At 42.0% G+C, this 71,793-nt stretch overlaps 5 protein-coding genes, 1 long non-coding RNA gene and 1 pseudogene across 8 annotated transcripts; 3 read left to right on the forward strand and 4 right to left on the reverse strand.

Moving 5' to 3' along the window:
• Nucleotides 1-3,282: 3,282 nt before the first annotated feature.
• Nucleotides 3,283-4,107, reverse strand: LOC117496531 (galanin receptor type 2-like). Its single transcript, XM_034148228.1, has one exon. It carries the CDS (start codon nucleotides 4,105-4,107, stop codon nucleotides 3,283-3,285), a length of 825 nt encoding a protein of 274 aa, XP_034004119.1.
• Nucleotides 4,108-18,096: 13,989 nt separating this feature from the next.
• LOC117496533 (G-protein coupled receptor 35-like) lies at nucleotides 18,097-21,856 on the forward strand. The gene is made up of 3 exons (XM_034148229.1): nucleotides 18,097-18,450; nucleotides 19,263-19,648; nucleotides 21,706-21,856. Exons 1-3 carry the CDS (start codon nucleotides 18,097-18,099, stop codon nucleotides 21,854-21,856), a joined length of 891 nt encoding a protein of 296 aa, XP_034004120.1.
• A 3,414-nt stretch (nucleotides 21,857-25,270) lies between these two features.
• Nucleotides 25,271-30,560, reverse strand: LOC117496515. 2 transcript variants are annotated; one of them, XM_034148195.1, is made up of 4 exons: nucleotides 30,487-30,558; nucleotides 27,650-27,911; nucleotides 26,311-26,730; nucleotides 25,271-26,188 (listed from the first exon to the last, which is right to left on the reverse strand). In XM_034148195.1, the coding sequence occupies exons 2-4, from the start codon at nucleotides 27,908-27,910 to the stop codon at nucleotides 25,946-25,948; spliced, it is 924 nt and encodes a 307-aa protein (XP_034004086.1). In that variant the 5' UTR covers nucleotide 27,911; nucleotides 30,487-30,558; the 3' UTR covers nucleotides 25,271-25,945. The 2 variants fall into 2 exon arrangements, with proteins under 2 accessions (XP_034004086.1, XP_034004085.1); XM_034148194.1 differs by having other exon boundaries at nucleotides 25,272-26,188; nucleotides 30,436-30,560.
• A 14,599-nt stretch (nucleotides 30,561-45,159) lies between these two features.
• On the reverse strand, nucleotides 45,160-53,567 carry atf4a (activating transcription factor 4a). Of its 2 annotated transcripts, none has more exons than XM_034148212.1 (4): nucleotides 53,349-53,567; nucleotides 50,873-51,034; nucleotides 49,994-50,236; nucleotides 45,160-46,513 (listed from the first exon to the last, which is right to left on the reverse strand). In XM_034148212.1, exons 2-4 carry the CDS (start codon nucleotides 50,916-50,918, stop codon nucleotides 45,612-45,614), a joined length of 1,191 nt encoding a protein of 396 aa, XP_034004103.1. In that variant the 5' UTR covers nucleotides 50,919-51,034; nucleotides 53,349-53,567; the 3' UTR covers nucleotides 45,160-45,611. The 2 variants fall into 2 exon arrangements, with proteins under 2 accessions (XP_034004103.1, XP_034004102.1); XM_034148211.1 differs by having other exon boundaries at nucleotides 45,160-46,516.
• Nucleotides 53,568-61,918: 8,351 nt separating this feature from the next.
• LOC117496523 lies at nucleotides 61,919-63,965 on the forward strand. Its single transcript, XR_004557296.1, has 3 exons — nucleotides 61,919-62,006; nucleotides 62,790-62,845; nucleotides 63,303-63,965. It is a non-coding gene; the product is annotated as an uncharacterized LOC117496523 (long non-coding RNA).
• On the forward strand, nucleotides 63,816-63,889 carry LOC117496553 (annotated as a pseudogene).
• Nucleotides 63,966-64,715: 750 nt separating the features above from the next.
• Nucleotides 64,716-71,151, reverse strand: LOC117496534. The gene is made up of 14 exons (XM_034148230.1): nucleotides 70,804-71,151; nucleotides 70,538-70,728; nucleotides 69,956-70,062; nucleotides 69,776-69,862; nucleotides 68,932-69,200; nucleotides 68,385-68,833; nucleotides 67,968-68,292; nucleotides 67,611-67,856; nucleotides 66,862-67,423; nucleotides 66,572-66,778; nucleotides 66,157-66,467; nucleotides 65,697-65,956; nucleotides 65,366-65,614; nucleotides 64,716-65,274 (listed from the first exon to the last, which is right to left on the reverse strand). The coding sequence occupies exons 1-14, from the start codon at nucleotides 71,149-71,151 to the stop codon at nucleotides 64,716-64,718; spliced, it is 4,170 nt and encodes a 1,389-aa protein (XP_034004121.1).
• Nucleotides 71,152-71,793: the final 642 nt, after the last annotated feature.

Here is a 71,793-nt window from a genome sequence, read left to right on the forward strand (position 1 = left end):
TATTTCAATGTGTGTACAGAGCATTTACACAGCAGGCGAAGGAGAGATCATATTTAGTTGTTATTATGAAGTGCATTCAGGTCAAAATCATTATTTAAATACAGTCTTGAAGGAACTTTGATCATGACGAATCACAGATCAGGAATTATTTATTATACATTTCTATATGTTGATATAATTTGTGCAGGTTTCATGAGTTTCTAATCTAAGTGCTGTTAAGGCTAGCAAGGAATCAAGGAGCCAAGGAATCAAGGAGCCAAGGAGCAGAGTATATGTTTCTGTCTAAAGAATATCTGAATCTCACACATGTTACAAGACCCTATGCTAAATAAGACCCTATGCTCAATAAGACCCTATGCTCAATAAGACCCTATGCTAAATAAGACCCTATGCTAAATAAGACCCTATGCTCCATAAGACCCTATGCTCCATAAGACCCTATGCTAAATAAGACCCTATGCTCAATAAGACCCTATGCTCAATAAGACCCTATGCTAAATAAGACCCTATCAATAAGACCCTATGCTCAATAAGACCCTATGCTAAATAAGACCCTATGCTCCATAAGACCCTATGCTAAATAAGACCCTATCAATAAGACCCTATGCTCAATAAGACCCTATGCTAAATAAGACCCTATCAATAAGACCCTATGCTCAATAAGACCCTATGCTCAATAAGACCCTATGCTCAATAAGACCCTATGCTCAATAAGACCCTATCAATAAGACCCTATGCTCAATAAGACCCTATGCTCAATAAGACCCTATGCTCAATAAGACCCTATGCTCAATAAAACCCTATGCTCAATAAGACCCTATGCTCAATAAGACCCTATCAATAAGACCCTATGCTCAATAAGACCCTATCAATAAGACCCTATGCTCAATAAAACCCTATGCTCAATAAGACCCTATGCTCAATAAGACCCTATGCTCAATAAAACCCTATGCTCAATAAGACCCTATGCTCAATAAGACCCTATCAATAAGACCCTATTCTAAATAAGACCCTATGCTCAATAAGACCCTATGCTAAATAAGACCCTATGCTAAATAAGACCCTATGCTCAATAAGACCCTATGCTAAATAAGACCCTATGCTCAATAAGACCCTATGCTCAATAAGATCCTATGCTCAATAAGACCCTATCAATAAGACCCTATGCTCAATAAGACCCTATGCTCAATAAGACCCGATGCTCAATAAGACCCTATCAATAAGACCCTATGCTCAATAAGACCCTATCAATAAGACCCTATGCTAAATAAGACCCTATGCTCAATAAGACCCTATCAATAAGACCCTATCAATAAGACCCTATGCTCAATAAGACCCTATCAATAAGACCCTATGCTCAATAAGACCCTTTAATAAATAAGACCCTATGCTAAATAAGACTATGCTAAATATTAGCTTCAGACACGTAAACATTGATGGTAAAGGTATTACTGAGTTTACCACATAAGTTGTAAAATGCTGAATAAGCACCGAAACTTTCATGATATTATTTCTCGGTTGTTTCCGTGAACGGCCGAATGTTGTGTCACGGTAAATGTTGCGGCTGCAAGGCATTGTGGGGCAGCATGTTCTCCTTTCCTTTCGTTAAGGAAGGTCCAGTGTTTCCTAAGCTAAAGGAGGTTATAAAGGAAGTTTCAAAGCTCCTTTCCTAGCTCCTTTCCTATCATCTTTAAATGTCCGTTTGAGTCATATTTAAAAGCCGTTGAACGGCCTCTCTGTGCTCTGTCCTGAAAACATTACATTTATGATTCTTTCCTAGGTTTATTTTTGTAAATGTGTTTACTTTTCTGAAATAATAAAAGCCAAACTTAAAGAGTAAATTCAGACGTTTCTTGCCGTTGCTGCCGACTGTATTTGAACTGATTAATGTCAAAATTAAAGAGTGTTTGAGTAAAACTGATGTTTGTCTGAATGATTTAATGAAATATTGTGATGTATTTCTTTTCTGTTGCATTTAGTTTTACATAAGGTCTTGTAGACTTTCTACCGTTAGCTCTTCAGAACCAACTTTAATTTAAAATATGGAAGCCCTGTGCCCTGAGACCAGTTTCACCGCAAGTACGGAATACGGTTCAGAACTCTTGACTTTTTCAGAACTGTGATTTCAGGTGTTTTTTCCGAATTTTGACTTTTCTTCAGGATTCGGAATTTGTTTCTCAAAATGTTGACTTTTTCCTAGAAATCCGACCTTTTTCATAAAGTTGACATTTTTACTTTTTTTTTCCGAACTACGACTTTTTCTTAGAAATATGACTTTTCCTCGAATTCTGACTACATTACATTACATGACATGTCACTTGTTAGACGCTTTTATCCAAAGAGACTTACATACTCAATACTGTGGACAATCCCCACAGGAGCAATTTGGGGTGAAGTGTCTCAGGGACACAATGACATGCTGACTGCAGTGGGGTTTGAACCTGATCCGAACACCAAGGCTCTATCCACTGTGCCACACGCCTCCCCTAGACTAGAAACATATTGTAATCTCCCCTGTGAACGGGTGGAGAAAATAAGCATTTTTCTGTCACAAGTTTCACCGCAACTCTTTACTTTTTCAGAACTGTGATTTTTTTTCATTTCAGGTTTTTTTCTCCGAATTTAGATTTTTCTTCAGGATTCGGAATTTTTTTCTCAACATTTTCACATTTTCCTAGAAATCTGACTTTTTTCATAAATTGGAATTTTTTTTTCAGAAATCCGACTTTTTCCTAGAATTCTTACTTTTTCTTAGAATTCTTACTTTTTCTTAGAATTCTTACTTTTTCTTAGAATTCCGACTTTTTTCATAATTTTGACTTTTTCCTAAAATCCTGACCTTTTTTTCAGAAATCCGAGCTCTTCTCTCTGATTTCTCCGCTCTAACTTGTTGTAGTTTTCGTCTCAGCCGCCGGCCCGCGGTTGCATCTCATCTTCGGCAGCTGTTTGGTGGAAAAAATGTGTTTTCATAATTTTGAACTTTTATTCAGAAATACGACTTTGTTTTATAATTTTGACTTTTCCAAAAATATGACTTTTTCTTAGAATTCAGACTTTTTAAAACTAGTTTTTTTCAGAAATCTGACGTTTTTTCAGAAATCCAACTTTTTCTTAGAAAGATGACGATTCCTAGAATTCTGATCAGAAATCTGACATTTTCTTACTTTTTTTCAGAAATCCGACTTAAATTCTAATTTAGACTTTTCTTTCAGAAATCAGACTTTTTCCTAGAATTCTGACTTTTTATCAGAAATCCGAGGTCTTCTCTCTGATTTCTCTTCTCTAACTTGTTGCTATAGTTTTCGTCTCAGCCTTTTCGTTGCATCTCATCTTCGGCAGCTGTTTGGTGCGTACGAGATACGACAGCGGTTGAATGAAGCTGCTCATGGACAGAATCAAGTAGGTGAAGCTCGTGATGATGTAGTAGGGCAGTAAAAGTGTGGGAAACAACACCTTGATCAGGGACTCTGCGAGCGACGGCAGGTAGTGGAAGTTCATCATCACTAACGCTGTGAACACAATCTTGAACGCTCTCTTCTTCACCGGGTGCAGATCCTTCCCTCCAGGACCCGGCCGCCGCAGAGACTTCAGGATCAGGACGTTGCAGGTGGAGATGGTCAGCATGGCCACCATCAGGATCCCCAGCATCATCCACATCTTGTAAACCGGCATTAGTTTCGCCAGACCGCAGACCGTGAACGCTAAGACGCTAACCAGCAGGCACAAGGACAGGCGGAGCTTAGGTTCTTTGAGACGGAGGAAGATCAACGGGTGACAGACGGCCATGAATGCGTCCAAAGAAAGAGCGCAGAGCAGCATCGGACCCCCCGCCTGACTCAAGCCCCAGGACAGGAAGTGAGAGTTCGCCATTGTCTTATTGAACATGAAGTAGATGTACTCGATGACGACCATGAAGCAGAACATCATGTCGAACACGGCCAGGTTGAGGACGAAGATCTCAGAGGTGGAGCAGATGTTGGGTTTGCCCAGCAGGAGGCGAAGAACCAAAGCGTTGGCCGGGATCCCGAGAGGAGGAACCAGGACTATGGTGGGCAGGAAGTACCAAACCAGATCAGGGATGGAAGCGGTTTCGTTTCGTCCGTCCATCTCAGGGTGAGTTCCGGTTCTTTGATATCTGGGGAAAGAGAAGATGATTTTACAATGTGCCAGTGTAGGGCTCATGTCCACATATCGCCTTGTTTCCTGTTCTGAAGGTTCAGAATCCCTGATCAAGGTTCTTTGATATCTGTGGAAAGAGAAGAGACTTTTACAATCGATGGGAGAGGTTTCGTTAAATCTGTCCATCTCAGGGTCCAGTCTAGGTTCTTTGAGATCTGTGGAAAGAGAAGATGCTTTTACAATGTGCCAATTATTTGGTTTATTCAATCCTTCTGCTTTAGGATGGTTAAATGAACCGGCCTTGGGTTTATGGTACTTAGTCAAGCTGAATATTCTTAAAAATAGTAACTCACAATAAAAGACAAGGCTGCACTTCTATTTGGACTCAAGTGTCTCTCTTCATGTTCATGTCCATAGCGCCTTTTTCCCTTTATGAAGTTGCCTGCTCTCACACTTGTCACTCTTTAGTTTGACAATGAGGCAGGAGGACGATTAAAGTACATGAATCACCGGCAGGACTGCAGGTTATTCTGCTCCAATAAACGGGCTTTTCTGGGTTTTTGATGTGATCGTTTCTGTCTTAAAGACACAGTCAAAAACAAGCTTTTTTTAAATTATTTTTATGTTTAATTCATCTATTCAATATCATACATGAACATCATACATTCTACATACAACTAAGTCCAGGGACAGACATACAAAGCAACAAAACATTACATAAAGTGAATAAAGAAAAACTATGTGACGTCACCGTTACGTCACCGGCACTTTTCTGATAACTCCTGCTCTGAAAAAGGCGCTTTGTTTACAACTTAATATTTATAATTATCTTCACCTATGAGGAGAGGTTTTTGACTCAGTTTGTAAGTCTGTCATCAGGGTTACAGAAAATCGAATGGCCTTATTTTTTGGGAAATGTAGTGGAAGGTTGTAGGATGGGCCATGACAACACACATAACATTTGAAGTGAATCTGAAGGGAAACACATGCTGAGTTTCAATTAGTGTTGCCAAATAGGGCATTTGTGCTGCATTTAAGTGGTGTTGGAATAATCGGAAAAAATGTGTTCCTGACTGCGAAACATTTTGACTCAGAAAGTCTTTGAACATTTTGACATTTCATGGCTATCTTTTCTTTGTTTTCGCGCAATTCCTGGAAACATTTAAAGCAATCAAATCGGACTTCAACGCGTCCTCTTTGTTACGTCCATGTTACCAAAGCCTGATTATTAACTAACAATATTATCTCAACGCTGGCTCAGGTCCATTCAAGTCAGCGAAGATAATTATCCCGCCATGCATTTTACCCAGAGCTGAAAACTGGATTGCTTTTTTTACTGACATTTGATATGAAAAACGCTTTTTTCCAGTCAAATGCAAACATTTCTGTCACGAAAAATGATATTAATCACTTAACGTCTGAAAATACTTTGGCTTTGGTCAGGATTACAGATCTCTCTTTGCATCACAAACATTATTCCTCACTTTGCAGGTATCACGTTTATTATTACAGGTGTCTGTCTAGCTTGTAAACATCATGCAAATCCACCTAAGTGGCGGGCTTCACATCTTTATAGTTATGTATGTTTTGTTTTTATAGTCATAGGAATCTTCCTGCTGTTCAGCACGTGGGGAAGACCACATCTTTTTATTGAAATTGCATATTTGTTTCCGAGGCGTCGAGCTTTGGTTACACAATCTCATCATGAAAATAAACTTCAGGGAGAGATTTTACCCGACCGCTTCAGGATGTACCTTTTTATACATATAGAGCCCAGCTATCTGTCGCCCTGCCCTCTCTATATATATATATATATTTGTATTGTATTGTTATAATACATATTATATCAAATGTATACATACTATTAACTCACAACACACTACTTTTTTCAGTACATTTGTACCTTAAGTCCGAGTCATTGAGGCTCATTTACACAAAATCTAACAAGAAATGTTTTTTTTCTCACAGGTTTTAAAGTTTTATCAAGATGTACACAGAGGTGGGAGAAGTACTCAGATCTTGTACTTGAGTAAAAGTAGAAGTACTCATACCTTGTACTTGAGTAAAAGTAGAAGTACTCAGATCTTGTACTTGAGTAAAAGTAGAAGTACTCAGATCTTGTACTTGAGTAAAAGTAGAAGTACTCAGATCTTGTATTTGAGTAAAAGTAGAAGTACTCAGACATTGTACTTGAGCAGAAGAACTCAGACCTTGTACCAGAGTGTAGGAATACTCTGTTACAGTAAAAGTCCTGCATTCAAAATGTTCCTCAAGTAAAAGTAGAAAAGTATTCTCATCAAAATATAGTGAAAGTAGCGACAGTAAAAGTAGTCATTGTGCAGATTGGTCCATTTCAGAATAATATATATGATATGTTTTATAATGATTGATCATGAAAGTGTTCTCAAAGCTGGTAAAGGTGCAGCTAGTTTGAATGACTTTGTATACTGCAGGGTAGCTTGTGGATTTACTCCAGGTGGAACTAAATTCTGATTTAACACTTGATTATATTTCACATCATTCATCCACATCTGTGAAGTAACTAAAGGTATTAAATACATGTAGTGGAGGAAAAGTACACCATGTACCTCTGAACTGTAGTGGAGTCGAAGTATGAAGTAGAATAGCATGGATTATGTTTTTGTAGAAATACATCAAGAATTTGAAGTTACGTTAAACGTTTAAGGCACTAACATCTAAGTGAAGTAGTCACTAAGCCTAGCAACAGGATCTTACTTTTCTAGCGTTTGGTATCAAAGTGAAAATAAAGCTCCTTTTAGAGAAACATTGAAAAAGACTTTACCTGTCAGTGATGTTCATCAGATGCAGGTCAGCGCTGTCTGACAGAAACCAGACTCTTCATGGAGACGTCCTTCATTTGATTACCCACAATCAAAACTGACAGATGTTGAACCTTCAGTTAAACAAACAATGTGGTCTGTTATTGTGAAGATGAGGAGTACGTTCAGCCACAGACTCATCCCTCCTCAACAACGCACCAAGCGCCTCGGAGAGTCCTTTGTGCCTGTAGCCATCAGGCTGCACAACAAGGGCTCAATAATGAAAAATAAATCAAATAAAATCACTGGACATAAATATACACTGTTTCCACAACCCTATAGTAGTAGACCGAATATGTAGATAGATATGTCGATATATATGTACAGATGTCCATTTTTCACTTTTCACTTGTCACTTTAACTCATTCCGTACTTTATAATTTAGATGACCAAATATGTATATATGCTGACAGTTATTTTACTCTTATTTTACTCTTCTCCTATTTCATAGTCTTTTATTATTATTATCATTATTATTTTAATTTTTTTCTTGATTTTATTTTTGATTTTATTAATCTGTGTGAATCTGTGCTGTCCTGTTTTTTCACGCTTACCCTGTTGCTGCTTTGTACAACTGAATTTCCCCACGGGGATTAATAAAGGTCCATCTTATCTTATCTTATCTTATTGGAAAACGTAACATCGGTTTGACTTCACTATAGAGAACTATAAAGGAACTACAGCGCGGTCACATGACTTCACGTCACCACCGCTAAGCTAAAGGTGGCTAATGTTGGGCTATAAGGAACTACAGCACGGTCACATGACTTCACGTCACCACCGCTAAGCTAAAGGTGGCTAATGTTGGGCTATAAGGAACTACTACAGCGCGGTCACATGACTTCACGTCACCACCGCTAAGCTAAAGGTGGCTAATGTTGGGCTATAAAGGAACTACAGCACGGTCACATGACTTCACGTCACCACCGCTAAGCTAAAGGTGGCTAATGTTGGGCTATAAAGGAACTACAGAACGGTCACATGACTTCACGTCACCACCGCTAAGCTAAAGGCGGCTAACGTTGAGCTATAAAGAAACAACAGCACGGTCACATGACTTCACGTCACCACCGCTAAGCTAAAGGCGGCTAATGTTGGGCTATAAAGGACGGTCACATGACTTCACGTCACCACCGCTAAGCTAAGGGCGGCTAATGTTGGGCTATAAAGGAACTACAGCACGGTCACATGACTTCACGTCACCACCGCTAAGCTGAAGGTGGCTAATGTTGGGCTATAAAGGAACTACAGCACGGTCACATGACTTCATGTCACCACCCGCTAAGCTAAAGGGCGGTTAATGTTGGGCCTATAAAGGACGGTCACATGACTTCACGTCACCACCGCTAAGCTAAGGGCGGCTAATGTTGGGCTATAAAGGAACTACAGCACGGTCACATGACTTCACGTCACCCACCGCTAAGCTAAGGTGGCTAATGTTGGGCGATAAAGGAACTACAGCACGGTCACATGACTTCACGTCACCACCGCCTAAGCTAAAGGCGGCTAATGTTGGGCTATAAAGGACGGTCACATGACTTCACGTCACCACCGCTAAGCTAAGGGCGGCTAATGTTGGGCTATAAAGGAACTACAGCACGGTCACATGACTTCACGTCACCACCGCTAAGCTAAAGGCGGCTAATGTTGGGCTATAAAGGACGGTCACATGACTTCACGTCCCCACCGCTAAGCTAAAGGCGGCTATTGTTGGGCTATAAAGGATGGTCACATGACTTCACGTCCCCACCGCTAAGCTAACGGCGGCTAATGTTGGGCGTGATGATGTTTAGTCGTCTCATTTAGTCATTTTTTTATTCACCAGTGGGGTGTTTACTGATGTATTTTATGTCGATGAACAAGACGTTAAAATCTCTTCAGCTCGTGTTAACCACAGACCTTATTTCAGGATAACAACCAAAAACACATTCAGAGAACCATTGACCTCCAGACCAGGGGACAGGAAGTAATGAAATGCTGACTCACGTTGGGGATAAGGACTCATTCCTGCACCTCTCTATTCCACATTGACTTTTCTTTGTACCAGACGAGTGTTAAACGCCTTGAAGTGTTTCTGAGTAGACGTTGGTTCTAGCTGGCACCTTAAGGCTTCCTGACATCTTAATGAAACCTATTTTTGGGACCCTAAATTAATCACAATGCTTAAAATCATACCAAAATAAAGGTATTTTTTTGTTGCAAATATGACAGCGTGCAGGAGGTATTTGCACCTGTCTCACAATATAAATATGCAAAGTGAGTTTCCTGTTTTAATCAGTGTTGTTTGATTTTAAATCCCTAAAAAAGATAAAATATGCATATTTTTTCCAATTTTATTTGGTTTTCTCTTTGAGCAAGTTTTTATTTAATACCGGTACTTGAATACTTGAAGAACCTCTTTTTATAACCTTTAGACAGAATTCAGAATATTGACTTCACTCCACGGACAGACTGTTTACATCAGTGTTGTTTATTCATCTTGTGTTTTATTTCAATGTGTGTACAGAGCATTTACACAGCAGGCGAAGGAGAGATCATATTTAGTTGTTATTATGAAGTGCATTCTGGTCAAAATCATTATTTAAATACAGTCTTGAAGGAACTTTGATCATGACGAATCACAGATCAGGAATTATTTATTATACATTTCTATATGTTGATATAATTTGTGCAGGTTTCATGAGTTTCTAATCTAAGTGCTGTTAAGGCTAGCAAGGAATCAAGGAGCCAAGGAATCAAGGAGCCAAGGAGCAGAGTATATGTTTCTGTCTAAAGAATATCTGAATCTCACACATGTTACAAGACCCTATGCTAAATAAGACCCATATGCTCAATAAGACCCTATGCTCAATAAGACCCTATGCTCAATAAGACCCTATGCTCAATAAGACCCTATGCTCAATAAGACCCTATGCTCAATAAGACCCTATGCTAAATAAGACCCTATGCTCAATAAGACCCTATGCTCAATAAGACCCTATGCTCAATAAGACCCTATGCTCAATAAGACCCTATCAATAAGATCCTATGCTCAATAAGACCCTATCAATAAGATCCTATGCTAAATAAGACCCTATGCTAAATAAGACCCTATGCTCAATAAGACCCTATCAATAAGATCCTATGCTAAATAAGACCCTATCAATAAGACCCTATGCTCAATAAGACCCTATGCTCAATAAGACCCTATGCTCAATAAGACCCTTTAATAAATAAGACCCTATGCTAAATAAGACTATGCTAAATATTAGCTTCAGACACGTAAACATTGATGGTAAAGGTATTACTGAGTTTACCACATAAGTTGTAAAATGCTGAATAAGCACCGAAACTTTCATGATATTATTTCTCGGTTGTTTCCGTGAACGGCCGAATGTTGTGTCACGGTAAATGTTGCGGCTGCAAGGCATTGTGGGGCAGCATGTTCTCCTTTCCTTTCGTTAATGAAGGTCCAGTGTTTCCTAAGCTAAAGGAGGTTATAAAGGAAGTTTCAAAGCTCCTTTCCTAGCTCCTTTCCTATCATCTTTAAATGTCCGTTTGAGTCATATTTAAAAGCCGTTGAACGGCCTCTCTGTGCTCTGTCCTGAAAACATTACATTTATGATTCTTTCCTAGGTTTATTTTTGTGAATGTGTTTACTTTTCTGAAATAATAAAAGCCAAACTTAAAGAGTAAATTCAGACGTTTCTTGCCGTTGCTGCCGACTGTATTTGAACTGATTAATGTCAAAATTAAAGAGTGTTTGATTAAAACTGATGTTTGTCTGAATGATTTAATGAAATATTGTGATGTATTTCTTTTCTGTTGCATTTAGTTTTACATAAGGTCTTGTAGACTTTCTACCATTAGCTCTTCAGAACCAACTTTAATTTAAAATATGGAAGCCCTGTGCCCTGAGACCAGTTTCACCGCAAGTACGGAATACGGTTCAGAACTCTTGACTTTTTCAGAACTGTGATTTCAGGTGTTTTTTCCGAATTTTGACTTTTCTTCAGGATTCGGAATTTGTTTCTCAAAATGTTGACTTTTTCCTAGAAATCCGACTTTTTTCATAAATTGGAATTTTTTTTTAGAAATCCGACTTTTTCCTAGAATTCGGACTTTTTTCATAATTTTTTATTTTTTCAGAATGACTCTTTCTTAGAAAGATGTAGATTCCTAGAATTCTTACTTTTTTCATAATTTTGTCTTTTTCTTAGAATTCTTACTTTTTCTTAGAATTCCGACTTTTTTCATATTTTTGACTTTTTCCTAAAATCCTGACCTTTTTTTCAGAAATCCGAGCTCTTCTCTCTGATTTCTCCGCTCTAACTTGTTGTAGTTTTCGTCTCAGCCGCCGGCCCACGGTTGCATCTCATCTTCGGCAGCTGTTTGGTGGAAAAAATTTGTTTTCATAATTTTGAACTTTTTTTCAGAAATACGACTTTGTTTTATAATTTTGATTTTTCAAAAATATGACTTTTTCTTAGAATTCAGACTTTTTAAAACTAGTTTTTTTCAGAAATCCAACTTTTTCTTAGAGAGATGACGATTCCTAGAATTCTGACCTTTTTATCAGAAATCTGACATTTTCTTACTTTTTTTCAGAAATCCGACTTTCTTAGAATTCTCTTTTTTTTTTTTTTACTTTTTGGTTCTGAAATCTGACTTTTTTCATGATTTTGACTTTTTCTTAGAATTCTGACTTTTAATAATTTAGACTTTTCTTTCAAAAATCCGACTTTTTCCTAGAATTCTGACTTTTTATCAGAAATCCGAGCTCTTCTCTCTGATTTCTCCTCTCTAACTTGTTGCTATAATTTTCGTCTCAGCCTTTTCGTTGCATCTCATCTTCGGCAGCTGTTTGGTGCGTACGAGATACGACAGCGGTTGAATGAAGCTGCTCATGGACAGAATCAAGTAGGTGAAGCTCGTGATGATGTAGTAGGGCGGTAGTCTGGGAAACAACACCTTGATCAGGGACTCTGCGAGCGACGGCAGGTAGTGGAAGTTCACCATCACTAACGCTGTGAACACAATCTTGAACGCTCTCTTCTTCACCGGGTGCAGATCCTTCCCTCCAGGACCCGGCCGCCGCAGAGACTTCAGGATCAGGACGTTGCAGGTGGAGATGGTCAGCATGGCCACCATCAGGATCCCCAGCATCATCACCATCTTGTAAAACGGCATTGGTTTCGCCAGACCGCAGACCGTGAACGCTAAGACGCTAACCAGCAGGCACAAGGACAGGCGGAGCTTAGGTTCTTTGAGACGGAGGAAGATCAACGGGTGACAGACGGCCATGAATGCGTCCAAAGAAAGAGCGCAGAGCAGCATCGGACCCCCCGCCTGACTCAAGCCCCAGGACAGGAAGTGAGAGTTCGCCATTGTCTTATTGAACATGAAGTAGATGTACTCGATGACGACCATGAAGCAGAACATCATGTCGAACACGGCCAGGTTGAGGACGAAGATCTCAGAGGTGGAGCAGATGTTGGGTTTGCCCAGCAGGAGGCGAAGAACCAAAGCGTTGGCCGGGATCCCGAGAGGAGGAACCAGGACTATGGTGGGCAGGAAGTACCAAACCAGATCAGGGATGGAAGCGGTTTCATTTCGTCCGTCCATCTCAGGGTGAGTTCCGGTTCTTTGATATCTGGGGAAAGAGAAGATGATTTTACAATGTGCCAGTGTAGGGCTCATGTCCACATATCGCCTTGTTTCCTGTTCTGAAGGTTCAGAGTCCCTGATCAAGGTTCTTTGATATCTGTGGAAAGAGAAGAGACTTTTACAATCGATGGGAGAGGTTTCGTTAAATCTGTCCATCTCAGGGTCCAGTCTAGGTTCTTTGATATCTGTGGAAAGAGAAGATGCTTTTACAATGTGCCAATTATTTGGTTTATTCAATCCTTCTGCTTTAGGATGGTTAAATGAACCGGCCTTGGGTTTATGGTACTTAGTCAAGCTGAATATTCTTAAAAATAGTAACTCATAATAAAAGACAAGGCTGCACTTCTATTTGGACTCAAGTGTCTCTCTTCATGTTCATGTCCATAGCGCCTTTTTCCCTTTATGAAGTTGCCTGCTCTCACACTTGTCACTCTTTAGTTTGACAATGAGGCAGGAGGACGATTAAAGTACATTAATCACCGGCAGGACTACAGGTTATTCTGCTCCAATAAACGGGCTTTTCTGGGTTTTTGATGTGATCGTTTCTGTCTTAAAGACACAGTCAAAAACAAGCTTTTTTAAAATAATTTTTATGTTTAATTCATCTATTCAATATCATACATGAACATCATACATTCTACATACAACTAAGTCCAGGGACAGACATACAAAGCAACAAAACATTACATAAAGTGAATAAAGAAAAACTATGTGACGTCACCGTTACGTCACCGGCACTTTTCTGATAACTCCTGCTCTGAAAAAGGCGCTTTGTTTACAACTTAATATTTATAATTATCTTCACCTATGAGGAGAGGTTTTTGACTCAGTTTGTAAGTCTGTCATCAGGGTTACAGAAAATCGAATGGCCTTATTTTTTGGGAAATGTAGTGGAAGGTTGTAGGATGGGCCATGACAACACACATAACATTTTGAAGTGAATCTGAAGGGAAACACATGCTGAGTTTCAATTAGTGTTGCCAAATAGGGCATTTGTGCTGCATTTAAGTGGTGTTGGAATAATCGGAAAAATGTGTTCCTGACTGCGAAACATTTTGACTCAGAAAGTCTTTGAACATTTTGACATTTCATGGCTATCTTTTCTTTGTTTTCGCGCAATTCCTGGAAACATTTAAAGCAATCAAATCGGACTTCAACGCGTCCTCTTTGTTACGTCCATGTTACCAAAGCCTGATTATTAACTAACAATATTATCTCAACGCTGGCTCAGGTCCATTCAAGTCAGCGAAGATAATTATCCCGCCATGCATTTTACCCAGAGCTGAAAACTGGATTGCTTTTTTTACTGACATTTGATATGAAAAACGCTTTTTTCCAGTCAAATGCAAACATTTCTGTCACGAAAAATGATATTTAATCACTTAACGTCTGAAAATACTTTGGCTTTGGTCAGGATTACAGATCTCTCTTTGCATCACAAACATTATTCCTCACTTTGCAGGTATCACGTTTATTATTACAGGTGTCTGTCTAGCTTGTAAACATCATGCAAATCCACCTAAGTGGCGGGCTTCACATCTTTATAGTTATGTATGTTTTGTTTTTATAGTCATAGGAATCTTCCTGCTGTTCAGCACGTGGGGAAGACCACATCTTTTTATTGAAATTGCATATTTGTTTCCGAGGCGTCCAGCTTTGGTTACACAATCTCATCATGAAAATAAACTTCAGGGAGAGATTTTACCCGACCGCTTCAGGATGTACCTTTTTATACATATAGAGCCCAGCTATCTGTCGCCCTGCCCTCTCTATATATATATATCTATATATATATATATTTGTATTGTATTGTTATAATACATATTATATCAAATGTATACATACTATTAACTCACAACACACTACTTTTTTCAGTACATTTGTACCTTAAGTCCGAGTCATTGAGGCTCATTTACACAAAATCTAACAAGAAATGTTTTTTTTCTCACAGGTTTTAAAGTTTTATCAAGATGTACACAGAGGTGGCAGAAGTACTCAGATCTTGTACTTGAGTAAAAGTAGAAGTACTCAGATCTTGTACTTGAGTAAAAGTAGAAGTACTGAGATCTTGTACTTGAGTAAAAGTAGAAGTACTCAGATCTTGTACTTGAGTAAAAGTAGAAGTACTCAGATCTTGTACTTGAGTAAAAGTAGAAGTACTCAGATCTTGTACTTGAGTAAAAGTAGAAGTACCAGAGTGTAGGAATACTCTGTTACAGTAAAAGTCCTGCATTCAAAATGTTCCTTAAGTAAAAGTAGAAAAGTATTCTCATCAAAATATAGTGAAAGTAGCGACAGTAAAAGTAGTCATTGTGCAGATTGGTCCATTTCAGAATAATATATATGATATGTTTTATAATGATTGATCATGAAAGTGTTCTCAAAGCTGGTAAAGGTGCAGCTAGTTTGAATGACTTTGTATACTGCAGGGTAGCTTGTGGATTTACTCCAGGTGGAACTAAAGTCTGATTTAACACTTGATTATATTTCACATCATTCATCCACATCTGTGAAGTAACTAAAGGTATTAAATACATGTAGTGGAGGAAAAGTACACCATGTACCTCTGAACTGTAGTGGAGTCGAAGTATGAAGTAGAATAGCATGGATTATGTTTTTGTAGAAATACATCAAGAATTTGAAGTTACGTTAAACGTTTAAGGCACTAACATCTAAGTGAAGTAGTCGCTAAGCCTAGCAACAGGATCTTACTTTTCTAGCGTTTGGTATCAAAGTGAAAATAAAGCTCCTTTAGAGAAACATTGAAAAAGACTTTACCTGTCAGTGATGTTCATCAGATGCAGGTCAGCGCTGTCTGACAGAAACCAGACTCTTCATGGAGACGTCCTTCATTTGATTACCCACAATCAAAACTGACAGATGTTGAACCTTCAGTTAAACAAACAATGTGGTCTGTTATTGGAAAACTTAACATCGGTTTGACTTCACTATAGAGAACTATAAAGGAGCTACAGCACGGTCACATGACTTCACGTCACCACCGCTAAGCTAAAGGTGGCTAACGTTGGGCTATAAAGGAGCTACAGCACGGTCACATGACTTCACGTCACCACCGCTAAAGGAGGCTAATGTTGGGCTTGATGACATTTAGTCGTCTCATTTAGACACTTGTTAGCAACCACAGTTTGTAAATTCACCGGTGGGGTATTTACTGACGTATTTTATGTGGTAGAACAAAATGTTAAAATCTCTTCAGCTTGTGTTAACCACAGACCTTATTTCAGGATAACAACCAAAAACACATTCAGAAAACCTTTGACCTCCAGACTAGGGGACAGGAAGTGAGGAGATGATGAGTCATGTCAGGGTTTTAGGACTCATTCCTGCACCACTCTACTTCTGTCTGACTGAGTGAACAGATACCTCACGGGTAGCAGAAATCCCACAGCTTCTACAGGCTGAGATCCTCCTCCTGACCTGGTTGTGTAATGAAATCGTTATGAAACACAGTATTTCTGTTTGTGGGTGTTCGTCGTGACTTTGCAAGCTTGTATTCCCAACAGAGAGTTTTGTATCACCACACTGAACGCACATCAGTAACTCCTTGCTTAATATTTCTCATTTATGCTCAGCTTGCATCACCTGTTTACTGCACCGTTGCATCAGTGACACGAATGTGCAGCTGTAGTTCTGCTGCAGACAAATCAAACACAACTGGGATCAGATTTCCCTTCTTAACATGCACTTTAAATGACATTAAATGTAAAAGCATATTCTGGCCAATGTCTTCGGGAAACTTCAGATGTCTTTATATCCTTAATGCATATTAACTCAAACACTTAAAGTCGCTCCAGACAGCAACAGGTGTTCTGCACCCTGAAGGCAAACACTTACTCAAAGACTAGACATTGTTACAAGGGGGTCATTTATGTTAACGCCTGCAGCTGTAATAACGCCCATTTGTTCGTTTTCAAACCACACAATCCCTGAAGCAACCTTATTTTGCGTTACTGCCCTATCGTTGAGAAGATATAACCATCGTCCTTCAGACTGGACCAATCCAACGCAAGTTTCATTTCCTTTGGACGAGTTTATAAACCCCTGTTCTCGTTGATGTTGGGCTACTTACAGAAACTTTTAGCAGAACAAAAGGACTGCAGGACGCTGTGAAGCCTTTCAAGGTAAGATGGGTTATTTATGGAGCATTCATTCAGTCCTCTTAGTCAAGTATCTGGTGGTTTTGGTCTTAGTCAAGTATCTGGTCATTTTGGTGTTAGTCAAGTATCTGGTGGTTTCGGTCTTAGTTTACCAAGATGTCTTTAGTTGAAAAGTTTTTTTTAATGCACATTTTCATGCTAAATATCTCCTTACCAAGAAACTAAAGAGCAGAACTCTGATAAACATGAGATTTAAAAGCTTTTGCACGATTCTTTTTTAGAGGAAATCAGTTTTACAACATTGCTTATTCCACAATATCGTGTGAGTGTTAACTTCAGATTTCTTGACTTGCTGTTCCTTCAATTTTTTGCATTAAAATGACTTCTGGATCGAAAGCAATGACGTAAGTTTAGACGTTAAAATGTAGTATGGGAGGCGTGTGGCGCAGTGGGCTAGTGCAGGTTCAAACCCCACTGCAGTCAGCATGTCGTTGTGTCCCTGAGACACTTCACCCCAAAGTGCTCCTGTGGGGATTGTCCACAGTATTGAGTATGTAAGTCGCTTTGGATAAAAGCGTCTAACAAGTGACATGTGATGTAATGTAATGTAATGTAATGTAGTGTAGTGTAATGTAATGTGTAATGTAGTGTAATGTAGTGTAGTGTAATGTAATGTAATAGTCTTTAGGGGTCAAAACGTAAGATTTATAATGTCAACTCGTACCTCATCCTCCCGTTTCTTTCTCATAGCTAGCTTGTACTGTACCTCAGCCACATCGTAGATGCATTAATGCACACAATGTACACAATATCTTGTTTCTTATTATTGCACATATTTAATTACAATTCTATTTCAATGGAAATACTGCTAGATTTTACCAGATTTTACCAGATTTTTTAATGTTATTATAGTTTTCGTAAAATAGTTCTCTATCTGTGTTTTTTTTGCTTTTATGTATGCACCATGACATCAAGTCAAATTCCTCGTGCGTGTCAACCCACTTGGTGATAAACCTGATTCTGATTCTTGTGAGATAGCTAATCCTTAACTAACTATCTTAAGTTATTTTTATATAACTTTGCATGTCTTGAGCTGCAACAGAATGTGTAAGAAAAGCCGTTATTAGTGTTATTTCAATACGTTTTCATTAAAGTGCTGCAGACGGATCGATCAATCAAAGGTTTTATTGTCATATGCACAAAGCTACAGTGTAGAAATGGCAATGACATTCTTCTGGCCTGAGCTCCTCCAACGATGCAACATGTATAATAAAATACAGAAGCTTAAACATGTTTCCTTTGCATATCTTTAATTGAATAAGTATCCCATCGTCTCCGTGCACCATCAGCACTCCTTCCCGATGATGATGATGATGAACTCCACCTCCACCCTCTTCCTGAACTCTTCCTCTCATGGACCTCCTCCATGGTTCCAGTTCTCCGTTTGCTCCGTGGCTCCGTACGGATTCATCTTCTACTTCGGGGTGAAGGTGTTCAACCTGTTGGTGGGAACGCCCTGCAACGTGCTGGTTCTCTGGCAGATCGCCTCCAGGAAGAACGACGCCTGCACCTCGGACATCTTCATCTTCAACCTGGCCGTCATGGACGCCTTCTTCTGCCTCATGACGCCCATCGAGATGGTGAACCGGCTGCTGCTGGACGACCAGCGCATCTGGTACTTCCAGAGGTTTGCATACGGGATCAAAGACGTGGCGCCGCTGTTTCTGGTGAGTGTCTGGAGATATTACTATAAACCAGAGCCAGAGATGCTTCTGTATTTTATTATATATGTTGCATCGTTGGAGGAGCTCAGGTCAGAAGAATTTAATTGTCAAAATTACACACATCCTTTACTCAAGTAGAAGTACAGATATGTGTTTAAAAATACTCTGGTAAAAGTAGAAGTACTGACTAAACTTCTTTACTGAAGTAAAAGTAAAGAAGTATGGGCTTTGAAAAGTACCCATAACTACCATCTTCATCTGGTACTTCCAGATAACTTCATTAATGTATATATCATATTAAATGATACACAGTGTTTGATGCAAGTTGTAGCATCAGGTGCTAACGTCATTAGCTTTTTTGCTTCATTGATTTTTGATCGTTTTGTGATTTAATGCTTTCACATTTTCTCAAATCTCATGAATGCCTTTAACACATAAAGCAGTCAAACAAACCACTTCATGCTTAATTCATTCAGATGTCCTTCCTATCTGTTGTTCATTTGAGGGCAGACAATGTAGAGCATTACAACATTTGAGCCTGGATATTTATTTTCTAAATGCAAAAAACACTTTTGAGGTCATTTGAAGAGCTAGTTTATATAATTTCCTTTAACAAACGTTGGGAATGCACAGAAGTAGGAAGTATTGGAGTACAAATACTTCGTTACTGTACTTAGGTACATTTTTCTGGTATCATTACTCCACTACTTATTTTTCTGACGACTTTTTACTTTGACTTCTTACATTTGAACACAAACACCTGAACAAGTCCCTACAGACTGAACCACTCCTCTACTGTCTCTATTCTGTTGCAGGTGTGTATCTGCATGGACCGCTACATGGCCGTGGTCCATCCCATCCTCTTCACTGGAAACCGGGACAATAAGATCCGTTTTGGGATTTCGGCGGTGGTTTGGGGTCTGATCCTCGCCTACGCCCTCACCAAGAGCATCCTGGGGGTCATGAGCGTGAACGAGCTCTTCAGCGGACTCATCCTCTTCTCCTTCGCCCTCATGGTGTTCTGCAACCTCTCCGTGATCTGGGCTCTGCGGCGCTGCGTGGCCGGGAAGGAGGAGATGCACCCGGTGAAGAGGAAGGCCTTCAAGATGGTGCTCATCATCCTCGCAATCATCGTCTCCAACTACCTGCCGCCCGTCGCTCTCATGCCCTTCGTGTCCTACTACAGCTTCGTGGCGTTCAGGTGCCGGAGAGATGTTTTTCTTTACTTTAATCCACCAATCAACATGGAGATATTCAGTGGTTCAGTGATTGTTAGGGACGAGCAGTAAGACAACCGGACTGTTGGTTTATTTAATATGTTTCTTTAGTTACCCAAAGATTCATCATAAACCAAGAATCTTTAATAACTGGGTGTATAAAATACGTCAACAGCAAATAACTCTAATAAATCAGAAACGTAACAAGCGGTAACTGAACAAACTGACCTCAGATATAAAGTCAAAGTTGCAGTAATTGTAGTATTGCTCTGTAAAGAGACGATGAAGGATTGAATCGGGGATAGTGCTCACGTTAGTCCTTTGAAAGGCAGTCTGGCTCACTGTCAGGAGAAAAGAGAAATGACTCAATATGTAGGAACAGAAGCACATATGGTGGGATATGTTCAGGAGGAATTATGCTTTATGATGATGATGATGATGATGATGATGATGGGACGTGTGTGGCGCAGTGGTCTAGTGCGTTGGTGTTGGGATCAGGGGTCACAGGTTCAAACCCCACTGCAGTCAGCATGTCGTTGTGTCCCTGAGACACTTCACCCCAAAGTGCTCCTGTGGGGATTGCCCACAGTGTTGAGTATGTAAGTCGCTTTGGATAAAAGTGTCTAACAAGTGACATGTAATGTAATGTGATGTCATGTAATGATCACCTCAATCAATAATAATAAGTGTCCTATCTGTAATGCAATAAAATGATTAGTTTCTTAAAGGTGGGGTTGGTAATTTTAACCAATGAGGGCACGAGATAAGTGTGTGCACAGATGGAAGGCTGACAGGCAGGTAGGCCATCCAGTTATTTTAGCCGGGCCAGCTAAAATGATTGGTCGTGCTTTTTACAGTACTACAGCTTCCACAGATGACATTTATTTATGGATTTATTGTCAAAGCACTTCAGATATTCATTGCTATCGGGATGTTAAGAGCATTCCATGGAATATAACAAAAAGTGTATCTCGAGCCGGTTTCTCAAACTTACCTACCCCACCTTTAAATAAACAAACCGACCTCAGATATTACAAGAGTAAAAGTTGCAATACTACAGACTAAAGACAATACTACTATATATAATATAAACACATATATACACATTGTGGGTACTATTACTACAATTTGCAAACCAGTTTTAAAACATCTTTACAAACTGTTTCTTTGGTGACTGCTTTTTTTAGTGGAGATATTCAGAATTACACATTTATAAACAACAGATAGCTTCTTTATTTTACTCCATTTACACTTAACTCTTTCTTTTAAAAACCACATGAACATATGAAGCTTCAGTATATTCCTGTATGAGAAATATGATGCAGATGATGCTGCTACTTACGGCCCGTCCACACGGCAGCGTCGCGTGCTTCAACGGAGACGCTTCCCATTCACTTTGAATGGGGTGACGTCACGCTTTGCCGAACTGCATTGTGGGTCCGTCGCGTGGCTTTGCCTCCGTTGCTCGCGCTGAAAGTTGAGAAAAGTTCAACTTTTCAAGCGTCGACGGAAGCGTCAGCCAATCAAATCATATGCCAGTACAAGCTCTAGCCAATCAAACCGCGTGCTTGTGTGTCCGGGGCGGGAGATTCATGTGATTGGTTGTTGGTCGCACGGCAGACACGCCCACCGGCAAGCTTCAACGCACGCCGCCGTGTGGACGTACCGTTACAGAAAAGTGGGTTCGTTTAGCAGGAAACACTTAAAGGAGAAGTTCAAAAAGAAAGTAGAAAGAAAGTGAGGTGATAGAAACCTATTTCTGCTAAAAAGTGAGCAATGATTGAGTCAGAGCTAAACATTTCAGATGTGTGTATCTCACACTGCACTTTAACTTTTATTCACCTTTGTTATTCATGTGTTATTATCTTTGCTTTTAAATGAGTGTTTTTAAATGCCATTTCATAATATGTCTCTTAATGCTCTGAATGTCTTTCATGTTTGTAAAGCACCTTGAATGGCCTTGTGTTGAAAGCTGATAAATAAACTTGCCTTCTTGAGATATAAAACTGTAGTAATGAAAGCTCTCTGATCATCTCACTAGGTGCCAGATCAGCATCAGCGTGTTCTCCATCATGGACCTGAGCTGCAGCATCGAACCGCTCCTCTACATCACCAAGATGGACCGGGGGGACGCACGCTGCTGCGGACGCTGCTTCCACCGGAGGAAGAAGGAGGAGGATGGGAAGGTGTGATCGAGACGAGAAGAGAGGTTTCTGTTTGCAGACGGTCCTTTTCTCTTAAAGGACACCTATCATGCTATATTTAAATGATATATTGTAGGGCCATACCTATATAAGGTATATTTATACGTTTCTGTTTTCAAAATACCAAACAGATCATGCATTTTAGCCATGCCTCATTTCGCTCTATGTGCTGTTTGCTGTCTACGGGTCTGATTCTGCTGACCACGCCCCCCTGCAGGAGAGGGGAGACGTGCTCTGATCAGCTGCTGGGCTGTCAGAAGAGGGGGAGAAAAAGAGATCTCCGTCCTCCGTGTTTTATTATATAGAGTCGTTATTCATTTGTTTTAAAGCTCAATAAATAACAAAGAAGACCTTTGACCGGCACTTTTCTAATTTTGTCCGGAAGATTTAAACTTTAACGGACATCTTGACCGGTGAAACAAACTGAAACTGAAACTCTGCCGCACGGTCCCCTCGTTCCTTGGAAGAGGCGGAGAGGTGGGTGTTTGTCATCTGCTGGTGGACTAACCGGAGAGAATTACAGTGCTTGCCTCGACGGGGAGGGATTGCATTGAATTAAAGCAGCGGGAGCAAACGCTTGCCTCGGGGAGGGAGGAAAAAAAGCCACAGCGGAGAATAAACAGAAGGGTAACCATGGTAACTATGGGCGGGAAGTCTTCTTTGCTGCTTTTGTGGCAGACTACAGCGCCACTTACAGGCCTGGCATATGTACTACAGCGTCTCCAGCGCTTTCGAGCGGCAATGGCCGGCCGTGGCCCAACCCCACATTCCCCTGATAGGTGGAGAGTTGGCCCAATAGCCGTAGCGCCACCGTCCTGACGTCAGGACAGTGTTCAAATCTGGATCAGTTTTTATCAGATCCGTTGCAGCCCCTTTTTTAGAGATTTGGGTATGGAGGAAAATAGAGAGGGTTGTGTTTTCTGACACTTGGTGAGTTCCCTGGAACACCGGGGACACATATTCATGTAGAAAAGACGTACTAAAGTGCATTTTGCATGATAGGTCCCCTTTAAATAAAATAATATGAAACACACAGAGATGTTTTTGTTTACATTTAAATCTCCTTTAAAGACCTACTTGTTCTCCCGTGCTTTGCAGACCACGTATCAGTCTGTGTTTTCTAAATTGCTGTTTTCTATTTTGTTGTGTTTTAAATGTTTTACATCGTGTATGAGAGTTGTTCAGTCTGTGGCTACAAGGATGGTTTCATTGTCTCGTGTTTCAAAGTCAGTGGTGATCGTTAGAGACGAGCAGTAAGACAACAGGACTCTTTGTGTTTCTTTATTTACACAAACATTTAATAATGTTTAATAAACCAAGAATCTTTAATAACTAGCTCAGGGGTCGGCAACCCGCGGCTCTTTCAGCCCTCTGCTCTGGCTCCCTTGAGCTTAGACAAAAATAAGAAGGAAATAAAATAAAAGTATTTGTAGGACACATAAAAAAATTAACCAAACGGTTTTAATTAGGTCAACTGAAATATGCTACGGTCCCGCGCCAGCGCCTTTTCTTGCAGGTGGATCGGAGGAACACAGAGGGTTTAATTCTGCGTGGACAGAGTTATCTGCTTTCAAGCAAACGATGCTGGCTTACCGGGATGTTTGATATGTGGAGAGAAGTTCTCAAAGGTGCTGCAGCCTTTACGTACTGGAGGGAAAACACGGGAGAGGAAGACAGCTGACGATCTTCATCATAATTCAATCAGTTAACTCGATTTAGGGTGCAGCTATAGGTTTGATTTATTTCAAAGTGGGCCCATTTGAATTATATTAATTGTCTTCAAATGTGCAGAGGACTCCCCAAGTGCTGTGTTGATTCATTTTAAAGTAGGCCTGTGTATTTTTTTGTATTCTCCTTATAAGAGTTATTTGTTTCTTATTAGAGGTTAACAGTTTTTTATAATGTAATAAATAATACATGCAAAAAAACTGTAGTTTTTGTCTTTGATGTAACAATATATACAACTTTATAAGCTATCAAGCTATCAAATATGTTTTGTGGCTCCAGACAAAAAAATGTTGTGGAAAAGTGGGCAAAATGGCTCTTTAGGTCAAAAAGGTTGCAGACCCCTGGACTAGGCCCGTAAACAGTGGCGTTTGTATCGGTACCAAAGAGGTGGAGCACGAACAACTTAGATGTATGTATATAAGCTTCTGGTGCTTTTTTAAACACGTAAACAAATAGCTGGCTATCCATGGTTCCGATAGAGAGAGGAGGGGGGGGGGGGGGGGGGGGGGGGGTATAAGGAAAACACAAGACGCTCATCACCGAGGTCACAATATCAATGGATCCAGCAGAGCAATAGCCTAAAGGCAAAACACAGAAGATCAATAAAAGATATGACATAAAATGATCTTACCAAAGCTGAAGTAGACGGTCAACTTCAATCATTTTCTTTCAGTTTCATTGATTGTAGTCGCTGTACGCTGCTCTCTCTCGTCTCCTCTTCACATCTAAACTTTTCACGGCACACGTACTTACGGCCAATCAGCTCTCTGAATTATGAGATGACGTTTGGTGGGTATGTCAGCACAGTGCCCATATGGTGATTATTTTTTTGCCGCACACATTGAATAGAAAAATACTCTGAGCATGCGCAGTGTAGTTTTTACAGCACTGATTCACTTTGACAGTGAGAGAGAGGGGCATGATCGGGGCTTGCCCCACATCGCTCAACACGGCTCAATAGGCACACTGTAGACACTAATGTACAGACGAATCAGACGACTAAACATGATCTTAAAATATATTTTAACATGTATTTTCTTTGCATTTATTTGCATTTTTTTGGAATTCTTATTTGAATTACTTTCTGCTGACACTAGGTGGGGCTGTATTACTAAAGTAAAAGTTGCAATACTAAAGACAATACTACGATATATATAAATATACACATTGTGGGTACTATTACTACAATTTGCAAACCAGTTTTAAAATGTACAAAAACATCTTTACAAACTGTTTCTTTGGTGACTGCTTTTCTTTGTGGAAACATTCAGAATTACACATTTATAAATATCTAATTTATTTTTCTCAATTTACACTTAACTCTTTCTTTTAACAAACACATGCTTCAGTATATTGCAGTATAAGAAATATGATGCAGATGATGCTGCTACTTACAGAAAAGCGGGTACTTCAAATATAAAACTGTAGTAATTAAATGAGTTTATGTTGTTACTTTGAGAGTTGAGTTGTTCCTCCAGGCGGTAGCAACGTCTCGTTAACACCTTGACTTTATTCTGCTTTTCAGAGAGCAATTAGTGGCTCATTAAGGAAACTCTATTATTAGGAACACACCGCGGGACCAATTAGCAACACAGCGGTTAATGAGAGGGCACAAAGATTATGTAAGTGGTTAAATAAGACAATACGTAACACAGTGTAAGCAATAAAGAAACACATATGCAGTCATTTTATTACATTTGGATTTTATCAAAGCACATCTTATTCAAAGAGTTAAAAATGACACTGATAACGAAGTGGAGCAGGAAATTAAATCCCTTACATGTTGAAGGTGTTCCTGTGGTTTTACAGATGAGAAAGAGGTATTACTTTTACAGTTAAAATGTGTATTATATTGTGTATTATAAGTGTGTGTAATGCTCTTTGTGGTCCATCAAATAAGTGTATTTGAATTTGAAAAAACATGTTAGGGGTTTGATCGACACGCTAAGAAGAAAACACTGAATAACAGAAAGATTTGGAAATCCTTGCTTTTATTGTCCTTAAGCAAAAAATTAAAAAGAGAAATAATAATAATCTTTCTTTAAATTAACTGTTTCAACATTTTATTAAAAGATAAAAAAATCACATTTTGCATTTTTTATTCTCACATGGATACATTTAAATAATAACAACTACATCTCCCATGATGCTTTGAGAGAACATGTATGTCTGAGACTCATGGGAGATGTAGTTAAGTGAAATCAAATCCTGATAAATCATATTTAGCATTTTTAATTTTCACAAGGATTCATTTAAATAATAACAACTACATCTCCCATGATGCTTTGAGAGCACATCTGTGTCTGAGACTCATGGGAGATGTAGTTCAGTAGAAATGAACTACAGATATTAACTCTGAGTGATTTTGCTGTGCAGTTCCTTCAGACCCTCCTCACTGGCTTCAGGTCCGTCTTCAGAGGAAACGTACCCAGGATAGGTGGGGTAAAACTGGGGAGGGGCTGTTAGCTTAGCATCCTCTTCCTCCGAAGCTAACAGCGGTATCAACTTAGCGTGAGCGTAGTCGATTTCAAAACCCTCGAAAATAAGCCCCACCCCCGACGCTCCAAGCCCCGCCTCCAGGAGCCTCGCCACCTGAAAGAGGAATAACTTTTACAGTTAAAATGTGTAATATATTCTATTCTAGACCTACCAAGTCTTTCTTTAAAAATAACATTTCTATTAAAGAAAACCAGGAATGTTTGATGCTCTCCCACCTTCAGTGCTGCCAGAACCAGCCCCTCGTAGTCCTGCTTCTCTAACCTGAAGATATCGGAGGTCAGAGGTCGGCGCGGCACCAGAACCGTGAACCCGGGGGAGTTTGGGAAGGGCGTGAGGAAGGCCACGTGACTCTGGTCCTCCCAAACCCTCCATTGTTCCTCCTCCTCCCCCCGAATGATGCGAGGAAACAGGCCGGGGTCCGCCGGGTCGACCCCCAGGAAGGAAAGGTTCTGGGGGGCGTTGGGTTCTGGGAGCTGGGCTCTGATCCGGGTCTGGATCTCAGAGAGGCGAGAGGAGGGCCAGCGGGGGGCCGTTCTGGAGGAGATGTATCCTGGATCTACAGCGTTGTAATCCTCCTCTCCCGCCAGGTGGGGGCGCCACTCTGAGGCCAGACCGTGAAGAGGCAGGATCCGGATCTGAGGGGACGAAACACAAGGTTTTATTCAAATGGAGTCGGACGGAACAGAACACAATTTTATAATTATTTTACATTTTTACCTGTCTATTATATTTGTTATCTTATATTTGTTTTAAATGTTCTACTCATATTTTTTAGTGTAGTAAGTAACAATTTTTAAGCTCCATAATAAACACAGATAGTATCTATTTAAATCTTCCCGGAGACGTTAAACCATGCACTCTGGACTGTACCACTCTGGACTGTACCACTCTGGACTGTACCACTCTGACTGTACCACTCTGACTGTACCACTCTGGACTGTACCACTCTGGACTGTACCACTCTGGACTGCACCACTCTGACTGTACCACTCTGGACTGCACCACTCTGACTGTACCACTCTGGACTGCACCACTCTGTACTGTACCACTCTGACTGTACCACTCTGACTGTACCACTCTGGACTGTACCACTCTGACTGTACCACTCTGACTGTACCACTCTGACTGTACCACTCTGGACTGTACCACTCTGACTGTACCACTCTGGACTGTACCACTCTGACTGTAACCACTCTGACTGTACCACTCTGACTGTACCACTCTGGACTGTACCACTCTGGACTGTACCACTCTGGACTGCACCACTCTGTACTGTACCACTCTGACTGTACCACTCTGGACTGTACCACTCTGGACTGCACCACTCTGTACTGTACCACTCTGACTGTACCACTCTGACTGTACCACTCTGACTGTACCACTCTGACTGTACCACTCTGGACTGTACCACTTTGGACTGTACCACTCTGGACTGTACCACTCTGGACTGTACCACTCTGGACTGTACCACTTTGGACTGTACCACTCTGGACTGTACCACTCTGGACTGTACCACTCTGGACTGTACCACTCTGGACTGTACCACTCCCTCACCTGTGCGGGGGTGTCTCTGTGAGGCCGGTGCACCAGAGCACACCTGAGCACCCCGAGGCGACGGCAGAGCAGCTGGGAGACGCTCTGAGCCCCGAGCAGCAGCTGCAGGAAGCGATGCTCCTCCAGCTGGAAGACGCTCCTCCCTGGGGGACCGGGGGGGCACAGCTGCAGGGTTACACACCCCGGAGTACAGGGGTGGGGCGAGAGGGAGGCCACCAGACCCTCAGACCTCCAGATCACATGAGGAGGGAGAGAGGACATCCTGTGGGGGGAGAGCATCACATATATTTCAAACAAAAGTTATTATAGTATGTCATATATTGTATGCCAGTGATTCCCCTAGGGGTACGTTGGGGTACTGCAGGGGGTACGTGAGATACAAATTTAAAAAAAGTTGATTAAAGAAATACCATGCATGATTACAAAAATAATCATAGTACAGTAACTTAAATAGAAAACACAATTTTATATAAAATATTCCTAGAACCACCAAGGGTTCAAGATCCGTCCTTGTGCTTTTCTGGTGCTTAACTGGTTCTTCTCTGTTTTTACAAGTGTGTGGTCGCGTTCTAGATTGGGAGGGATGAACCCCTCTGTAATGGTCACACATGCAGAGCACACAGCACACACAGAGTTTTGTTCTCTGCTTTTAACCCATCCTAGTACCAGGAGTCTAGCACTAGGAGCAGTGGGCAGCTATTGTACAGCGCCCGTCAGCGCTACTGCTTGTTACAACTTGTATTTGCCGTACTCGCCATTAACTGTTATTGCTCAGGTTAATCTCGCCTCCCTCCGACGCAAGCATGAAGAATTGGTTCTTGCCGGTCAGCCGAGTGGGGCCAGCTAAGAACCGGGTTTCAGTACTGAGAGCCAGCTCCGCTGCGGTGTAAACAGGAAGTAAACCAGAGCTAAATCAGGCTCTAGCCCGGAACCACGCTGAGCGGGAAGCCAGTTGCAATATTAGATTATAACAAATAGACATTTAAATGGTTCAAACGTAGCAGCACTACAGCAGGGAACGCGGACAACGGAGAAAAAAAGAAAGCCAAAATTGAGCCAACAAAATGCCGTCAATATCAGGAGGCGTATGCTTTGACGGGATTCACGTCAACAAACGGCAACCCGCCCCAGGCATTGTGTTTTTTCTGTGGGGAGAAACTAGCCAACAGCTCGATGAAACCAGCGCACCTCCAGAGACATCTCAGCACCAAACACCTGTGTCATGTTGGTAAGCCACCGGAGTTTTTCAAGAGAAAACTGTCTGAGTACAGATCCTCGCAAGAGATGATGCGAAAAGCCTCCGCCACATCAGCCAAAGCACTGAAGGCATGCGGTGTCACTGCTCATCGCTAAATTCATAAAGCCGTTCACGATCGCTGAGGACCTAAAACTCCTAAATAGTGTCAGTGCAGTGCTATTACATAGTTTGTTTATAATTGCAAAAAAGATTCAGTTACAACGATTTGATTTTTTTTAACCCCTTCATGCATTGTGGTCACGACATTAGAGACTGCTAATTTAATGCTGTTTTTATATGCATGGGGTTTCGGATGGTATAGTTGCACATCAGGCACAGTGGATTTTATTATAATATTTGTGTATTGTATTTTATAGTTTTTGCATAATATATCATTTTGTTCATTGGTTTGTTAAACATATAATTACTTAATAATCTGTTTACAAAAAATGTCGTTATATTCTTTTTTTCATGCATAAAGATGAAAATATCCTTAGTTTGTTGTAATGCATGCATGAAGGAGTTAATAAATCACACACTGATGGAACATCCCTATATTGTAATTATTTATATAGGCTTTTTCTATCACAAATGTTCGGGGTCGGTCAGGGGGTACATTACTGAAAAAGGTTTGAGAAGCACTGCTGTATGCTATGTTATAAACATGTCATTAAAAAGGCACAAATTGCGTCATAAACAGTTAAAAAAGTTAAAATAAACACCTTAAATTATTCGTAACGAAAAGCCGATAGTGTCTTTGGATCAAAGTGAATAAATAAAGTGTTTCAGTGCTGGAGTTTTTGAAGCTTTTACTGGGAGAAAACCATTAAAACCGTTAAATCACGTGTTGTTCTAATGGAGTCTGGTTGGAAAGATAGGCCCAATCCCAAACCACGCCCTACACACTCCCCCTCCGTGACGGAGTGAACTCTCAGCTCAACGAGGCTCCTCTCTCCGGTAGAAACAGGAAATGCCGTAACTGTATGTAACAACGGTTTCAAATCAGCATCTCTTTGACAAAACATTAACATTAATAACTCAAATAAAACTCCAAACATCTTTCATTGTGTTACTTTTTTGTAAAGCTCTTTTAGTTTTAAACCTGATGTTTATAAGCTTCTTGGTTTTTGCAACAGTCTGTAAATATACACAACTTTATAATAAAATGCACACATTTAACTTTTTCTAGACTAAACACAGGTATGATCCTAAGTTAAAAACATATGAGGTTATCATGAGGTTGTTAACATCGCAGTTTATCAGCGGATGTTTGCTGGAACTACTTGTTCACAGCGTGTTTCCTGACGGACACACAGCGTTGAGACCGGTCAGGTAGAGACCCTAGAGACCGGTCTCCAGTCAGCACCGCTGCAGACTCGCTGTTTGAGGGCTTGATAGCCCACTCCCCCTCCACACCGCTCCACTCTCGTTGGTTTGGAACAGCACTTAATGTGGCGGACCCTCCGTTCGGTGTTTAGGGGTAGGGTGTAGGGGCGGTTTGGGATTGGGCCTTAGTTAGAACGTTAAAAAGTCACGTGATCCGACCTACCTTCTGATGATAGTCCTAGGAAACAGCGTGAAGTGAATAAAGAACACACACCTGTCCTCTGATCAGAGAATACAGAGGTAAACACAAACAGCTGACAGACAGTCATGTGACTTCTGCTCGTTCTTCTTCTTCTTCGTCTTTTTTTTAGATGGTGGTTTCATCCAAAAGACTGCATTACCGCCCTCTATTGGATTCATGATGAAACTACAATGACTATCTTCAACAAAGTAAAATCTTGACTTTTTTATGATGTTTAAACTGAATATACTACGACTTTGAAATGATTAAATGACACAGTATGCTATCTTTTCTTTTCAACATACTAGTGTGACTTCTTTCATCCAATTTTCCACAGACCATCTATTGCATGTTTTGTTTTCATATTTATCAATAATAAATCACAGTTCTTTCGACATACTATGCAGTTGTTATTGACCACTATACTCTGTGGTTCTTTCTCATATTTTTTACATCCTGTACTATAATTTCTTTAAATAAACTTTATTTTTCCATACAAAACTTCGTTTTTCTCATATTTCGGGACATCTTATTCCATGTCATTTTTTCAGGACATTTTCGACAAACGAAACGATTCATTAACTTTTTCTGAACATACTTTAATATGTTGTTTTATAGGATATTTTCGACATACTATTGTAACATTGCTATGAAACACTCAACACACAATACTATGCTTTTGATATATAAAAGGTTTTGTTTCAATGAGGAGTAGAAGAAATACAAATACAGTGAACAAAACATGAAACAACTACTTACTCAAGTACAAGATCTGAGTACTTCTACTTTTACTAAAGTACAAGTGAGCTGCTGCCTATTGAAAGGTGAAAGTGACGTTTAACTAGTGGGTTTATATATACAGTCTATGGTTACAATATACAATGACCTTTCTTCCTTTTGTTGACACATTATAATATCAGTTTTCATGTTTTTGAAACGCTATACAATCAGCCGCCAGCAGAGGGCGCTCTCGAGCTGCAAAGTGAAGTGCCTCCTCATTGGTTGATTTCATGTCACACCATCGCTTCATTCAACACCTCCTGACCATGGATGTATAATAAGAACTGGATACAGCGTGGGAGGCGGGGCCTCATTCATTCCTATGAGAGTTGCTCAATCGCGCATGATGACAAAATGGCCCAACTTTTGAGAGAGCGAAACGTCACAGATTACCCGGCATGCCTGAGAAGTACCCGTATGTGCGCTCATAGCGCATGCGCAACTTTAAACATGCCCCCCAAAATGCTCGCTCACATCAAGCACGTCAATTTGCGTACACGTAACAGCACCGCGCGTTCATGACAGCATGGTAATGGGTTGTTATGATGGATTTGATATTAACGACGAGGCGGCAGTTAGCAGCTAGCGGCTAGCTAGTAATTATGCTAATTTACACATCAGTCGTTATGTACTTTTATATTACGCTGATGTAACAGGATCTAGTGATATCCAAGCAACAGAGCTTAATTTAGCATGAAACTTGTGTGGGTTGTAGCCTACATGAAACCACTTGGTAATATATAAAAATATATGTATTTTGAGTTATGATCAATTGTGATTTAAATCTTTATCTAAAAAGTAAAGCTGATGATGGATTACTGTGGTGGAGTTAAAATAACAATAGCCTATTTCTCTTTGAAATGTGATGGAGTGAAAGGATAGTAACTGTGATTATTCATGTTAAGTACCCAACAAGTAACTACAACGTATAATACTTGAAGGAAAGGTGTAAAATGTTTCCATAAATACCAATATCACACAGTACAACACCCCTTGTTGTTAAATACCAACCATGTGTATATATATATATATATGCCGCTAAAACTGTGTAATATACCTGGCTGCTAAATCCTCCAAACTGTTACAGGATGTGTATTTTGTAAAATGTGTAACTGTTTTTATTATAATTTCTTGTTTTTAATCTTTAATACTTTTTGTATGCATACTTTAAGTAACATTAGGCTGTCTTTGGCTCTTTTCTGCTGTAATAATGTAAATGTATTCTGATTCTGAACTAATTGATATGTTTTTGTCACAGTTTGTTTCCCTATATTGCGACACTTGTTTTGTTTAAGATTATTTCTCCTTTTTTTACAGACATCCCCAACCATAGTGGAATGCTGTTGTAAAGGATTGCATTGATCCGTGCATCAATACCTTCACCCAGCTTTGAGGCCTCCAATGAATGAAATCATCTTGTGGCTGGGAAAAATGTGAAAAAATAAATCTCACAAAGAGTGACTTTCTGGTGTAATCATTATAATATCAAAGACAAGCACTTTTAGTAACAATATATAAAATCATTCAGCAGCAGAGGTTGGGGTGGAAACAGCATTTCTAACTAAGATGATTACAATATTACAAGTTAAACATCAAGATGAACATACTATTATTAATTTAAAAAGTACATGGGAAACTTAAATATCCTGCAATATACCATTAGCAGAATAGGAACAAATGTGCCAAAACATTTCTAACATTAACATAAACTGAGGGCTTTCTTCCTGAGCCGCTGGGAGTAAAGCTCCTCCATGGGTGGCAGCTCCGTCCTGGTGATGTTCTGTGCAGTTTTCACCACCCTCTGTAAAGCCTTACGATTAAGGGCGGTGCAGCTGCCGTACCAGGCCGTGATGCAGCCGTGTCCGTGATGGACACAGAGGAACCTGAAGCTGCTGACTCTCCACCGTAGTCCCATTGATGGCGATGGGGGCGTGTCCCTCTCCCTGCTGCTTCCTGTAGTCCACAATCAGCTCCTTGGTTTTGCTGACGTTGAGATGGAGGTTGTTATCCTGGCACCAAGATGTCAGGTTTTCGACCTCCTCTCTGTACGCCGTCTCTTCGCCGTCTGTGATCTGGCCGATGACGGTCGTGTCGTCAGCACGTAGGCCCGTACCAGTGTCTTGAAGTGGCTGCGCTTCCTCCTGGGCCACATCCAAAATTGAGAAGAAAGAGAACAGACACACCACAGCTGGGTGAGGCTGGTGAGGCTGGGGAAGATGAGTAAAACAACTCAAGAGTAAGAGTGGGTAACTCAAGAGTAAGACTGGGTATGTATACATTCACTCCGCAGCTGCTTATAATCAGCTCATCACAGGCGTTCTCTTTAACCTATTACATTCACCTCATTCTCCAGCAGCCAAACACCGAGCTGCAGCCAAACTTTAAAATGGTTCTCCTCTCTCCTGCAGTCAGCTGTGATTTCAGGTGTTCATGCTGCCGCCCGCCTCCTCCCCATCCACCTCCTCCCCATCCACCTCTTCTCCACCCACCTCCGTTCATCATATCCAGAGCCAGGAGAGCTAATCCAAAGACCTCATCACACCTCCTCTTCATCCCATCTCCTCATCAAATCCAGATCTTCATCATCATCACCAGTGTCTAGACCCCGGGGAGGTTCCCTATGCTCACGGCTGCATTTCCCCCTTTAGATATAAGATTTCAGGATCGGGGTCTAATCGCCAAAGACTTAACATTTATCATATGACATGTGTCAATAAATGTTCTTTAAACAAAATGAAGTCTCTCCTGATTTAACTGTCTGGACCCCATCCTCAACTTTTTTTCAAACCACAACATGCCTTCAGAGGGCTTTCCTGTTGATCATAATTGGTGGATCTTTTAATCTAATAATTGCAATCAATATTATATATATTACCTTTTAATCTATATAAATTGTATTTACATTTGTTGTCACTATTTTTTCCACCTAGTTCTACAATGCCAGCCATAAGAGGTATACATTTCTTATTTTTGTGAATTTCTATATAAAATGCTGATTTTCTACCTGAAAATGCTTATGTATTTTTAATTACATTTTCGTAGAGCTTTGACTTTTTCAGCTGAATAAATATTATAACTAGATGGTTTTGTTCAGCATTGCCAGCTTCACTTTTGAGCTTTATGTTGTGCCCAGCATTCTCCTGTGCTCTGAAATCAAAATGTGGATAAGCATAACACAACACTAAAATAAACACTACAATACAACTTGTTATTTGACACACACAAGGTTGTTCATTTGTGTGTATAAATATAAAACACAGGCTATATACATATATATATATATATATATATATATATATATATATATATATATATATATATATATATATATATATATATATATACATATACAAGTATAATTAATACAACTGTTAATTTGATTAGAGCTTTGACACATATATCTTTATTTATATATGTATAAGTATGACGACTTCCTCGGGCGATATCATGGTATAGCTAATTAATCTGGGTCAAAACGTGTTGTGCCCACATGCAAAGGTTGTAAACTCTGGTTTATCCCTGCGTGGTATTATAGTAATAGCAAACAGCAACGTTCAACTCCTTTAATGGTATATTGCAAGTGCAATAAGAAGCTACAGGGACGTTAATCTACGTCGGTAATATTAACTTTATTTAATACAAGATTTACGGTACAAGATTTAATCATACAGCCCATGTAGTATAATATTTTACAAATGATGAATTACAGCAAACATGTGCAATATATCCGTTATTACAGCTCCGTGGGCTGGCAGTAAGGCGATATGGGTCCGTTCTTATTGTGCATCCATGGGTCAAGATAAACGCATGTAGTGCTGAACACGTAACATGAACGTGCCGGGCGGCGCGGTCCCGTGGGTTAGATGCGCGTTCATAATGCAGAGGGAAATAACTCTCAGAATAACGTTATTAGCACATTTTTACAACTTGAGGAACGAATGTTTTTAATAAGGGCTATACAAGTGTTCATACTGGGTAGTTTATTTAGTTTAAAAAAAATTATCCAACGAGTTACAGACCACTCTTTCCCCATGTAAGTCAATGGGAAAAAGTGTTTCCGGGCCTGGCAACCAAAAGGAAGTGTAGTACCGCCGTTTGGCCAGCACGAATATTTTCATCAGAGTCCGGCGCACTTCCTGGGGGCTTGCTCCTGACTCGTATAAATGATTATGAAACGCATGCAACATATTTTCTTAATCATCACTTCCTGTTTCATCAGAGGGTGAATTATTCAAATTTTGAGGCTATTTCTTAGAAGAACACTCACTTCCTCTTTCTGGGGAAATTCGATATAGGATTAAACACACACACACACACACACACACACACACACACACACACACACACACACACACACACACACACACACACAAATAATTGTATTTCATTGTAAATGGAGCATTTGTTACCAAACCCTCAGGATAAATGAAGTGTTCTTCTTCTGATGTGCAAAACAAATATATTAAATTATGCTCTTAAACATGAAGCAGAATGCACCCATTATATATGATATATCTGTGTTTTATGTATAGCTGCTATTCTGTGTAATAAAAACATGTAATGTCTGGTTTAATTGGGTGATCAGTTCTTAGAGAGAATTCATTGGCCTGTAAACCTGAGAGAGGGTCTGATGCCTGATGTTTTCAGTAAAGGACGGTTCAGTGTTTCCCCCTCAGTTTGCACGTGCTCTCATGTGAGAGACAGAGAGTTAAAGTGAGCGTCGTCCCTCTCCCTGCAGTACATCTGATAATCTGCAGCTGCTGACCTCCGTAATGAGCTCAGCTGCTCAGAGCACAGGAGGAAGAGACTCTGAAGACCTGAACCTGATTCCCTGAGGGTCACACGAGGGGATTCAGGACAGAAACTATGGAAATATCTGTGCCTCAAGAACCACATACATAAATGGTTCACTGACAGCTACACCTGCACACTCTAGTGTGTGTTGGATATGGCGTGTGTGTGACATGTTGTGATCATGGACCCCTCGTTCCTGTTGTGTGAGTGTGACGTGCTATATGTGACATGTATGTAGTAACGTGTGTTGTTTGCATTTTATTGTTCTCTTTGATCCTTTCTAAACTGAACTGAACACATGCAGTTTTACAGGTCAAACTATGTCAGGTTTAAGGGGTTAAAATCTGCTCTTGAAGTCTTGAAGAGATTCTGCATCAGAGCTGAGAGGAAATGTTTTTTATTTTGATATAAAAACTAATAATCTTAAGAAAGCATTACAATTAAAACTGTGCTTTAATATTCCTGATGTACGACAAAGACAAAAGGACCACAAAGACAACTAGAACACAGCGACTAGAAAGGACACAAGGAGACAACTACGAAGAGACTTAAGACGACTTCACAAAGAGACTTATAACAACTACAGAGACTAGAGACGACTTCAAAAATATATATACAGTTTATATCTATCTATATATATATATATGCTGTATATACAGTATATATATATATATATATATATATATATATCCTGTATATACAGTATATATATATATATATATACACAGCCTCTGATGCTCTGACACAATCATCACGTGTATTTAAATGACATGACAGCAGGTAATGGCATGTGACTCACTGAGAGGAGGGGGAACCCAGTAAGGCTGTCAGGCTTTAAATAGTTCCTCTACTGTAAATGTGTGTTAGCTCAGCACTTTGGAACATATTCAGAGCCAAAGCTGTGAGTGGTTATTCCAGCTGATATTAACACGTTAGATCGTGGGGACGTTTCTACAGCTGTGGATATTTACATATTTAAAGAGACAGAAGTATAGGATACCAACTCGTAGGATTATCAATGATGACGTTAAGAAAAGTGTGAAGAAACGCTCATTTTGTATTGCTTATTCCACTAAGAAATAGCTGAACATCAGCAGGAGAGGACTCTTTAAAGTAGAGACACTACATACTGATATACACCTGAACATCAGCAGGAGAGGACTCTTTAAAGTAGAGACACTACACACTGATATACACCTGAACATCAGGAGAGGACTCTTTAAAGTAGAGACACTACATACTGATATACACCTGAACATCAGCAGGAGAGGACTCTTTAAAGTAGAGACACTACATACTGATATACACCTGAACATCAGGAGAGGACTCTTTAAAGTAGAGACACTACATACTGATATACACCTGAACATCAGGAGAGGACTCTTTAAAGTAGAGACATTACATACTGATATACACCTGAACATCAGCAGGAGAGGACTCTTTAAAGTAGAGACACTACATACTGATATACACCTGAACATCAGCAGGAGAGGACTCTTTAAAGTAGAGACACTACATACTGATATACACCTGAACATCAGCAGGAGAGGACTCTTTAAAGTAGAGACACTACATACTGATATACACCTGAACATCAGCAGGAGAGGACTCTTTAAAGTAGAGACACTACATACTGATATACACCTGAACATCAGGAGAGGACTCTTTAAAGTAGAGACACTACATACTGATATACACCTGAACATCATCAGGAGAGGACTCTTTAAAGTAGAGACACTACATACTGATATACACCTGAACATCAGCAGGAGAGGACTCTTTAAAGTAGAGACACTACATACTGATATACACCTGAACATCAGCAGGAGAGGACTCTTTAAAGTAGAGACACTACATACTGATATACACCTGAACATCAGCAGGAGAGGACTCTTTAAAGTAGAGACACTACATACTGATATACACCTGAACATCAGCAGGAGAGGACTCTTTAAAGTAGAGACACTACATACTGATATACACCTGAACATCAGCAGGAGAGGACTCTTTAAAGTAGAGACACTACATACTGATATACACCTGAACATCAGCAGGAGAGGACTCTTTAAAGTAGAGACACTACATACTGATATACACCTGAACATCAGCAGGAGAGGACTCTTTAAAGTAGAGACAGATATACACCTGAACATCAGCAGGAGAGGACTCTTTAAAGTAGAGACACTACGTACTGATATACACCTGAACATCAGCAGGAGAGGACTCTTTAAAGTAGAGACACTTCATACTGATATACATCTGAACATCAGCAGGAGAGGACTCTTTAAAGTAGAGACACTACATACTGATATACACCTGAACATCAGCAGGAGAGGACTCTTTAAAGTAGAGACACTACATACTGATATACACCTGAACATCAGCAGGAGAGGACTCTTTAAAGTAGAGACACTACATACTGATATACACCTGAACATCAGCAGGAGAGGACTCTTTAAAGTAGAGACACTACATACTGATATAATGAAACCTAATGAAGTGCAGATTCTCTGTCATGTGAGGAAACATATTTTCTGTCTCTGAAAATAAACTAACCAACGTGATTCTGATTAAAAGAAGGAATGTGACGAGACGGGAATAATTTCTCTGCTTCAGGCCGACACACCCAGGATCTGCAGCGGCATGCCGATAAGCACACACACTTTACTACACACACACACTCTATAGCACACACACTTTACTACACACACACTTCTCAACGTTCTCAGGGTGTGTGAAGCACATTTGAAGCCATTGCACAAAAAAAGGTGCAACAATATTTGAGAAATACTCGGCTGTGCTTGTAAATTCTTCCAAACATCTGATATAGTGCGTGATTAAGGTTTGTTTAATCATGTTTTAAAGTCCTGCGTTGAGGCTTATTATAAATGATTAAAGTAACAAACTGGCCCTGAGTCTGATTGTATTGTAAAGGTTGTTTTTTATTCACTAGTTTCCTCAGAAGAATCTTTAAAGAGATGATCTTTCTCATGAAGTTTGTCGCACATAAAGACACTCAGAAGACACTCAGAAGACACTCAGTAAAGACACTCAGAAAGACACACTCAGAAGACAACTCAGAAGACACTCAGAAGAGACACCTCCTCAGAAGACCTCAGAAGACACTCAGAAGACACTCAGAAGACACTCGAAGAACCACTCAGAAGACACGCGAGAAAACCACTCAAAGACACTCAGAAGACACACTCAGAAGACACTCAGAATGACACACCCAGAGAACACTCAGAGACACTACTCATAAGACACAACATCATAACAAACACTCAGAGAAAGACACTCAGAAACCCTCAGAAAGACACACTCAGAAGAAATCAGAAGACACTCACAAGAATCACTCAATAAGATACTCAGAAAGGACGTCTCAGCAGACAATCAGAAGACACCCAGAAGACGAACTAGAAGACACTCAGAGACACACTCAGAAGACACTCAAAGACACAAAAAAAACACACTCAAGAAAGACACTCCAAAGACCTCAGAAGACAAACACTTCTCAAGAAGAACACTCAGAATACCTCAGAAGAACACTCGAAGACACTCCAGAGACAACACTCAGAAGACACCTCGAAGACACTCAGAAGACACCTCAGAAGACACCCTCAGAAGACATCAGAAGACCACTCAGAAGACAACTCAGAAGACACACTCAGAAGACACACTCAGAAGACACACTCAGAAGACACTCAGAAGACACTCAGAAGACACTCAGAAGACACACTCAGAAGACACTCAGAAGACACACTCAGAAGACACTCAGAAGACACTCAGAAGACACTCAGAAGACACACTCAGAAGACACACTCAGAAGACACACTCAGAAGACACTCAGAAGACACACTCAGAAGACACTCAGAAGACACTCAGAAGACACACTCAGAAGACACACTCAGAAGACACTCAGAAGACACACTCAGAAGACACTCAGAAGACACTCAGAAGACACTCAGAAGACACACTCAGAAGACACTCAGAAGACACTCAGAAGACACTCAGAAGACACACTCAGAAGACACACTCAGAAGACACACTCAGAAGACACACTCAGAAGACTACTCAGAAGACACTCAGAAGACACACTCAGAAGAACACTCAGAAGACACCTCAGAAGACACACTCAGAAGACACTCAGAAGACACACTCAGAAGACACTCAGAAGACACACTCAGAAGACACACTCAGAAGACACTCAGAAGACACACTCAGAAGACACTCAGAAGACACACTCAGAAGACACACTCAGAAGACACACTCAGAAGACACTCAGAAGACACCTCAGAAGACACTCAGAAGACCACTCAGAAGACACTCAGAAGACACACTCAGAAGACACACTCAGAAGACACTCAGAAGACACTCAGAAGACCACTCAGAAGACACTCAGAAGACACTCAGAAGACACCTCAGAAGACACACTCAGAAGACACTCAGAAGACACACTCAGAAGACACTCAGAAAGACACACTCAGAAGACACTCAGAAGACACTCAGAAGACACACTCAGAAGACACTCAGAAGACACCTCAGAAGACACACTCAGAAGACACTCAGAAGACACACTCAGAAGACACTCAGAAGACACACTCAGAAGACACACTCAGAAGACACTCAGAAGACACTCAGAAGACACTCAGAAGACACACTCAGAAGACACTCAGAAGACACTCAGAAGACACTCAGAAGACACTCAGAAGACACACTCAGAAGACACTCAGAAGACACACTCAGAAGACACACTCAGAAGACACACTCAGAAGACACACTCAGAAGACACTCAGAAGACACACTCAGAAGACACTCAGAAGACACTCAGAAGACACTCAGAAGACACACTCAGAAGACACACTCAGAAGACACACTCAGAAGACACACTCAGAAGACACTCAGAAGACACTCAGAAGACACTCAGAAGACACACTCAGAAGACACTCAGAAGACACTCAGAAGACACACTCAGAAGACACTCAGAAGACACTCAGAAGACACTCAGAAGACACACTCAGAAGACACTCAGAAGACACACTCAGAAGACACTCAGAAGACACTCAGAAGACACTCAGAAGACACACTCAGAAGACACTCAGAAGACACACTCAGAAGACACTCAGTAATGTACACACTCAGAAGACACTCAGAAGACACTCACGAAGACACACTCAGAGACACTCGAAGACACTCAGAAGACACTCAGAAGAGACACTCAGAAGACACTCAGAAGACACTCAGAAGACACTCAGAAGACACTCAGAAGACACTCAGAAGACACACTCAGAAGACACTCAGAAGACACACTCAGAAGACACTCAGAAGACACACTCAGAAGACACTCAGAAGACACTCAGAAGACACTCAGAAGACACACTCAGAAGACACCTCAGAAGACACTCAGAGACACTCAGAAGACACTCAGAAGACACACTCAGAAGACACTAAGAAGACACTCAGAAGACAACTCAGAAGACACTCAGGAAGACACTCAGAAGACAACTCAGAAGACACACTCAGAAGACACTCAGAAGACACTCAGAAGACACTCAGAAGACACTCAGAAGACACTCAGAAGACACTCAGAAGACACTCAGAAGACACACTCAGAAGACACTCAGAAGACACTCAGAAGACACAATCAGAAGACACTCAGAAGACACTCAGAAGACACTCAGAAGACACTCAGAAGACACTCAGAAGACACTCAGAAGACACACTCAGAAAACACTCAGAAGACACTCAGAAGACACTCAGAAGACACTCAGAAGACACACTCAGTAGACACTCAGAAGACACACTCAGAAGACACACTCAGTAGACACACTCAGTAGACACTCAGAAGACACTCAGAAGACACACTCAGTAGACACTCAGAAGACACACTCAGAAGACACACTCAGAAGACACACTCAGAAGACACACTCAGAAGACACACTCAGTAGACACTCAGAAGACACACTCAGAAGATACTCAGAAGACACTCAGAAGACACACTCAGAAGACACTCAGAAAACACTCAGAAGACACACTCAGAAGACACTCAGAAGACACACTCAGAAGACACTCAGAAGACACACTCAGAAGATACTCAGAAGACACTCAGAAGACACACTCAGAAGACACTCAGAAGACACTCAGAAGACACTCAGAAGACACACTCAGAAGATACTCAGAAGACACTCAGAAGACACACTCAGAAGACACTCAGAAGACACTCAGAAGACACACAGAAGACACTCAGAAGACACACTCAGAAGACACTCAGAAGACACTCAGAAGACACACTCAGAAGACACTCAGAAGAGACACTCAGAAGACACTCAGAAGACACACTCAGAAGACACACTCAGAAGACACTCAGAAGACACTCAGAAGACACACTCAGAAGACACTCAGAAGACACACTCAGAAGACACACTCAGAAGACACTCAGAAGACACTCAGAAGACACACTCAGAAGACACTCAGAAGACACTCAGAAGACACTCAGAAGATACTCAGAAGACACTCAGAAGACACTCAGAAGACACACTCAGAAGACACTCAGAAGACACTCAGAAGACACTCAGAAGAACTCAGAAGACACACTCAGAAGACACTCAGACGACACACTCAGAAGACCACTCAGAAGACACTCAGAAGACACTCAGAAGACACACTCAAAAGACACTCAGAAGACACTCTCAGAAAGACACTCAGAAGACACTCAGAAGACAACTCAGAAGGACATCAGAGACACTCAGAGACACTCAGAAGACACTCAGAAGACAACTCAGAAGACACTCAGAAGACACACTCAGAAGGACTACACTTCAGACGGACGACCAACTCAGAAGACACTCAGAAGACACCACTCAGAAGATACTCAGAAGACACTCAGAAGACACTCAGAAGACCACACTCAGAAGATACTCAGAAGACACTCAGAAGACACTCAGAAGACATCAGAAGACACACTCAGAAGACACTCCCAGAAGACACTCAGAAGACACACTCAGAAGACCACTCAGAAGACACATCTCAGAAGACACTCAGAAGACACTCAGCAGCAATAGAAGACCACACTCAGAAGACACTCAGAAGACACTCAGAAGACACACTCAGAAGACACTCAGAAGACCCACTCAGAAGACACTCAGAAGACACCCTCAGAAGACACTCAGAAGACACACTCAGAAGGACACACTCAGAAGACACTCAGAGACACACTCAGAAGACACTCAGAAGACACACTCAGAAGACACTCAGAAGACAACAGATAACCCTGGAATAATCACCTTAAACACCAATGATGTCAACTCTCTTTTTTATTATAACAGGTAAAGCAGAAGTGAGTCAAGTCCCAACTTCATTGATGGATTAAAAGCTCCTTTTCCTTTAGCAGCTAAAAGAACAAGGGAATAAAACAGGAACTGAAGCAGCTGTGAGAGAAACACACAGGCATTCAAACAATAGTCGTCCTTTAAACAACTCTTTAGTCATAATAAAGTGTGTGTGTGTGTGTGTGTGTGTGTGTATGTGTGTGTGTGTGTGTGTGTGTGTGTGTGTGTGTGTGTGTGTGTGTGTGTGTGTTTTACTGCAGACTAAATGTACACAGCTGTCTGTCTGTCACGCAAGTGTGAGTCTCACTCAGAGAAACTACAGCGACTTGTTTTCAGTCTCAGGATGCATCACTGGACACACACACACACACACACACACACACACACACACACACACACACACACACCCCTGTGAAGCATGTCTGTCTGGTTTCACAGTTTCTGAGCTTCTCATAAACTCTTCTCTCCAGATGTTTCTCTCGCTCTCGTTTCCTGACATTTAGGAATGCAGGCGGAGAAGTGAGACTGCACTTTTTACACACACACACACACACACACACACACACACACACACACACACTTGAAAGTGTACCAGTTTGAACTTGTCTGCCAGCTTAACTCAGGAGAATCTGCACACACTAAGAACGTTTTAGGACTTTTGGAAACCACATTTAGTTTGTATTATATATATATTATTATTTACATTTTATACCCATTTTTATTTTGAGGTCACACTGACTGAAGATAAGTCATAGAATCACTTTTAAACATTCAAGATTCAAAGACACACAAAGAACATGCATGAATATATCCGTCTTATTTAATAACTCTCTCTGTGATGCTGTTTGTGGATCTATAGAACATGATACCATTCATTACTCAATATGTGTCTGTATTATTCAAGTTATATAGTGCTCCTAATATCAGGAACAATCTCCCAGAAACCTGCGACACACTTCATTTAAATAAAGACTTGCTTTAATTCTTATTTTTCAAACCGGTCTTATTGTTTGAGCTTGTTGTTGTTTACCGTCTCTAATGCCTCGTGTAAAGCACTCCACAATGGGCTTCATTCATAAACTTGTTGCCTTTAAATGGTCGTAATTTTCTTTTGGCAACTACTGCCCGTCTTATCTTGTGTGTAACTCTGTACACACCTTTATCTGTGCACTGATGTTTGATCACACACACAGCCAACAGGAAGTGTGTGTTCTCCATGCAGGTATATGTAAACACTGGAACCGGTCCATCAGGATCTGCGTCACACACTTCATATTTCCCTAAGTACATATTTACATATTCACACATTCAAATGACTTCCAAAGAACATGTGTAAATATTTAAATGATGACTATACTCACTCATGTACGCTTGTTTTACTGAGTTTCTCATATTAGCATCAAATGATAATGTAAACACTTTCATCGACCAACACGTTTACACATTTCTGTCGTCATGATTCACCTTAAGTTTATAAGTTATACTTCTTCCAGCTTCTCAGATTTAAGGATTTGTTGCTGTTCGGTTCAATACCCCCCAGGCTTCTGCTGAAGGTCATTTAAAACCATTTTCACACAAAATACTCATTATTTCTGGTTCTTCTCTGCATTTCACGCGAGAGGTAAACGGTTAGTTTCAGTTTTAAACCACTGTACATCCTAAAAATGATGCGTACTTTGCATTTCTTAGCATTGAGGATAACACATGTAAGACTTCAGACTCATTGAATGCATTTTAATACCAAATATAGCCTGTTTTCTTAGTGTGTGTGTAGTGAACTATACGATCAGTAAAGACACGTCACTGAGCACTGAAAGATATTTATTAGAAAAGAGGAGCAAAGCATTTTTACAAGCCGATCAGCAGCACTAAGGGCTACGATCAGGATTACCCTGCGATCAATAACAGGCGCTTCTATATCTGCAGCACAGGAGGAAACACTATATACACACACACACAGTTTAACATCAGGGACTGGTGGAGGGGTCGAGGCCCCTTCTGGACTTGAAGCTCTTGAGACGGGGAATTCGCTGAAGCCGAGGGAACGTCGTGATGTCTGGACTACAAAACAAACCGTTAGTGCAGAGGTGCATTGTGGGGGCTGAGGGGCCTTCACCCGACTGCCCCCAGACCCTTTGACTTCTAATCTGTTATTTCCTGCACTATATATATTTAAGTTGCATTGTTGGAGGACCCTGGGACTTCTGTACCTTCTGAGGAACCCTTTGTAACGATGGATATAAACCCGGCCTCTCTTCACGGAGCCTTGCTCTTGTTCCGGCGCCTGCGGACCTCCTCCATCAGCTCCTTCAGGTAATTGATCTCCCGGCTGATGGCCTCCGCTCTCTCCTCCAGAGCTTCGTTCTTCTTCATCAGCTCCTCGCACTCCTCGCTCACAAGGTCCTGCTCCACCCGCTTCTTCTGCCGGTAACGAGTGGCCGCCGTCTTGTTCTGCTCCATCTTCTTCAGCTTCTTCTCCACCACTTTGGGAGCGCCGGACACCGATTTCATTTTGATGGAGATGGAGGAAGAGGAAGAGGAGGAAGGTTCTGGTTTTTTAGAGTACGGCTTGGTCCTGGAGGAAGAGGGAAGCGTTGGAGTTGGAGGAGAAGAAAGGAGGCGAGGGGGGGAGTCGGTGAAGGACTCGATGCCTGAGTCGCTCTCACAGTCGCTGGATGGAGGAGAGGTTTTGATTGGCTGATCGGGGAGAGCGTTCACTACCAACATGTGGCCTGAGGGGGGAGGAGAGGGGAGTACAACGGGGGAGGAGAGGACATCCAGGACGTCCACTTCACTCCCCAGTTCCAGGGTGAAAGCAGGGGAGGGGGGCTCGGATTTCAGCACCACCTCCTTATCCTCCTCCAGGGGGAGATCCAGAGGGAGAGGGGGGAGACCCAGAGGCAGAGGGGGGAGACCCAGAGGCAGAGGGGGGAGACCCAGAGGCAGAGGGGGGAGATCCAAAGGCAGAGGGGGGAGATCCAGAGGCAGAGGGGGGAGAGGGAGGGAGGAGTGGAAGGCGTCCAGGTCCAGGTCCATGTGGGGGTCCAGGGAGGCCAGCAGCTCCTCGGGGGAGTCGTCAGAGCCAATCAGAGACTCCAGGTCCAAATCACTCAGGTCAATTTTCTCCGACATCCAGTCCATGCCAGCGAACGCATCGTCTGCCGAGAGAGAGGAGAGTCCTTTAGTTTATACATAACCACATGAATATATGCGTTAGCCGACGTTTAAGACTATTTCAACCTTTTTAGGAAATGACCCGCAGAAAACCTGTCCAAACCAATCTATGAAATATCAAACATTGATTTGACGGGCGTCTTAGATTGATCACTGAAATGCTAAAGTAATGGAATCTGTTTGACATTCTATAACGACCCTCAAACGTTAATTACAATGTGAGTCTCACACCCGTTGACTTTAACAGACGCCAAGAACCACAATCATTACAGCTAAGAGAACACGTCACTGAGAAACGCCACATTGAACTAAACCAGTTTGACACACACACCCAGAGAGAGAGAGACAAACACACACACACACACACAGAGACACAAACACACACAGAGAGAGAGAAACACACACAGAGACACAGAAACACACACAGAGACACACTCACAGAGAGAGAGACACACTCACAGAGAGAGAGACACACTCACAGAGAGAGAGACACACTCACAGAGAGAGAGACACACTCAGAGAGAGAGACACACTCAGAGAGAGAGACACACTCACAGAGAGAGAGACACACTCACAGAGAGAGAGACACACTCACAGAGAGAGAGACACACTCACAGAGAGAGAGACACACTCACAGAGAGAGAGACACACTCAGAGAGAGAGACACACTCACAGAGAGAGAGACACACTCACAGAGAGAGAGACACACTCAGAGAGAGAGAGACACACTCAGAGAGAGAGAGACACACTCAGAGAGAGAGACACACTCAGAGAGAGAGAGACACACTCAGAGAGAGAGAGACACACTCAGAGAGAGAGACACACTCAGAGAGAGAGACACACACTCAGAGAGAGAGAGACACACTCACAGAGAGAGAGACACAATCAGAGAGAGAGAGACACACTCAGAGAGAGAGACACACTCAGAGAGAGAGACACACACTCAGAGAGAAAGAGACACACTCACAGAGAGAGAGACACACTCACAGAGAGAGAGACACACTCAGAGAGAGAGACACACTCAGAGAGAGACACACACACTCAGAGAGAGACACACTCAGAGAGAGAGAGACACACTCAGAGAGAGAGACACACACTCAGAGAGAGACACACTCAGAGAGAGAGAGACACACTCAGAGAGAGAGACACACACTCAGAGAGAAAGAGACACACTCACAGAGAGAGAGACACACTCACAGAGAGAGAGACACACTCAGAGAGAGAGACACACTCAGAGAGAGACACACACACTCAGAGAGAGACACACTCAGAGAGAGACACACACACTCAGACACAGAGAGAGACGCACACACTCAGACACAGAGAGAGACACACTCAGAGAGAGAGAGACACACTCAGAGAGAGAGAGACACACTCAGAGAGAGAGAGACACACTCAGACACAGAGAGAGACACACACACTCAGACACAGAGAGAGACACACTCAGAGAGAGAGACACACTCAGACACAGAGAGAGACACACTCAGAGACACACTCAGAGAGAGAGACACACACTCAGACACAGAGAGAGACACACACACTTAGACACAGAGAGAGACACACTCAGAGAGAGACACACACACACTCAGACACAGAGAGAGACGCACACACTCAGACACAGAGAGAGACACACTCAGAGAGAGAGAGACACACTCAGAGAGAGAGAGACACACTCAGAGAGAGAGAGACACACTCAGACACAGAGAGAGACACACACACTCAGACACAGAGAGAGACACACTCAGAGAGAGAGACACACTCAGACACAGAGAGAGACACACTCAGAGACACACTCAGAGAGAGAGAGACACACTCAGACACAGAGAGAGACGCACACACTCAGACACAGAGAGAGACACACTCAGAGAGAGAGACACACTCAGACACAGAGAGAGACGCACTCAGAGAGAGACACACACACTCAGACACAGAGAGACACACACTCAGACACAGAGAGAGACACACTCAGAGAGAGACACACACACTCAGACACAGAGAGACACACACTCAGACACAGAGAGAGACACACTCAGAGAGAGACACACTCACTCAGACACAGAGAGAGACACACACACTCAGACACAGACAGAGACACACTCACAGAGACACACACTCACAGAGACACACACTCACAGAGACACACACTCACAGAGACACACACTCACAGAGACACACACTCACAGAGACACAGACTCACACAGAGACACAGAGACTCACACAGAGACACAGAGACTCACACAGAGACACACACTCACAGAGACACAGAGACACACACTCACAGAGACACACACACACACACACACACTAACCAATGACTGTTGTTCAAACCAAACACACACCTACTCATTACCGAGGCCTCTCATTGTGTCTGAACTCAGTTTGTACCACGACCTTCAAAAGACTTCCAGCTCAGCTCAGATGGAGGAACGACCCAAAAGAGAGGGACATAGTGACCTTGAGAGCAATTAGCTTTACCATCTGGAGACACCGTTAAACCTTTAGGAGATGTACTGACACCTAACAGCCCGTAAAACATTCACCAGTCTCCTCTCAGCGCGGCTTTCAATGATTTCCACATTACAGCTCACTGAGAGTTTCTAACCTTACTTTCAAATCAGCTTTCATTTAGGTCATGATTAACCCGTCTGTAATCAGTCTCTGTTTATAGACTTCAGTGTTACTAATCTCCTGTTGCCTTTGGGTTTTCTTTGTTAGGAATTAAGGAACAACGTAAGGAAGATTACATTTAAGACTTTTCCTAAATTAATACAAGACCACTTTATAGCATTTTTCCTGCCATCTGGCCATATTTTTTAATTCCACAGTTTTAGTTAAACATGTTATTTTAATATTGTCTTTATATACCGAACCCAATTTCCCACTAGAATAAATGGAGTATTCTGCCTTTTAAACACTTCTTAAATATTGATTGAAGTCATTTGAACACCTAACTAAGAAGACTTTGAGTATCCGGGGGAACCTAGAAGTTAATATAAATATTGTAATAGAAACATAGTAAGCTCATTTACTTACTTTTAGAATAACTGTGATGTGTATCTCCATTTACTGGCTTCCACGTCTTTGCTAAGCTTGGGAACATTGTTGTTGAGAAGATGCTGTTGTTGATAGTTAAACTCTCTGTGCACCAACAGTATGACCTTCACCTTCTGTGAACTGAGAACAGACAGCCTCCCTAAACTCCCAGAATGCTCCTTTCATGATCACCACGCTGCACCCCTCCCTTTTCTCCTCTCTCTGTGTTTAAATATGCAACCCAAACTCTACTCTTGGTCGTTCACTCTGCAGACTGTATGCTTTCTGTCTGACTGAACTTTCTTGCAAGAAATAAAATACGATTTTTGAATTGATTGAATTCATTTTAACACCCAACTAAGAAGACTTTGAGTATCCGGGGAAACCTTGAAGAATATTTACTCTAAATATACATTGAAATGGTCTCTCACCGTTGCAGTGCTCTGCTCCTGTCGGGGCGTGGAGCAGCCAGGGGAGGGGGTCCTCTGAGGCTTTGGTTCCCAGGAACAGGGAGGCGTGGGAGGGGGGAGGAGGGGAGGAAGAGGAGGAGAAAGAGAAAGAGAGGGGGGGCGAAGCTGGAGCTTTCCCCTCTAGAGAGCAGGAGGGAGAGAGAGCTTCTTCATCTTCATCGTCCAGAAGGGGCCCCATGGGGTCAGCCGTCAGAAAGGAGGGCCCTGTGGATGAGGGGCCGTTAACATCTTACTTCCTGAACAATATATTGATTTACTTTGTCGAGCACATGCTGCCTGACGCTCAGCTGGAGTTTTACTATTACAACTTTGAGACTACTCGGGACAGTTTCATCCCACAGGCCACAAGACTGCTAAACACCTGAACTAAGAACATTCATCTGGTTACAACTTATATATATATATACCAATTACTTGTATATAGACTATTCTGCACTATCTCTATTGTATCTGTTTTATTGTGTTGCTCTGTTGGAGGAGCCTGTGACCTAGGGCCGCTCCATTATGGAAAAAATCATAATCCCGATTATTTGGGTCAATAATTGATATCACGATTATTAAAAACGATTATCCATTTACTTTGAAAACATCTATTTATTGAAAAAAAAGATTTGAACAGTATGTTTTTAACAGTTGATTACCCTGAACTTTCAATTCAACTGAAAAACCAATAAAAATAAAAAAAGAATCGTTTTATTTCAATGAAGATCTGAGGCTCCTCCAACAGAGCACAATACAACAGATACAATAGTGCAGGTAAAGAAAACACACTTTCCAGCGTGTTGTTACCCAAACTAAAGGCTCAGTATTAATGAGTGTTCTTGTGGAAACGACACTAACCTAAGTACAGGGCCTCCACGTCCTCCAAGGCCAGGCAGAGCGTCATCGCGGCTGCTCGGGGTTTTCAGGGACAATAGAAATAAAAACGAGTCCGATATCGAGTCGAGGCGGTCGGGCCTGCTGTCGACGGCAGCAAAGCTGAGGGTGATTGCTGGGAGAGACCTGGGGGGAAAAGGAAATTGTTGTATACTTTTTATTAGCAACCCCACACTTTAAATGTTTATTTATTTTATAGGTCTTTTTATTTTTCTTTCTGTTGTACCGATATGTTCACTTTGTTTTTATACGTTATATTGTTGCATCGACTCACTCGTCTTGTGTCTTATCTGTCGGAGAGAAACCATTATTTATTTTATTTGTATTATCACAGCTTCTACCTCCTTGCGTCTCTTAACCTGATCACATGTTATATTCTGCTGCATGGACCTTTTAAAGTTCTTAAATAATCTGAGGGGAATTTCTTGAGTGTTTTTTACTTGTGTCATCTTGTAAAGCACTTCGAGCTGCACGTGCTGTATAAATAAAGCTTTTTTAAGTGTGCACTTTATGGACTTTTGTTTATCTGCAAAGATGATCATATTTATCTCATTTACACAATGAATACTTTTACTTTTGGTACTTTAACTATATTTTGATGATAATACTTTTCTACTTTTACTTGAGTAACATTTTGAATGCAGGACTTTTACTGTAACAGAGTATTCCTACACTCTGGTACTTCTACTTTGCTCAAGTACAAGATCTGAGTACTTCTCCTTTTACTGAAGTACAAGATCTGAGTACTTCTACTTTTACTCAAGTACAAGGTCTGAGTACTTCTCCTTTTACTCAAGTACAAGATCTGAGTACTTCTCCTTTTACTCAAGTACAAGATCTGAGTACTTCTCCTTTTACTCAAGTACAAGGTCTGAGTACTTCTCCTTTTACTCAAGTACAAGGTCTGAGTTCTTCTGCTCAAGTACAAGGTCTGAGTACTTCTACTTTTACTCAAGTACAAGATCTGAGTACTTCTACTTTTACTCAAGTACAAGGTCTGAGTACTTCTACTTTTACTCAAGTACTAGATCTGAGTACTTCTACTTTTACTCAAGTACAAGGTCTGAATACTTCTACTTTTACTAAAGTACAAGGTCTGAGTACTTCTACTTTAACTGAAGTACAAGGTCTGAGTACTTCTACTTTTACTCAAGTACAAGATCCGAGTACTTCTACTTTTACTCAAGTACAAGGTCTGAGTACTTCTACTTTTACTCAAGTACAAGGTCTGAGTACTTCTACTTTTACTCAAGTACAAGGTCTGAGTACTTCTACTTTAACTCAAGTACAAGTACTTTTACTCTGGTCTCGTTAATGCTGTTAGCATGTGGGGGGATGGGAGGCTAATTTTGGGCTAATCCGTTCCTCTGAGGTGACAAAGCTGTGTAGAAAAGAAGAAACGCCCCGCCCTCCACCGGGGGATAACATTGCCTAATTTGGTCATGCTCTGGCCGGTAGCCCCGCCCACCTCATACGTCACCACGAGATGTGGGAGGGTAACCGCCATTTTCACAACAGAGCAGGAAAGACAAAAAAATACAGCACGCCATTTTGGACACGCCACGTTGTCATTTGTTCATTATTCAAACATTACTTGTGTTTTAAATCACTCAAACTGTGTTTTAAATGTGGAATAAAAGATTTTGAATAGGGGGGTTTGACAGTTTAATGTATAGCGAGACGACCGTTAAAGCCTGTCTCGCGAGCGTTCTAACTCCAACTGACAGTTTGTGTAATTTGACACCGACACTCAAAAACAGGAAATATTCACAACATTAATGTCGATATTATTACTTATATTTCCCCTAAATATTTAAATAATTATATCACAAAAAGATAGAAAACTCTGCTTTTTATTTACCCCCATTGTTTCTCACACCACGGATGATTACACTTAGATTTAAATACAAATGCTCCTTTTGTAATTCGGATATTTAAACATTAGAACATCATTTCTTATAATTTATTTTATTCTTTTCAAATATGTTGGGATGCTTTCCAGTATTTAGTTAACTTATAATGAGCAAAATATCCCAGTCTTAACATATGATAGTATAATATATGGCATTGAATTGGATAACAAAACAAACATGAATAATTTGATTATATTGGCAAGATATTTTATACACAAATGTCACTTTCTCAAAATGTCTCCAGTATTTATTGATTTTCCTAAGGACATGAAATTCTACAGTTAAAAATTGTACAAAAAACGTATAAAAGCACAACAACTTTACACATTTCTTAACACCTTTAAACAGTTTTTACCAAGGCAGATTCATCGTTGTGTAAAAACTAAGTTATAATAATAAATACAAGAGAAATACTTCCGGCATGTTGCCAGAAATAGCATCTGTTCTAACTTCAACTGACAGTTTGTAATTTGATACTGACAGTCACAACTGCCAATATATATGAAGATATCAAGAGGAATACTTACGCCATCTTGCCAGAAATAGCCAGTGCACTTTGCCTTTGCACAGCCGGGTTAATGCCGATGCAGGAGAGCCACTGCACGCCGTTACAATGCCATGTTAGCGGGGATAGATTTCACTGAGAGTCGGTGTTCACATTTAAATCTGAATTAACGAAGAGGGTCGGTGTTTGCATTTCAATCTGAATTAACGAAGACTGGAGAACAGAGTGGACGAGGCGGAGGGAGTCACGCTAGTTTATATAGAGCCGAAGCACCGCTGGGTGTATTCCTCCGCGGTATCAGTCCGCGGGGAGCGCTTGATTTCAGTGACAGCGCAGGCGGGCAGTTTGAATCAGTTGATACAAACAATGAATAATAAACGAAATAAAACAAAAGATAAAAAAGGGAAGAAGTTATTTAAATGAAAACAAGAACATTTAAGAAAAAAAGTCCAATAAAAAGAGGGTTTGCCTGCTGATGGTGAAGTATTTCTTATTTTAATTCATGCTTAACTCTTTAGCACACTTTTCACAGGGCAGCAAACACAAACACACCACTGTGATGACGCTGCACGAGTCTGGCCTGTGCTTGGTTGGATTCGTCTACACGGCTGACAAAATAGATCCATATGGAGCTTTAAACCTACACGAGGGCTCCCTTACCTCAGATGTAGGTCAAATGCAAAATGTAAACATTGGGAAAGAAAGGGCTAAAGGCGGACTTTAGGAGATGTTTTATTCGTAATATTGACTCTTATTTTACATTTTATGTCCAAAAAGAGCTTTTCTGTTTATAATATGTAACGAAAATGCAAAGAAAGAATATTAAATAATAATTTATTTGTTTTATTCCAAATTGTAAGCATAATATATTATATTAAAAATAAGAGATAAACTAAACATAAGACGACTATATATATATTATATTTAGTTCTACCTCCAAATGTGTGAATATGTATATTTGTGTCTATGTATGTGTAGTGTCTCTACTTTAAAGAGTCCTCTGCTGCTGATGTTCAGGTGTATATCAGTATGTAGTGTCTCTACTTTAAAGAGTCCTCTCCTGCTGATGGTCATGTGTATATCAGTATGTAGTGTCTATACCTTAAAGAGTCCTCTCCTGCTGATGTTCAGGTGTATATCAGTATGTAGTGTCTCTACTTTAAAGAGTCCTCTCCTGCTGATGGTCATGTGTATATCAGTATGTAGTGTCTCTACTTTAAAGAGTCCTCTCCTGCTGATGTTCAGGTGTATATCAGTATGTAGTGTCTCTACTTTAAAGAGTCCTCTCCTGCTGATGTTCAGGTGTATATCAGTATGTAGTGTCTCTACTTTAAAGAGTCCCCTCCTGCTGATGTTCAGGTGTATATCAGTATGTAGTGTCTCTACTTTAAAGAGTCCTCTCCTGCTGATGTTCAGGTGTATATCAGTATGTAGTGTCTCTACTTTAAAGAGTCCTCTCCTGCTGATGTTCAGGTGTATATCAGTATGTAGTGTCTCTACTTTAAAGAGTCCTCTCCTGCTGATGTTCAGGTGTATATCAGTATGTAGTGTCTCTACTTTAAAGAGTCCTCTCCTGCTGATGTTCAGGTGTATATCAGTATGTAGTGTCTCTACTTTAAAGAGTCCTCTCCTGCTGATGTTCAGGTGTATATCAGTATGTAGTGTCTCTACTTTAAAGAGTCCTCTCCTGCTGATGTTCAGGTGTATATCAGTATGTTTTGTCTCTACTTTAAAGAGTCCTCTCCTGCTGATGGTCAGGTGTATATCAGTATGTAATGTCTCTACTTTAAAGAGTCCTCTCCTGCTGATGTTCAGGTGTATATCAGTATGAAGTGTCTCTACTTTAAAGAGTCCTCTCCTGCTGATGTTCAGGTGTATATCAGTATGTAGTGTCTCTACTTTAAAAAGTCCTCTCCTGCTGATGTTCAGGTGTATATCAGTATGTAATGTCTCTACTTTAAAGAGTCCTCTCCTGTTGATGTTCAGGTGTATATCAGTATGTAGTGTCTCTACTTTAAAGAGTCCTCTCCTGCTGATGTTCAGGTGTATATCAGTATGTAGTGTCTCTACTTTAAAGAGTCCTCTCCTGCTGATGTTCAGGTGTATATCAGTGTGTAGTGTCTCTACTTTAAAGAGTCCTCTCCTGCTGATGTTCAGGTGTATATCAGTATGTAGTGTCTCTACTTTAAAGAGTCCTCTCCTGCTGATGTTCAGGTGTATATCAGTATGTAGTGTCTATACTTTAAAGAGTCCTCTCCTGCTGATGTCCAGGTGTATATCAGTATGTAGTGTCTATACTTTAAAGAGTGTATGTATATATTTGTATTCTCTGGGATAGTGAGAAACTACATTTCGATCTGTGTAACACAAAAAGAGGAATTGACAATAAAGATATCAAACCGTCAAAGGAGGTATTTTATGGAATAACTTTAAAAGTGAAATTCAAACGCACTTCATGGATTAAAAGCAATATTTAATAATCAAAACATATACAGCTGAGTTATATATAAGAGGGTGTACAGGAGTTTTTGTTGGGTCTATTTAATAAGGAGTCTAAACCTGATGAACCCGGCTGTGTCGCCCCCTGGAGTTCATCTGGAGGTATTTCACTATATCCCACTTCAGAACAGAAGAAGTATGAGAAGATAATCACTTCATTTAGATATATAAGAGCACACAGTTGAGTAAACCCTTTCATGCAGAAAGATACAGAGTCCTTATATCTATATAACATATTCAAATATATATATATCAAGGCCACAATTTACAGATTTTGAGCATGAATTTAAAATTGGTCCTCTCAATTAAATACTTTGTGTGCAAAATATAGTAATTAATATAGTATTTAAGGCAAATAATTAATACAATCGGATCAATATTTTGATTAATTTCTGCAAAAGATCAGTGCAAATGTAATGTTTGTATAATTATTGTTATGCTATTTAATGTTAGCTTGTGTTTATTTCAATACTTGTATTCAATTTTATTTTAGGTTTAAGGGGAGATGGAGTTTAACCTGGGATAGAATTTACCTGGGATATAGTTTAGCCCAATTGAATTCAATGTCTTAAGTCTAGACAGGGATGCAAACAAGGTCAAAGGTGACAAGGATCCGAGCCCCCCGACCCCACAGAATATCGGCTTTAAAATGAGGAATAACAGGATGTTAGCAGTCAGAACAACTAAAGCAGTTAATAATAACAGAAACACCAAAGAGTCACATCTAATAGAAATGTATAAAAGCATTTATTTTAATTGTGTAGCAGTCAGTTTATAATTTTGGCAGCACTGTTGAGCATTTTGAAAATGTATTTTCATGCCTCTGTGCAAGGCTTAGTCTTTCTGTCTTTATAGCCAGTGGTGTAAAGTAACTAAGTTCATAAACTCAAGTACTATACCTGGGTACAATTTTGAGATACTTGTACTTTATTTAAGTATTTCAATGTGTTGCTACTTTGTTCTTCTACTCATCTACAGTTCAGAGGTACATGGTGTACTTTTACTCCACTACAGTTCAGAGGTAAATGGTGTACTTTTACTCATCTACAGTTCAGAGGTACATGGTGTACTTCTCCTCCACTACAGCTCAGAGGTACATGGTGTACTTTTACTCCACTACATGTATTTAATACCTTTAGTTACTTTACAGATGTGGATGAATGATGTGAAATATAACCAAGTGTTAAATCAGACTTTAGTTCCACCTGGAGTAAATCCACAAGCTACCCTGCAGTATACAAAGTAATTCAAACTAGCTGCACCTTTACCAGCTTTGAGAACACTTTCATGATCAATCATTATAAAACATATCATATATATTATTCTGAAATGGACCAATCTGCACAATGACTACTTTCACTGTCGCTACTTTCACTATATTTTGATGAGAATACTTTTCTACTTTTACTTGAGGAACATTTTGAATGCAGGACTTCTACTTCTACTTTTACTCAAGTACAAGACCTGAGTACTTCTACTTTTACTCAAGTACAAGACCTGAGTACTTCTACTTTTACTCTAGTACAAGATCTGAGTGCTTCTACTTTTACTCTAGTACAAGATCTATACTTATACCACCTGTTTATAGCCTATGAAAAAAACTATTTGAAAACGAAGGCTAAAGCTAACGTTAGCAGATAGTGACAATGTATGCTAGTTAGCTAGCTCAACGATAATATTGCGACAGGAACACTTTTCAGTGCACATCACGCTCTGCGCTCCGACAGGGAGCTCTGCTCTGAACACCTGAACGGCCCGTTCTAACAGCTGTTCACCAGCGGTCCAGTCTGTGCCACAGTGACTCCGGACCACACAGTTAATATTAACGAACGCACCCGTAGGTAATGTAGCTGCTGAAGCTAGACCCTCATCCCGGAGCAGCAGAGCCTTATTATACATCCATGAGCAGAGCCGACAGATTCGAGCACACAGCTCGCGCTGCATTATAATATATAAAAAAAGAACACCATGCGTGTCATGATGGCACATAACAGCTCGCGGCCGCAGATTACTCCGGGTCCCAGACCCCCCCCATACCCCAAAAATATTTTTATTGCAGATCTCCATGAATCACACAAACGACCTATTTTGGATTCAAAACGGCGAATTTCGCCGAAAGGTGACAAGTTTGCATCCAAATAGATTTAAATAAATAAAGATAAAAGACAATTAAAGAAAAAAGTGCTATCATCCCCCCCACCCCCTCTGGGTCCCTTTTGAGTCTTTTCATCTCCTCCCGCCATTCCTCCACAGTTTTCCCACCGGCAGCCGCACAGTAAGACACACCTGCAATGCGAGTGTGGCCAGTGTCGATCCTCTTGGCCTGGCCACACTTGCTGCAGGTGTACTGACCTGTCTGCTCCCGTCCGTTTTAGCTGCTGTCGGCCTGGTTCTACTCTGGGACTCCTGCACAATATATACCGTCTGCTGCTGAAGAAGTGCCTGATCCTCAGACTTCACTAAAGGAAGTAAACCTGTGAATCTCCCTGGAGGCCTCGGAGCCGGTCGACACAGATTCCTTTCTTTTGTTTTCCTCTTTGCGAACGGTTTCAGGACTCCACTGGGCTTGAATAGCTGCTGGAAGTCGGCCTGGTTGTAGGAGGTTTTGCCTGGTGTTAGGTCTTCCAGTGTGTCCGGGGAGAAACTGAGGCCAGTGGCAGCTTCAGTGATCAGTTTCTGGAAGAGACGCTGAGATCTCTTCAGCTGGATGGAGACACGACAGGAATCCATTACTCCTGATCCAGATCCACAGAGACAGAATATGGTATGATCTTTAGATGATCACCATGTGCTGATTACTAGGAAAATAAGGATGTAATAATGATTAGAGATGTCCCGATCCGATTTTCAAAAGATCGGAATCGGGAGAAAAAAATCGGGGATCGGGATTTAAAAAAAAAAAAAAATTTAATACTTTTTTTTAATTATTTTATTTAATGTTACAAAACAAAAATGACCATGTTCACGTCTTAAAGTCATCCTGAGGCCTTAGTTTTGGTTTAAAATTACACAACATCATGTATGTGTTGCTTCTTTTGGGCTTGTTTTCATAGAGTTGCTTATTTCTCTCAAATCTGGCAACAGAGTGGGCGCAGTGTCTAATAGTAGCAGTAAGCTAACAAGAGGCTACGTTCAGCTGGTGCCTCGGGAGTCGGGACAGAGAAAATGTCAGGAGTTTGGAAGTATTATAAAATTGAAAGCGAAGGCAGTGTAACAGCCAGATGCAATGTTTGCAAGGCGGAGGTTCCGCGTGGTGGAAAGAACAGAGCTACGTTCAACACGACCAATCTAATACAAACACCAACAACAACACGACGAGTACACAGCGGCCACTCAGGTAACGGCACTGAAACAACCGACACTTTCAGAGACTTTTAAAAGGAAAGAGAAACTGCCCCAGAACAGTGAAAAGGCCAAAAACATAACAGCCAAGATAGCTGAATTCATCGCGTTGGATGACCAGCCGTTTAGAGATGGGCGAGTCCTGATTCATCCGGATCATTAACCCGGATCCTAGAAATGAGCTGGTCGTGACGAGTCTCCCCTCTCCATTAACCCGAGTCCTTGAGTCCCACACTTGGTGTGACGTACAAATTAAAACTATAAATTGCGTCACTCGCTACTCTCTTTATAACATGTAAAATCACATTACAACGTACCCCAGTCCATCTGCCTACCCTTTAGCAAGTATACAGGATAGCTGCCAGAAGTGATCGTTTGGCTCAGGGGAGGGGACGCGGATCAGTGAAACTTCCTGCAGACTCGTGGGGACTCAGAGGAGCCGACGGCTCCTAACCGTAATAGCATAGCAGATCCAGCAATCCATACTCGTCATGTGCACGAGCATAGCCCCTCCTCCAGCACCCGGCTCCCGCGCTATCAACAGCAGACTCGCAGTTAACAGCAGACTCGCAGATTCGCAGATTCGCAAATCCTGACTCGCTGCAACACACAGCAGAGCAGACTCGTGCGGACTCAGAGCCGTATATAGCAGCAGATCCAGAGATCCAGCAGACTCGTCCTCATGCACGAGTCAACAGCAGACTCAGATTCGCCAAATCGCAAAATAACCCTTTTTTTTGTGATCAACCTTTTTTATTAAAGCAAAATACACTATGTAGCGGAGGTTAATATAACGTCAGTTTAATAGATAGATAGATAGATAGTACTTTATTGATCCCAAATTGGGAAATTGTTGTTGTTACAGCAGCATAAAAGGCATTTTACAATAAAACAAAACTACAAAATATACAAGAGAAATAAAAATAAAATAAAATATAAAATATACATGTCGAAATAGAAAATATACATGCAGATATTATATATATATATATATATATACAAATATATATATATATATTCAAAATATATGGAATAATAATATGCTCGTGAAATGCAACAACTTTTCGGTTTCACCGATAGGATTTCTACGTCTTGGTGATGCTGACTCATATGACTCAAATGACTCGTATGATCCGGATCTCTTCAATGACTGACTCAGAAGACCCTGAGTCCGTAAAAGGATCCGGATTTGCCATCTCTACAGCCGTTATCTGTGGTGGAGAACGTGAGGTTTAAGGGACAACTTGAATGCTTTTTTCCTTTTTTTGCATTGCATAAAGATCGGATCGGGAAAAATCGGTATCGGCAGATTGTCAAAATCAAATGATCGGAATCGGATCGGGAGCAAAAAAAGGTGATCGGGACATCCCTAATAATGATTGTTTCAGATCTTGTACTTGCGTAAAAGTAGAAGTACTCAGATCTTGTACTTGAGTAAAAGTAGAAGTACTCAGATCCTGTACTTGAGTAAAAGTAGAAGTACTCAGATCTAGTACTTGAGTAAAAGTAGAAGTACTCAGGTCCTGTACTTGAGTAAAAGTAGAAGTACTCAGATCCTGTACTTAAGTAAAAGTAGAAGTACTCAGATCTTGTACTTAGTAAAAGTAGAAGTACTCAGATCTTGTACTTAGTAAAAGTAGAAGTACTCAGATCTTGTACTTGAGTAAAAGTAGAAGTACTCAGATCTTGTACTTGAGTAAAAGTAGAAGTACTCAGATCTTGTACTTAGTAAAAGTAGAAGTACTCAGATACCAGAGTGTAGGAATACTCTGTTACAGTAAAAGTCCTGCATTCAAAATGTTCCTCAAGTGAAAGTAGAAAAGTATTATCATCAAAATATAGTTAAAGTAGCGACAGTAAAAGTAGTCATTGTGCAGATTGGTCCATTTCAGAATAATATATATGATATGTTTTATAATGATTGATCATGAAAGTGTTCTCAAAGCTGGTAAAGGTGCAGCTAGTTTGAATGACTTTGTATACTGCAGGGTAGCTTGTGGATTTACTCCAGGTGGAACTAAAGTCTGATTTAACCCTTGATTATATTTCACATCATTCATCCACATCTGTAAAGTAACTAAAGGTATTAAATACATGTAGTGGAGTAAAAGTACACCATTTACCTCTGAATTGTAGTGGGGTAGAAGTAGAAAGTAGCGTACAATGGAAATACTCAAGTAAAGTTGTACCTCAAAATTGTACTTACTGTACTACTTCTCTACTCAGTATATCACTTAGATTTGGTCCACATTGACACATTACAATACTAAAAGCTATTCCACGTATAAAACAGGGGGAAATAATAACCATAATAATATAATATTGTGAAAAGAAAATTGCATAATGAGTACTTTTACATATTGTACATTTAGCTGATAATACTTCTGTAGTTTGTTATTCTGAAATGGGTCATATTGCAGAGTACTTTCTACATTATGTACTTTAATTTATCCTGATACTTTTTTACTTTTAGTCGTATTTTTTAAATCAGGACTTAAATACTTTGTGGAGTATTTTAAGACCAAAGTATTTGTATTTATAATTAAGTAAAGAACACTGCTTCCCAGAGGATACATCTTCCGGCTTTAGTTAATCTGAGCAAAGACTGCAAACTAACTTCCGGAAAACTTAAATACACGTTTTCCTTGTTGTTGTTGAAGTCCTTACTTTTTAAACGAGTTCACCTGTCGCCATTTTGAAACGTCGGTTCGTCCTTATCTTCCCGGAGGAGAGGTTATTTGTGAAGATTTCAGTCTCTGTTCTGACTGACAGTGATGGCTATGAGGGGAGAATATATCAGAAACACCTGAGGCCTTCAACTAGAACAAAACAATCCCAGGTAATCCCACGAAATATAAACCAAATGTACCTGGTTACTACGGGAAAGACCAAAGTCGTCATAGCAACAGCTGCTATGGCTGAGTAGAATACACAAGTTACAATTAAAATATCAGATTGACAGTAAATATATATATATATATATATAAATAAACATGCATATATAATACAATTATACACTATTGACTCTTATTTATCGGGCTGTGATTGTGGTGATTTTGCTTGAGTCCTCCAAGTGCTTACGGCTATATCACTACTAATAAAGAGACAATTTATCCCTGTATAATTAGAATTTATAATATGCGTTTTACACCATAGTATAGCCTATTATATAAATATACACACTGTTTTGCTCGCATTCGTGTCCTCCCTACGCTGTGTATTTTATATGATAGATATATACTTTATAGATAGATATATAGCCTACTTTATTAATCCCAAATTGGGAAATTCTAAATTTAGGATAACAGTAGTTAATGAAATAAAACTCATTGGTGTGTTTATCCTATGCCGAATTATGCAGTTTACACGCTGGATTAAGAAAGCACTGTTTTAATATTTGTGGGGGTGAGAACTTTTTATAAAAAAGAGAAACAAATGTAAAAAGTGAGATTTTATTAATGGACTTTGGTTTGGCGATTCCCGACCACACAGTATTACTGCATGTTTTGTGGATGTATTACTGTTGAAATAATGCATAATGCACATGAACTACATTTGAATATCATAGGTTGCTTCTTTTGTTTTATACAGTATTTTGTGTTTTTTCTTGCATGTTCTTCAGAGACCAGCGACAGCAGCTCCTTTCTGCACACACTGGTCTCAGGCTGACACCTGGTGGTGAGTTTGTGAAACTGCACTAGCATTTTTTGAATGTAAACAGGAAGTAGCAGAAAGCAGGAACTATAACATTTTAGAGTTTATTCACTTAAATAAAAGTCAGATCAGTTGTACAAACATGTTTTGGGAATGTTTTCAGGAACCTTGTTAGTTAAACTGTAAATGTGTACATATGTCCTGTCTGTATGTGTTTCAGTGTACTCCATTCAAGGCAGATGTTGTCATGCAGACCAAAGACCTCTTCCTATTCCCTTCTAAAGCCTCTAAAATAATGAAGCTGTGCTACAACATGATCCAATACATGAAGCTTCAGCTGTATCCTCCACATTGTTCCTTCTTCTTCTTCTTCTTCTTCTTCTTCTTCTACTCCTGCTTGATTTCTTTACACACAGCTTCTGTTTTCAGGCTTGTTTCTGGTTGTGAAATTCACCCAAACTGTGTCTCTCTTTCCGCTCAGGCTTGATCTAACAGCAGCTCAGCAGCTCCAGGAGTCCACTGCCTGACGCCTGGAGCTGAAATCCTCCGTCTGTGTGGATCAGAGGAGGTTGTTGCTGCCGTGAACGTCTGAGTGGAAGAACAGAAGACATGTGGGTGTCCGTGTGCCTCCCCCACCCCCGTGTGCCTCCCCCACCCCCGTCTGCCTCTGTGGAATGAATGGAGGAGGAGGAGGGGTGAGTAGATCTGGCTGTGTGACGTGAAAGCGCTCTGCATAAAGTTCCCATGAGCCCTAGCAGTTCCTCAACAGGTCAGACTGGACCTAACGTGGGTCAGAGCCGGTCCTGAGGAGTCTTTTAAGGTGTCAGACTCACAGCATTAGCATTCAGACCTCCACATGCTGTGTTTCATGCCCTTTTAAAGCCATTTAAAGCCAGTGTTTTGCTCCTTTTTAGCTGTATGTGTTCTGCTACCCCAAGACAAGGCTCTTCATGCTCAAAGACCTATATTAACCCCTCAGATACAGGTTGTTATTGTGTTACTTCGGTAGCACATATACTAAAATTGGAACGATACAGAGAAGATTAGCATGGCCCCTGCGCAAAGGATACTGCCCATTCTTCTCTACGAAGCAGGGGGGCAAGGAGAGGAAAGGGGGCCCAAAAAGTGAAAAAAAAAAAAAAAATGTGGGGAGCGGAAGGTCCGCGGTTCGATCCCCAGCTGTGGCAGAGATGAGGAAGAGCTGAAGAGATGATGACAGCCAGCACTGACTGACACATAGTGACTCTAAAACAGGGGGTTTAAATTAAAGGGTTTAAATTGTAAATATATAAATGTATATTCTGTGAGAAATTCACAAATTTCTCACAGACTGAGCAGCCAAAGGGTTTCTCTCCTGTGTGGATTTAGATCTCTTCTATCTAAAAGCTTTCTTACAGACTGAGCAGCTGAGTGGTTTCTTTCCAGCACTACGTCGTGGATCACTGACAGATTCTTGTCTATTTTTCAGTGACTTTGAGCCTGAGGCAGGTTCTCTGGTCTCCTTCCAATCAGCACTGTGTTCAGCGTCAGAAGAGTCTCCAGTGTCGTCCTCAGTCTTTGGTTGTAAACTGCTCTCTGGATCTGAGTTCGAGGAGGAGGAGGAGGGGCAGCCATGAGAGCCAGCACTGACTGACACATAGTGACTCTGAAACAGGGGGTTTTGGTAAATGATGATGATTGTAATAAACTACAAATACTACGGTATACCATCTCATCATCTCTACTGTGCTTATTTATGCACCATGTTGTGTTTTATGGACCCGTGTTGCAGTGAAATATCAGACGTTGTGTAATGAATTCTAAATAAAGTTTCCACACAAAGTTCAGTTCAGAGTTTTATTTTAAAATAGAGATTCAAATATATACAGATAAAAGAGAATTAAAGAAAAAAGTGCTATCCTTCCCCCCCCCCCTCTGGGTCCCTTTTGAGTCTTTTCATCTCCCGCCATTCCTCCACAGTTTTCCCACCGGCAGCCGCACAGTAAGACACACCTGCAATGCGAGTGTGGCCAGTGTCGATCCTCTTGGCCTGGCCACACTTGCTGCAGGTGTACGGACCTCTCTGCTGGGGGGCTTTCCTCCCGGGCTGCGGCCCACCCCTTGCAGCATCAGCCTCCGCCGCCTTCCTCTTCCTGTAGGCCGTTGTCCTGGGCACATGAAGAGGAGGAGGCTGAGCAGCAGGGGCAGCCGTGAGAGGGACAGCCGGGACCAGTGTCTGAAGAGGAGGAGGGGGAGGAGGAGGGGGGATGTGGCCAGATGAGGCAGGCAGACCCACCCCTGAAGGTCCCGGCACCTCCGGGATGTTGTAATTGAAGGGCTGTCCTTGTCCCACCTGTACAAAGGACAGCCCTTTCGCTGGCAGGAGAGGCTGGACAGCCACAGCTACTGCAGGGACGACGCCAGTTCCCTGCAGTAGCACAGACACCCCCCTCTCTTTCTGGCGCCGAGAGAACCTGTAAGACAAACCCAGGCAGATTTTGTTACGGAAAGAGAAACCCCAGTACGGATTAGAAAACCACCAACAAAGCTGCAGGTTAAACTCACCACTGGGACAGGGTCCTCTGGTTGAGCTCAAAGAGCTGTATTTCGGTCTGAGCCATCAACCTCGGGCTGGCCAGCACTGCCTCTCTAACGGCCACGTAGTCCGTGAGGATGAGGGACCACCGAGTCCTCGTGATCCCTCCGAACCGCGTGGCCGCGGGGTGGAGACGGCAGAGCTGGCTGCAAATGGCCTCTACCAGGCGGCTGGCGCTGGGCCATGTTGCAGGGCCCGAGTTCAGCCCGAGAAGACAGCTGAGTCACGGAGAGGACAGTGAGGGTTAATACGCAGCAAATATTTAGTACAGGAAAAAGGAGTATTTGAAGCGAGTCTTACCGTTGGAGACTCTCCTTCCCAGGACAGGAGGTGTTCTTCCCCTTCGCTGTCTTGAACCGCCCCTTCAGCTGCCTCTCCCGGTGTCTGGGAGGGTAGACGACTCGTCGCCTGTCCGGCTCGGGCAGGCGTTGCCAGAGGGCCATGAGTTTGTCCACCCTCTTGTCAGAAAGCCCCTGAAGGCTCCTGGCTTCCAGCAGGGCCTTGGCCAGCTTCAGGACATGTTGGTATCCTGGCTGGCCATCAGGACCCTGCATCTCCTCCTGAGGAGAAAAGGAAGGAAGGAGGGAGGGAGGGAGGGAGGGAGGGAGGGAGGAAGAGAGAAGTGCTGCTGTGGAGTCTTGAATACATATTATTATTATTATCATTATTACTATTATTATCATTATTACTGTTATTATTATTATTATTATTATCATTATTATCATTATCAGTAGTAGTAGCAGTGTGTTAGTGAACTTACCTCAGAGTCTGAGGAGGACTGCTGAGCAGGAGCCTCAGGGGCCTCGGGAGGGTCAGGTTGGTGAGGGGCGGCCGGGCCGGATGGCTCAGACCTGGGTGCGTCAGCCGGATCACCCGACTGGGCTGCTGTGCCGGTGGAGGGGGTATCTGGCTGGAAGACGGTCGGGTCCTCCACGTCTTCCTCGATACCCTCGTCCACCTCCTCCAGCGACTGGATGGCAGCAGCCTCGTCCGGAATGTCGGGGTCCAAGCTGACGTCCTCAAGCACTTTGCCTGTCTGCCTGTACAGGAACTCCACCCCGATGAGCTCCCCTGTCACGCGGCAAAAAGACAGGAAGCAAAGGATTTGCAAAATGCTCCTTTTCCTCACAGTTCTGATGTCTGAATAAAGCGAATAGGGTTTTCACATCACCCACCTGTGTACTCGACAGGCTTGGTGAAGTCCTTAACCAGCTGACGGCCAAGCACCCTTTGGCTCTTCTGGTTAAGGACGTGCTTGAGGTGGCCACTGTAGGAGTGCAGAGGCTCCACCTCTCCCGCAGCTGCCGCTGCGCGGTCCTCATTCCACCTCACCAGTCCATCGACCAGGAACGCCTGGAAGTGCTTGGCACTCGCCTGGGTCCCTGAGGAAGCAGGTATCAGATCAGAAATGAATTGACATTTGCGTGAAATGTGAATACATGATAGACTTTATCACAAGCTGTACCTGGGATGAACCGGTTGAGGTGGAGGTGGAAGGACTCCAAAGATGTGGAGCCCCTCGCGCAGCGATAGACCGGCAGGATGACTCCGCCCTTTGTCAGCCTGCCGGTCTGCGTGTAGAGCTGCACGCCAGGTGGGTCCTGTATGCAGCTGAGGTGGGGCCTCTGCGTACTCCATATGTCCTGGATGCGGAGAGGGTCAAGCAACGGGATGTCCAGGTTGTCGCGTCCTGCCGTACCGCCGAAGGTTTGGAGGAGGTCCTGGATCAGGAGCGCCGTCTCCTCCGCCCCACGCGTCCGACGACGGCAGTGGAGCCTCCATTCCTCCCTGGTGATCTTCTGGATCACCTCGGCGTCGGTCAGGCCGACCATCCCGTGCTTCCCCTCCAGCTGGGACCGCTTGGCTTCAGTGAGACGGCGGGCATCTCCGGGGTCCACCTCGAAGATGCACAGAGACAGCTGCCTCATGAAAGCGGGGTACAGCTCGTGGCTCTCTGTGGTGACACCTGCTGCGAAACGTCGCATCAGGTGCCAGATGTCTAGTCTCACCACAAGCTGTCCCCACTCCTGTGAAAAGGAAACAAAAGTCTGTCTGATTATTGGAGTACAATTTTTCTCAAATACTGTTTTTATGATGTTGTAATTATCTTGAACAACACCTAGCGTGGCTTTGGTCAATGGTCATTTAGTGTAAGATAAATAATATTGCTATAATTCTACTATGATTATCAGTACTAGTATTGACAGGCCAGACCTGAAACAAGGCAGCTGTCTTTGACACGCCGTCTCTGTTGCAGCAGTCCCGATCCACGTAGATCAGCTGGGGGGGTGGTACCTCGGCGAGTCGGTACCGCCTCATCAGTCCGGCCGCCATACTGGACAGGCCCTCGGCGCCCTCGGAGCAGGTGAGAACGCTGATGAGGACCTGCCCGTATTCGTTACCAACGTTGGTAACCCAGGCGGCCGTGTCGAAAGCGGTACCGGCGAGCTTCTTCGTCACCTGGACACACAGAGAGAGAGAGAGAGAGAGAGAGAGAGATATTTCAAATGTGAGTGCATAAACACACGGCGGCTGTAAAAAAAAAATGAAATTGTGACAAACTATACTGACCTTCTTGGTGGAATCCATCTTAAGGATGGATCCGAAGGTGGACGTGATCCTGGCCTTGTACTCATCCAGCCGCGTCATTATATCATATCCGTAGACTGTCAGCAGCCAGATGGGTGAGGGCAGAGTGGGCATTTGGGGCGGTGGTGGAAACTGCCCCCTCACGCTGCACAAGGCCAGGAACTGCTCGCACACGCCGAGGTACTGGATCGCTCTCCGCATCCAGGCGTCCGAGTGCTGCTCCCGCAGGGTGTTGCACAGCTGAGTGGCACTGTTGCCCAGAGTGCGGGACTTCAGCTGTGTAACCACCCTATGGTCACAGGACAGCCTGCAGAAACACAAAACAAGCATTATATACAGCTCCGGCATCACATTCATTGCATTTATTTATATATACGGTATGTTGTCAATTCCTCTCACTTGTACGTAAGTACTGCTGGAAACTGGCAGCTGTAGGTGGGGGCCAGCTGCCTGATGATGCCCTGTGACCACCCGCCGACCTTCTTCTTGCATCGACGGCACTCCAGGTACTCAGTGGCCATGAGATACCAGCCGTCGATGTCCAGGACCCTCCGGATGGTCCTGTACAGCCCAGCCTTCACCATGGACCCGGTGCATGAAGGCTGGGGGCATGTCAGCTGCAGACGCCAGATCCGGTGTGGCATCCAAAGAAACAGCCGACATGCAAAGAAGGGGTCGGGGGACGCGGGAGGCTGGTGGTAGATCGGCCGGGATTGGGGGGGGCTCCACCACAGATTCAAGTCTGTGATGAGGCTCGGCCTCCCCGACTGGTCCCTGGTGAACAGCACCCGACCGATCCATTGCTGCTGCTCTGCAGTGAGAGCTGCCCGCCATGACTCGGGCAGCAGCTGGAGAGAGAACCAGAAGAACGTAAAAGGCACTTATATCTGAGGACATCGCTCCAGGGCAGCAGATGAGCAGCGTTTACTTTGACAGACAGTCTTACCTCACGTGGCGGAAGAGGGAGGAAGGCTGGCCCTGGCAGCTCCTCCTGTCCGGGAGCAGCAGCACCGGGGGCTGCGGGCGGCGGTGGCGAGGAGGGAGCTGGTGACTCTGCAGGCTGGACTCCTGCTGGAGGTCGCAGGAGGTGGTGTTGTTCCTGCGTGGCCTCCAGCAGCTCCTCGTCCGTGGGCTCGACAGAGACACCAGCCCCCTTGTGTGGTGCGGAGGAGGAGGTGGCGGGAGGTGGATGGAACGAGAGAGGGGCCTGTACATCTGAGGCTTAAAGATAAATCAAACTCAACTTTATGTCAATCTCAAAATATGTTTGTACCCACAGAAAGATTGAAATACTGTTTCCCACAGTCCCGAGGTATAAAAAAGACACAAATGTTTAATTAACATGAAAGAATAAGATGTTAGTTGTGTTGTGTTAATATTGAGCCACAGAAAACGAAAACCTAGTGGAGCACAGAAGGTTGCTTAAAGAGAGAAAGTGACGACGAGACAAAACAACGACACCAGATTTGACTTGTTGAGGGAGCGATGCAGGCAGCGAGCGGTTGGAGGGGTTACACGGGTTTACGAGGGAGAGGATGATGAGCTTACTCTACATCTACAAGCACTCGTTAGTGATGATTTGACAGGCGATTGGTCGGCGTGAAGCTTGGTGATTTGAGACTTGCAAAAGGCGAATAGTTTTTCATTAAAGCAAACTTACCTGCCAGGTCATATCCTTCTGAATACGGACATATTTATAGAGCAAAATAAAGGGAGAAGGGTCAAAAATGAAGTCAAACTTTCAGTTATCAACAACATGTTGCATGAATGCTACTTCGGTTTTTACTTACACTCCTCCATGTCAACTACCGCCCTGATCAGCTCTTCATCGGAAGGCTCCTCCGATGGCTTGGAGGGAAGAGCTGATCTGAGGGAGGCTGTAATTGCAACGTGAGTGAGAAGAAAATATACAGTGAACATGAGAAATACAAATAGGGTTAAACTGTGCATTTCATTTAGGCTGGACTTGCCTGGAAATGCAGGCTTAGGGACCACCAGCTTCTTGATCTGTGCCTGCATTTCCACGGCAGACAGAGAACGCCGCCCGGACACGAAGGCCGCGAACGCTGAAGCAGGCCTATGAGACAGAACAACATCTAGAATGCACAGCATGAAAAACACCAACGTGTCTTCAGAAAGGTCATCCAGGTACGTCAAACTCAGACAGCTTTAAAATAAGACACGTACTTTGATGTAGTCCACACTCTCTGGCCAGAGACAGACAGAGACCTGCTGCTGCTGGTTCTGCTGCTGGTGGCGGTGCTGCAGCTGCTGCTGCTGCTGCTGGTGGATGCAGATGCAGCAGCAGCAGCAGCAGCAGCAGCAGCAGCAGCAGAACCAGCAGCAGCAGCAGAACCAGCAGCAGCAGCAGGTCTCTGTCTGTCTCGGCTCTTCGTGTAGCGGACGGCGTTCTCCATCTGCGTGCCGGGTGTGGGAATCTTCCTCCGGAGGTAGTTGACAAATCTACAAAAATCAGACAATTTGTCACGTGATTCTTATCAACCGAATTAGAATCCACATGTATATATAAATAGAGAGATAATACGACCTACCGGATTTTTTGGGGGTCCAGAGAGTTGTACAGGCCGTCCAGGGTCTCAAATTTAAAGTCCCCGAAGCCAACAAGGGCCTGTCCCTCCTGACCAGGCAGGAGGGACTTTGCCCGCGCCTCCTCAAACGCCCGGTGGAACCTGACTGCCTCCACAAAGTCAGGGTACGCTGAGGAGTAGCGGGTGAAGGCGTCCTGTAAATTCACAAATAAGGTTAAAACTGTTGTCACTCTTTTAATGGTATTGTGAATCAGACTGAAGGACTCCACCTTGTTGGCCATCAGCGGAGACTGAGACCCTGTCCTCTCTCGCTCCTTCTGGTGGGAGGCGACCAGATTGACGGCGTAGCCCACGTCGTTCTCCAGGAGCCAGTGGAAGATCTTTCCCTGGTACTGGCCGAACTGGACCTTCCACCGGCTCAGGACGAGGGTGGCGTTGTCGGTGGAGCCACCCTCGGAGGAGACGTGGGCCCAGGCCTCCGCGTCCACCTCCTCTGGCTTCTTTGCCCTGTATGGGGCTTGGCCGGCTGCTCGCCGGGGGGCGAGGGCGCTGGCTTCGGCCGTGGCCTTCAAAAAGAGGGTCCCATTAGGTGCCCTTCTAAATTCTGGGTTTTCCATCTACACAGAGTTGGACTCAGTTAGACCACTACCACAAATACAATGAAGTACTTTACTGTAGGCTACTATGAAGTAATTTTACTGTGTACTTTTTCAGTTATTCTCTGTCAAACTCCTGTGGCAGAAAATCCTTTTATCGCTCATCAAATATGGCAGAAAACATGCGGATTAACAGAGGATTAAAACTGTAATCAGAGCCCTCTCATCTGAGCTCCGTTACACACACACAGGAGCGGGACATCCTCCTCAACCTGTCCGCCATAAATGCCTCAGAGGACGGATACCTGAACCGTAGCGTCCAGCTAGCTTAGCCGCTAGCTAAAGGTAAACACACACAGCAGTGCATCAGCGGTTCACAAAGTACCGCACAAACACCACGGTTAACTCAGTATGACTAATCTCGGACATAGAAGTGCGTTTGTAACAGTGTTTACACCCGTATTTGCTAATAATTAATGCACATTTTACTCACAGTGTCGCTTTGTTGAAGTCAGTCAGTGTGAAAAAACAATGGCGGACGGAGGCGAGATTGCTGAGAATTATGGAACAAATCCGCCTCACCGATTGGACGCCAAAAGCCCCAAAAGTTTGATTCTCTCTTATGGAACATATCCGGCCTCCCTATTGGGCGAGTTATGGAAC

This window comes from Trematomus bernacchii, unplaced genomic scaffold (genome assembly GCF_902827165.1).
Source record: "Trematomus bernacchii unplaced genomic scaffold, fTreBer1.1, whole genome shotgun sequence".
Lineage (NCBI taxonomy): Eukaryota > Metazoa > Chordata > Actinopteri > Perciformes > Nototheniidae > Trematomus > Trematomus bernacchii.

Excerpts from the sequence above, each read along its gene's own strand:
- LOC117496531 (XM_034148228.1), bottom strand. The coding sequence starts at position 4,107 with ATGGACGGACGAAACGAAACCGCTTCCATCCCTGATCTGGTTTGGTAC.
- LOC117496533 (XM_034148229.1), top strand. The coding sequence starts at position 18,097 with ATGAACTCCACCTCCACCCTCTTCCTGAACTCTTCCTCTCATGGACCT. Across the intron at positions 18,451-19,262 it reads ACGTGGCGCCGCTGTTTCTG|GTGTGTATCTGCATGGACCG; the intron begins GTGAGTGTCTGG and ends ATTCTGTTGCAG. Across the intron at positions 19,649-21,705 it reads TACAGCTTCGTGGCGTTCAG|GTGCCAGATCAGCATCAGCG; the intron begins GTGCCGGAGAGA and ends TCATCTCACTAG.
- LOC117496515 (XM_034148195.1), bottom strand. The coding sequence starts at position 27,910 with ATGTCCTCTCTCCCTCCTCATGTGATCTGGAGGTCTGAGGGTCTGGTG. Across the intron at positions 26,731-27,649 it reads ACAGAGACACCCCCGCACAG|ATCCGGATCCTGCCTCTTCA; the intron begins GTGAGGGAGTGG and ends TCGTCCCCTCAG. Across the intron at positions 26,189-26,310 it reads TGGTTCTGGCAGCACTGAAG|GTGGCGAGGCTCCTGGAGGC; the intron begins GTGGGAGAGCAT and ends TTCCTCTTTCAG.
- atf4a (XM_034148211.1), bottom strand. The coding sequence starts at position 50,918 with ATGACGCTCTGCCTGGCCTTGGAGGACGTGGAGGCCCTGTACTTAG. Across the intron at positions 50,237-50,872 it reads CGTGGAGGCCCTGTACTTAG|GGCCCTCCTTTCTGACGGCT; the intron begins GTTAGTGTCGTT and ends CCTCATCCACAG. Across the intron at positions 46,517-49,993 it reads AGGAGCAGAGCACTGCAACG|CAGACGATGCGTTCGCTGGC; the intron begins GTGAGAGACCAT and ends CCTCTCTCTCGG.
- LOC117496534 (XM_034148230.1), bottom strand. The coding sequence starts at position 71,151 with ATGGAAAACCCAGAATTTAGAAGGGCACCTAATGGGACCCTCTTTTTG. Across the intron at positions 67,424-67,610 it reads AGACAGCTGCCTTGTTTCAG|GAGTGGGGACAGCTTGTGGT; the intron begins GTCTGGCCTGTC and ends TCCTTTTCACAG. Across the intron at positions 65,275-65,365 it reads CAGAGGACCCTGTCCCAGTG|GTTCTCTCGGCGCCAGAAAG; the intron begins GTGAGTTTAACC and ends TTTGTCTTACAG.